Source organism: Callospermophilus lateralis, chromosome 3 (assembly GCF_048772815.1).
Source record: "Callospermophilus lateralis isolate mCalLat2 chromosome 3, mCalLat2.hap1, whole genome shotgun sequence".
NCBI lineage: Eukaryota > Metazoa > Chordata > Mammalia > Rodentia > Sciuridae > Callospermophilus > Callospermophilus lateralis.
In genome coordinates this window covers 72,298,983-72,371,071 of record NC_135307.1, presented here as the reverse complement: position 1 = coordinate 72,371,071, position 72,089 = coordinate 72,298,983, and the positions used below count along the sequence as shown (strand labels likewise).

The 72,089-nt window shown below is 37.2% G+C and overlaps 1 protein-coding gene and 1 pseudogene across 2 annotated transcripts; both read left to right on the top strand.

The window, feature by feature from the left end:
• The first annotated feature begins 31,469 nt into the window (after positions 1-31,469).
• On the top strand, positions 31,470-33,331 carry LOC143394659 (hippocampus abundant transcript-like protein 1 pseudogene; annotated as a pseudogene).
• Positions 33,332-41,580: 8,249 nt separating this feature from the next.
• Positions 41,581-71,318, top strand: Actr10 (actin related protein 10). 2 transcript variants are annotated; one of them, XM_076850441.2, is made up of 13 exons: positions 41,581-41,766; positions 43,496-43,568; positions 47,133-47,215; positions 48,295-48,403; positions 50,531-50,638; positions 55,522-55,589; positions 56,085-56,164; positions 61,295-61,330; positions 63,262-63,341; positions 63,423-63,496; positions 67,747-67,828; positions 69,355-69,556; positions 70,948-71,318. In XM_076850441.2, exons 2-13 carry the CDS (start codon positions 43,560-43,562, stop codon positions 71,127-71,129), a joined length of 1,113 nt encoding a protein of 370 aa, XP_076706556.1. In that variant the 5' UTR covers positions 41,581-41,766; positions 43,496-43,559; the 3' UTR covers positions 71,130-71,318. The 2 variants fall into 2 exon arrangements, with proteins under 2 accessions (XP_076706556.1, XP_076706555.1); XM_076850440.2 differs by having other exon boundaries at positions 41,581-41,947.
• The last annotated feature ends 771 nt before the right edge of the window (positions 71,319-72,089 follow it).

Sequence of the window (72,089 nt, the reverse complement as noted above, 5' to 3'; positions counted from 1 at the left end):
ATAGACCCATTCTTTTGCCTGAGGTGCAACTATAAGCAATTGGTCTCACCTCCTCTCTTTCTCCCTCTACCTGGAAGGAAGACACGTGGTAGACATGAGAGACTGCTAAAGCATACAATAAAGGTATGGAAGCAATAAAAATATTAGAGGATACACCACAGGGAAAGAAATGAAAGCAAAGATGGTCACCTCCAGTCTCTTCTCTCCTCTGTTTCTCGCCCCAGGACCAGGAGGGCTGAGAAGTGGTGAAGAAGGCACTTGAAGTAATGAATAAAGAGGAGACACCAGGCTTGAAGGTTGGAAACTTGGAGGAGGTGCAGTTTAGGATGGGGAGGGGCATGTCAGAGAGGCTTCCTTCTCTTTGGAAAGTCCCAAATAATGAAGCACTTTCATCTCCATTGGTCAAAAGCTGTTGTCTCAAGCTATTGCTCCAAGTCAAAGTCCACCCAATCTACTCCCCTTCCCAGCCTCAACCCCTCCACTACTTCCCCACCATCCTGAAGCAAAAGGGAATAAGATCTGGGTTAAAGTAAGCCTTATTCAGTAAGGCTGAATTTTCTGCCCCCAAATTCATAGGTTCAAATTCTAATGTCAAGTTCCTTGATGTGACTGTATTTGAAAAGAGATTCTTAAAAGAAGTAATTAAATTAAATTAAAACCTAATGCAATGTGTCTTGTGTCTTTATAAATGGGGGAAATTTGGACCCAACAGGCATAGCAGAAAGATCATATGAAGTCACGGAAGGAATGTGGCCATCTATAAGCCAAGAAGAGGGGTCTCAGAAGAAACCAACCCTGCCTAAACCTTGATCTTGGACTTCCGTTTTCCAGAACTATGAGAAAATAAATGTGTGGTTGTGGCACCTACTTTGCTGGGCCACTTGAACTAATTAATACAACTGGGTACAATCCAGGATCTCTTCTTATTGGTGCTCATGTCATGCTAGGTATTTTTAATAGGTTTCCTGGGTTAAGCAAAACAGTGACATATTTAGAGGGGTAGTGTAGAAAAGTCCTTTTCTCAAGAGAAAGACATTTTCAGATCAGAATCCATAGGTGGCAATTTTTTTTTTTTTTTTTTTTTTTTTTACATAGTAGCTCTCCCCAGTGGTAGAATCTAACTATGCTTTTAAACTGTGCCTTTAAAAAGACTTGGTACAGCCACCTGGAAGTTCTTTGTCTTCACCAGGATGAGAGAGCAAACAAGTGTTGTGGAATCTAAGCAGAAGTATTCCATAGGAATAAGGAGTGTGCATTCAGCCTCAAAATAAGATAATAGGTTGGGCGTGGTGACGCATGCCTGTAACCCCAGCAGCTCTCAGGAGGCTGAGACCCAAAGGTCACAAATTCAAAGTCAGCATCAGCAAAAGCAAGGTGTTAAGCAACTCAGTGAACCCTGTTTCTAAATAAAACATAAAATAGGGCTGGGGATGTAGCTCAGTGGTTGAGTGCCCCTGAGTTCAATTCCCGTATCCTAGGATTGTTGGGATGATTAAATGTATCTCATATTTCACATTATCTATGTGTAATATACTAAGCACAGTGTCTTTAACACTCATTTCATATTCAATAAATACTATTATTTGAAACAGTGCAAACCCCAGTTGATGAAGTATTGATTTTTTAGCTACAGAAGCAGGTATTTCCTGAGTTGATGGCGAATGGATTTTTTTCTCTCTGAGAAACTTTCTGAGAGCAAAAATGAACCTATTGATATCCCCATATTTAGATTTCAGGTTTCTATAGAAAGAAACAATTTTCCAAGCATAGAGTTTAGTGTGGTAGTTCTGGCATAATTCTACAGCATTTTTTTTTTTGAAATTTTGCCAAACAAATTTTATCAATAAGACTCTTGAATTTAACTAGGTAATTTAGATCATGTCTGCCAGGTTCCCATTAACACTAAATTTTTCCCCTGGCAGAAATATTCTTAAATAGGCAGAAAACATTTTTTAATTTGCTACAATCATGCTATTATTTAAACGATTTAAGCATTTTATGAAAATGCACTTAACTAGAACCAATTACATTGCTTACTTAGCTGAAAATAAGTTGGAATTGTCAGTGTCTGGCCTATTATGTCTAGACATTCAGTAGATTTATCTCATTTAAGGACCTCAAAATGCTTTATAGCTATGGAGGTGTGTTGCTCATCTGCTCCAATTACCTTATTTATCAAATGAGACACTGAACTGTGAGAGGTTGCCCAGTCTAGGGCAAAGCTCACATAGGAATCCAAATTTGTAACTTAGGTCTCTCCCTCTCCTACAGAGGGCTGTTTTCAGTGGCAATATTGTGTCTCAAAGGGCAAGAAACACATTTAATAGCTTAACTGAGATTTTACCTTCACAGTGAAGCTTCCTAGGTTGCACGGACACCTCTGTGTCTGGGCTTCTCCTTACTTGAATGACTGCCTTCACCTTTCTCCTTGTCTGGCTAAGGACGCTTACTCATCCTAACAGGACTGACCTGTCATCTCCCTAACAAAAGAAAAAAAAATGTTTCTAATTGTGCTCTATATATGTAATATGAATATGCTGGTATCCTCCCAATCCATCTCCCCACCAGCCTATGTTCCTCCCAGCTTGAAGCCCTCCTGTCTGAATGCACCCTCCCTGACAGTGCTCCCCACATCCTCTAATCTCTAGCTCCCACCCTGAATCCCCCAGCCTGTGTCCCTTGTGAAAAGGAGAATTCTAAGATGGCCCCCAAAGATTGCTGGCCCCTTGTGCATACACCTTCTTCCAGGAATCTAGTCAAACACTAATTTAGATACTGCTATGATAGGACTTTACAGATGTGACTTAAGCCTCAAATCAATTGACTTTAAGATAGGAAAATAAAGCTGGGTATAGTGGCGCATGCATGTAATCTCAGTTCTCAAGAGGCTGAAGCAGGAGGATAGAGAGTTTATGGAGTCCAGTCTGGGCAACTTAGTGAGACCCTGTCTCAAAAGAAAAAATAAAAACGGCTGAGGATGTATCTCTGTGTAGAGAACTCCTGGGTTCAATCCCCAGCACCACATAAATAAATAAATAAATAAATAAATAAATAAATAAATAATTCCAGCAGCTTGGGAGGCTGAGGCAGGAGGATTGCAAGTTCAAAGCCAGCCTCAGCAATTTAGTGAGGCACTGAGCAACTTAGTGAGACTCTGTCTCAAAATAAAAAATAAAATGGGTTGGTGATGTTGGTTAAGTACCCCTGGGTTTAATCCCTGGTACTAAATAAATACATAAATAAATAAGGAAATTACCCGGTAGGCCACGAACACTTTAAACCTGAGTCTAGAACTCGAGAACAGAGAAGTCAGAGTTTCGAAGCATGAGAGGATGAATGGAGGGGCCACGTGACAAGGAACGATGGCTGCTCTCTATTGCCCCAGACTGGCTCTGGCCAACAGCCAGCAAGAATTTGGAGGTTTCATTCCTACAACCCCAAGAACTGAATTCTTCCAAAAACTTTGTGAGCTTGAAAGAGGATCCTGAGTTGCAGAAACGAACGCGGTCCTGTTGAGCCTCTGGACCTGCTAGACACTGACACACCTTGTCTGGACATCTCACCTACAGAACTGGAAACTGATAGAGGGACATTGTTTTAAGCCACTAAATCCGTGATGATTTTTCACATAACAATAGAAAATTAATACATTTCCCCAGCCCACGTCTCCTCAGTCTGTATTCCCTGTATCTATATCCTGTAACCTACATCATCCCAGGCAAAATACCCCCAGGATATGTCTCCCCAGTTTGAATAGCTTCCCTGCTGGTACCAGAGCCCCCACCAGCATGGATCCCTGGGTCTATATTCCTCCCAGCTTGTGCCATCCTTCAGCCTGAATGCCCCCACATACACACAGCTTATCATACGCTCTCCGCCACCATTGATCTCACACACACATCACCAGCACCACAGGCACCAGCACCCTCCACCCCCCATCTGACAGCACAGGACCCTGAGAGATTCTGCCAACCAAGGAGCACAGCAGTCAAGGGCACCGTCTGCAGTACCAGATGGAAATTTTGTCTCTTTTCCAAGACTGGTGAGCAGGACTGGGAAACCCAAAAAGAGGATGCAACCTCTTCCCCTTTACCCCGTGGAGCCTCAAGCCAATCCCGAGCAGCCAGCCAGCTAGCCATGTTTCCGCAGGCTCTGAGCTTGGTCTAGTTTCTCCAGGGCCCCACCACACCCAGCCAGCTGAAGTCAGAAGGAGATGAATGTGCCCAATCAACTGGCCAAAGCCTTCCATCTTTGGAGAACTCCAATGCCCCTCTTTCCCAGGAATACTGTGTTGCTGACATCCCCAGTCACTACACACTCTCTACCTCAAGTCCAGGACTAGCCATTATTTTTTCTCCTGTACTTTTTTCCCATCTGTACTATCCTACATTTGCAAAATGGTATTTTCCCAGTTATATATTCTCCATAATTATCATGTAACTTAACCAAAATTTTCTCCGAGGTGGCTGGAATGAGGGGCATTACGTATCCCAATGCCTCCTACCAACAAGCAAACATGAGGTAAAGAAGATAGAGCATACGCAGCATATGCATAAAAGGATAAATAACTACATATACAAATACATGTTTATTATATATACACATGTTTACACAACAACCCTATAAGGTAAGTTATTATTTTTTATTTCATAGATGAGAAAACTAAGGCTCAGGGCTGGGGATGTGGCTCAAGCGGTAGCGCGCTCGCCTGGCATGCGTGCAGCCTGGGTTCTATCCTCAGCACCACATACAAACAAAGATGTTGTGTCTGCCGAAAATTAAAAAATAAATATTAAAAAATTCTCTCTCTCTCTCTCTATCTATCTAAAAAAAAAAAGAGAGAGAGAGAAAAAACTAAGGCTCAGAGAGGCACAGTAAAGCATCTAGGGGCACACAGTAAGCCAACAGCAGAGCTGGGATACCAACAGGTGGTCTGGCTCTTCTCTACTTTGCTGAATATATATACAAGGTGTCAGGATCACTCAGGTAGGGCATGTGCATCGTTTATGGTAAGAAAGGAGCAGGAGAGGAAAGTGGAGATAATTGTGTGCAAAAAAAAAGTGATCAGACTAATTTTCACAGAAAGTGGGGCTTGAGTTGGCAGATTTCCAAGGGCAGGGCATCCATATTCTGGGACCATAATTTATATAGGGGAGTTATGGGAAATAAGGCTAAAGAGAGAAGTGGAGATCAGATCGGAGTTGCCCTGAATGGGAAGCATCTCCTTCTTGCCCTTGATTATAAGGCAGGAGGGAGACCTAGGAACAAATGGGTAAAAAGAGGGTAGAGACAACTGAATGTGGTACCTGGCTGGGCTTGGGAAACAAGAAGTAGAAATTGAGTCTGAGGGCTGGGGTTGTAGCTCAGTGGGGGAGTGCTTAGCTTAGCGTATGTTAGGCACTGGGTTCACTCAGCACCACATAAGTAAATAAATAAATAGATATTATGTCCATCTACAACTAAAAATGTTTTTTTAAAAAATAAGAAAAACAGAGCTGAGGTTGTGGCTCAGAGGTTGAGCATTCGCCTAGCATGTGTGCGGCACTGGGTTCAATCCTCAGCAACACATAAAAATAAAATAAAGATATTGTGTCCACCTATAACTAAAATAATAAATATTTTAAAAATTCAAAAAACAATCCAAGGTTTAGTGTTTGGGTGACTAGAGTAATTTTAGTTTTAATAATATAAATTACTAGAGTAATTTTAGTTTTAATAATTTAATATTTTGGAGCTGAAATTTGTCTCCTTGTAATAGTTACACATACGACTGGTCTTTAAATCATGCTAGAAAGGAAATTGTATTTTTACTTTCTCCATAATGTAATGTAGGAAAAAAAATATGTTTAAGGCCAGATAAGTATGAAGTTAACAACATTATCAGAATCCTATGGATTCTCCTTTCCCTATTTAAAAAGAACACAAAAAGTTCAGCTCTACTGGGAACATTTTTACATCAAGCCAGTTTTCTTCTGGACCACTAATCCCCTAAATAGGATGTTATATGGTTCTAAAATGATTCCATGCATTTACATAGTGCTACAGTTTGGATGTTGAATGTCCCCCAAAGGCCCAAGTGTGCAGGCTTGCTCTCTAGGGTGGCACTATTGACAGGTAGTGTAACTTTTTAAGTGGGAAGTCTTTAGGTCACTGGGAGATTGTGGGACACTGGACTCTTTCTCTTTCTTTTTGTTCCCTGACTGGTGATCTAAGGAGGTTGCTCTGCCATGCGCTATCACCATGACGACCTCATCATAGGTCCAAAAACAACGAGGCAAATTAGTCATGAACTGAACACTCCAAAGCTGTGAGCCAAAATAACCTATTCTCTTCATAAGTTAATTATCTCAGGTATCTTAGTAATGAAAAGCTGATTCACGCACATAGTTTGCTACCTTAGTAACATGTTTTCCTGTGATAAGAATATGGAGTATAGGGGCTGGGGTTGTGGATCAGTGGTAGAGCACTTGCTTAGCGTGTGTGAGGCACTGGGTTCAATCCTCAACCCACAGTATAAAAATAAATAAAATAAAAGTATTTTATTTTAGTTGTAGATGGATATCTACAACTAAAAAAAAAAATTTTTAAAGAATATGGAGTATAATCCCCTTCCCTACTAGAATGTTATGACACCTTGTCAGACCACATATATGAGTTACTGGGCTCAATTCCTGGACTCCAAAATATGTATAAACCCAAAACTTTGATAGATTGAGAGCTCAGGCTGTAGCAGGGCTATTCTCTGTCAGTCTTCAAGCTATCCTCCAAAGCCTCATGTGTCGACACCAGCTCCCATAATAGCATTGAAGGAAATAGGGTATCTTCACAGATCCCTGATGTGTTGGTCAAACCATCTATGTTAGTCAGCTTTCAACAACTATAACAAAATACCTGAGTCAATTAACTTATGAAGGAAAAGGGTTTAAGTTCAGTTTTGGTTCATAGTCCTGGCCCAAAACTGGGTGGCTCCCATGTTTTGGGCCTCTGATGAGAGAAGCACATCATTATGTGAATGTTTGGCGATAAACCATTCATCTCATAAGCCAGAAAGCAGAGCAAGAGAGGAAGTGGAAGAGACCGGGGTCCCACAAATCCCTTTAAGGGCACACTTCCAGTGCCAAAAGTTCCCATCACTTCACAATAGTACCACCCTCGAGACCAAGCTTTTAACTAGTGAGACTTAGGGGACATTCAGTATCCCAACTAGCACCCTGTCTGCCAGGAGCCTCTCATAGAAAGGTGTGCTTCAAACTTTGATTTGACTTTATACCCACAGAGGCCTGCTTCCATCATAATTGAACAACTGATGCTTAATGATACTTTATAAGAGATGGGGGTCTCCCTATGTTGCCCATGCTATCCACAAGCTCCTGGGCTCAAACAACTCCCCTGCCTCAGTCTCCCCAGTAGTTGGGACTCCAGGGCTCCAAGACTTTTGGAACACACCCACTGCATGGCTAGTGTACGACAGCTATCAAGTGCATTCCCTGTAAGAGCTGTTCTCATTGTTCTCCCCCATTTGTCAGCATTGCAGAAAAGAAGAAAAAGAAAAAGAAAGAAAAAAATCTCTTTGCCTAACAATAAATTGTGTGATTTGCAAAATTATGATTTTATCGTCTTATTTTTGCCATAGAAAACATAGGACAACTAGAAATTCAACTCTGGGAATTCCTGTGTATTTACATGCAGCAGATGAGAAGCAGGTCATCAGTGGGATGAAGCAGATCTGAAGCCTTAGAAAACTTTGCTGATCAATAACTATGTATCACAGGCTTTCAGTGTATACTTTCTAGACATTTTTTTAGACCCTTCATTGTTTTAAAGTGCTGTTAGGAGTTTAGTTACTATGGATATATGCAACCAAAAACAAAAAAAAAAAATACCTTTAACTTTGTTAACTGAGGGAATCAACAATAAATGAGAACACAAAGCGAGTGAGAAAAGGTACTTCACACCAGCACTGAGACCCATTGCAAATACCCATACCAGGAGAGATGCCTGGTGTCTTCCAATGCTGCCTGGCATGGGAGAGTGAATAGAACAGGGACTGGGCAGAAGAGGAGCAGAGGAGACCAGACCTGTCACACCACCCCCACCCCCAACACCACCTGCATGATAAAACCAAAAAGCAGAAACTGCAGACCCAACTCAGTGTATACCTCATCTTGCCATCTACCGCTGCTCTTAGCTTGGGCAAGTTGCCTTGTCTCTCTGTGTCCTATGCATATCCAAAAAAAAAAAAAAAAAAAAAAGTTGCAAGGAATCTATTACCTTAAATACCATCTGCAAAGCATCTGGCATAGCACCCAGAAGACAGAGGAGGCCCACGCGGTGAGCTGCTTTCCTTTTCCCCTCCTTGAGCAGCAGGAGGTAGTAGAGGTGAAGGGTTGTTCCAACAGACACGTGGAAAGAGCCCAGGCCCAGGGAATCCAAGAGAAGACAAGGCTGGGGCCAGGTTCCCTCACCACTGGCCTACAGCTCGCTGGGGTAGACCTGCAGGGTGAAGTGTCCATGGGAAGGTGAGTGGAATCAGAAGTGGGGGCCTAGGAATGGCACCAAACCCCAAGAGATCGGGTAGATAAGAAAGGGTATTTATTTATTTATTTTTGTGGTGCTGGTGATTAAATCCAGGGTCTCCAGCATGCCTCTCTATCCTCAGCCCCAAGAAAGATTATCTACATAAGTACTGATATTGGAGGAAGGCCTGGGAATGAGGAGGGATCAAGGAATAAAAGGGCTTTACAAAGTCTTGAAGATGAATGCTCCCAATTAAAAAATACTGAGCCAGAGCAGGAAAACCTTTGTCCTGAGACCAAGATTCAAGGACAGACTCCCCTGAGAAAACTGGCAAGAGAAGGACAGGGGTTTGGTGACAAAAACAAAGACCCAATTATCAAAACTAGGATAGAAAACGGGAGCAAGGTCAGAGCTGGGTGACAGGATCAGATCAGGAGGAACAGCTGCGACTTGAAGCTGAGTCACTGTGACCTGAAGCTGAGTCAGCAGAAGATGGATGCTCCCATTGGTCCCCAGGACGGGGGCAGGACTAAGTGTGCAGATGGAATGCAGAGCCCTCGCTGAGAGCGGAGGCGACACTGTAGAACAGGAATCCAAGTTTCACATTAAAAGGGCAAAGATTCGATGCAATCTCTCAGTCAGGAGTGTTCCAGCCAATAGCAGAAGCCAAATTCTAGTCACTGTTTTCAGACTCTATTAACAAGTACTTTAGAACAATACTTCCATGCTTTTCTTTCACACTTAACTGGGAAACTTATTAAAAATAATGCTCCAACTGACCTTCGATCTAATAAATTGGGATCCTGATGGGTGGGGACAAACCAGTTGGATTAGGTGAATCTGATGCAAACTAAAATTGGAAACTCAGAGTGTTAGACTCCAAGCTTTAGAAGGACACTCTCTCACACCTTGATTCTGGTTTTAGGTGTTGGGAGTCTGTCTTTAGTAGCAGTTGCTCTTTTTGCTTTTTCTGGAAAGTAGCTGTTAACAACCATATGGGTCTCAGAGTCTGAGACAAGTTCATGTGTGTGCTTGCACGCTTGTTACCCATGTGTTAAAATACATATAACAAAATATGCCATGTTAGCTCTTTATTTTATTTATTTTATTTGTTCTAATTGGTTATACATGACAGTAGAATGCATTTTGACACATCATACATAGATAGAGAATAACTTCTCTTTCTTCTGGTTGTACATAATGTAGAGTTACACCAGTGGTGTAATTATATATGCACATAAGGTAATAATGTTCGATTCAGTTTGTCATTGCTTTCCCCATATCCCATACTCTCCCTTCACTCCCCTCTGTCTGATTCAAAGTACCTCTATTCTTCCCTAGCCCCGCCCCTTGTTGTGAATTAACATTTGCATATCAGAGAAAACATTCAGCATTTGTTTTTTTGACACTGGCTTATTTCACTTAGCATGATATTTTCCAGTTTCACCCATTTACCAGCAAATGCCATAATTGTATTCTTCTTTAAGGCTGAGTAATATTTCATTGTGTATATATACAATTTCTTTATCCATTATTCTGTTGAAGGGTATCTAGGTTGGTTCCATAGTTTAGCTATTGTCAATTGAGCTGCTATAAACATTGATGTGGCTGCATCACTGTAGTATGCTGATTTTAAGTCCTTTGGGTATAGGCAGAGGAGTGGGATAACTGGGTCAAATGGTGGTACCATTCCAGGTTTTCTGAGGAATCTTCCTTGTATTAGCATGACCCATTTCCATAGTGATTGCACCAATTTGCAGTTCCACCAGCTATGTATGTGTAGCTCTTTTTCAGTGTAAAATTCAATAGTATCATGTCATGTAGCCGTCACCACTATGTACAAGCAGCCTTCTATTTTCATGAATTCAACCAACTACACATGGAAAATGTTAAAAAAAAAAATTGTATCTGTGCTGAGCCATACATACTTACTTTCTTATTATTTCTTAAACAATACAGTATAAAAACTACTTTAATAACATTTACATTGTATTAGGTATTAGAGGTCATCTAGAGATTATTTAAAATATATAGAAGGATATGTATAGGTCATATGCTACATCATTTTATACACTTGAGTTTCCACAGATTTTGGCATCCACAGGAGGCCTGGAACCAGTTCCCCAAGGTACTGAGCGATGACTGTATCTTCTTTTTCATCTCACCTAACAGACATTCTGTTCCCATTAAGCAATGATTTCCTATTTTCCCCTACCTCCAGATGGTGGTAACCTCTAATCTACTTTCATGTGCTTCTTCGCCACTTGCTTATCTTCTTTGGAGACATGTTTATTCAAGTCGTTTACTCGTTTTAAAATTGAGTTGTCTTTTTTGTTGTTGATTTGTAGGAGTTTTCCTTGTAGTTTGGATATTAAATACTTATCAGACATGAGTTACAAATATTTTCCCATTCCCACAGATTTTTTTTCATTTTCTTGATAATACTCTTTGATGCATAAACTCTTTTTTAAAATTTTGATAAAATCCAATTTTTCTATTTGTTCCTTTGTTGCTTGTATTTTTGGGTCCTTTTAAGAACACATTGCTGAGGCTGGTGATATAGCTCAGTTGGTAGAGTTCTTGCCTGGTATGTACAAGGCCCTGGGTTCAGTCCCCAGCTTAAAAAAAAAAAAAAAACATTGCCAAGTCCAAGGTTATGAAAATTGACCCCTGTTTCTTTTAAGAATCTTATGGTTTTAGCCCTTATGGTTAATCCATTTTGAGTTAATTTTTATATATGGTGTGAGGTAGGGGCCCAATATCTTTCTTTTGACTGTGGAAATCTAGTTGTCCCAGGACTATTTGTTGAAGAGACTTTCTTTCCCCATTGAATGAATATGGCACCTTTGTCCAAAAGCTGTTGGCCATATTGCTGTTCATGAGTATAGCATTTCGGACGTACAAGATTTTAAAAGTAGAGATGAATGATGGTGAAGGTTGCACAATAATGTGAGTGTACTTAATGCCACAGTTCTGTACACTTTTTTAAATGTTAACTTTATATGTATTATTTTCACAGTTTTTAAAAATCTGTTGGCCTTTGATATGTGGGTTTATTTCTGGACTCTTAATTCTATCCCACTGGTATGTATGTCTTTATTTATGCCGATAACATATGATTTTGATTACTGTAGCCTTGCAGGTAAGTGTTGAAATCAGGAAATATGGATATTCCAACTTTGCTCTTTTTCAGGATTATTCTGGCTATTCAGAGTCCCTTGCAATTCCACAGGAATTTGAGAATCATTTTTCCATTTCTGAGAAAAAAGGGATATTGAAATTTTGTAGAGATGTGCTGAATCTGCAGACAAGTTTGGGTAGTACTGCCGTCTTAACCACACACTAAGTCTTCCAACCCATGTATGCAGACTGTCCTTTCACTTATTTAGGACTTTCATTTATCCATGTTTTGTAGTTGTCAGTTCAGGTAGGTTCTAAAACTATTATGCTTTTATTTCCTTGCATTAGCATGACCCATTGTTTAGAAAATCTTATAACTTATAAAAAAGGCAGTCAGTGTGTTATTCATCTTGTAACATCTACTTGTGAGAAAAGACTCATAGACCACTCAGTACTAAAACAGCATTTAGCCAGGCAGTGGCACAGGCCTATAATCCCAGCTGCTTGGGAGGTTGCAGCAGGAGGATCCCAAGTTCAAAGCCAGCCTCCACAATTAAGTGAGGCCTTAAGCAACTAAGCGAGACCTTGTCTCAAAATCAAAATAAAAAATAAAAAGGGCTGGGTGGAGAAATGGCTCAATGATTAAGTGCCCCTGGGTTCAATCCCTCAGTACCAAAGGGAAGGAAGGAAGGATGGAAGGGAGGCAGAAAGGAAGGGAGGGAGGAAGGGAGGGAGGAAGGAAGGAAAGAAAAAGAGACCAAAAAAAACAGCATTTATTAGCAATTCTATTCTGACCCCTGGGCTCCTGATTTCCATAAGCATGAAATAGTATAACTTTCAGGTAGAAATCTGGAAAGTGATGGTGTAGTAGGAAATGCTAAAAAGCAGCCTGTTGCAGAAAGCTGAACAAACACAAACAAAGCACAGCCAAGTGTCCATGAGAGTGGCTGGGCTGGGAAAGCTGTTAAACAGGAGGCTTTGAAGGCAGAGTGAGATTTTGCGAAAGAAAAATAAAGGGAAGGGCATGTGGGGAATAGAAGTCAATAAAGTAAGTAACAAGGCAAGATCACAAAATACTAAGGAGGACCACTGAAGGTGTGTGTGTGTGTCTGTTTATATCTGTACATGTCTGTGTAAGTCAGAGGATGGGAGGTGCCGAGAAACATGGAAACAATCATGAGGCAAAGGTGGTCAGTCAGCTCACTCGTTTGAACAGTTGTAAAAAAAAAAAAAAAAAAGTTAAGGCATTTATCTGTTGACACATTCCTTTCAATAAGTGATGATGTGGGGCTCGGGTTATGGCTCAGCAGTAGAGCACTCGCCTCGCATGTGCAAGGCCCTGGGTTTAATCCTCAGTATCACATAAAAATAAATAAAAGTTATTGTGTACAGCTATAAAATAAATAAATAAATATTTTAAAAAAATAAGTGATGATGTAATTAAAAAGTGACAGTGTTGATACAATTGGAAAAATAGAATAAAATCTATATGGTGGAAAGTAGTATTCTATCAATGTTAATTCCCTGTTTTTGATATTTGCATTATATCCCCAAGAATATCCTTCTTAGGAAATGCACACTAAAGTATTCAGGGGGCAGGCAGTATCATGAACACCACTTATTTTCAAATGGTAAAGAAAAAATAAAATGAGGGCTAGGGATGTATCTCAATGGTATGAGCTACTTGCCTAGCATGTGCAGGCTCTGGGTTTGATATCCAGCATCAATAATAATAAGAAGAAGACGAAGAAGAAGAAGAAGAAGAGAGGAGTAGGAGAAGGAAAAGAAGAAATGTATTATAAAGAAATGAAGACAATCATAAAATAAAAGGGGTAAAATGTTAACAGTTGGAGAATCTAAGTAAAAGGTATATAGGAGTTTTTGTATTATTCTTATTTCCTTAGAAGTCTAGAATTAATACAAACTAAAAATCACTAAAAAAGGACTGCTGTTTCCTTTCTATAAAAAATGTGTTTCATAAAGCAAATTTTTTGCTTAAAATTTGTTATACTCTTAAAATTGTCTACAGAGGACACCAAACTATCCATCAGTGTCTACTTAAAAAAGTAGAATTGGGTGGGAAAAAAGGACTTAAATTTTTACTTGATACATTTCTGCATTGTTTGAATGTTTTATCAAGAGCCTGTACCAATTTTGTAATAAAAATAAAATCACAAAAGACAAGCAAATATGGGAATGGTAGTTGAGATAGAATGCCTTTCTCTTGTATTTTAATGTAGAGGGTGAAGAGAAAAGGTATTTGTAAAATAAAGAACAACATACATTTTATATATAACATAAAGATCAACAAACATTTAGCAACATAGAACAAGTGTTGGCACTGACTGAGAATTATTTTTTATGTCCCTGAGAAGTTTTTTTAGGAAACTGAGAACTCGAGAATCTTACCACATTGTTCTCCCAACCCAGAGCCCCACTGGTAAGGCAAATTAAAGAAGCTCTCCTAATAACTTAAGCACAAAGCCCACATCTTCACCTTAATCACTGCCTACACTTTGCCAAAGCTAAAGACGGTTTTGTTTAGAATGCCTTCTGTGGGCTGACAAAAAGAAAAAAAAAAAAAAAAAAGTGCACCCTGTTGTGATTTTCCTGCCTGCATGATCAAGCTGAATTCAGCACACACATAAAAAAGGAAGAGAGCAAGAGGAAAAAAAATATCATTTATTCTGTGCATGGACAAAATGGGTGATATGAAAATGACACCAATCAACCAGTGCATAACTTCCTTCGCCTGGAACTGATGTGGCTTAAGCACAAGTAATAGTAATGAAGTACCCTAAACCAAGACTGTGGATTTGTCCCAACTTTCCAGTTTGGGAGAGGGCCAGAGGTGTCCAGTGAAGCCTTAAGGCATCATCTGAGGGAAAAAAATTAATGCCGAGTTCAGAAGCTTCAGGTGACCAGGGCTCTAACTGATTCTGCATACCTCTGTACACTTCTGCCATGGTCCTTCTCCATTAAGAATGAAGGTGCAGAAGACAGCCTTGTCTGTTAATGACCTAAGTTGTTCATTCCTAACACTCAACAGAGGAGAGGGCTGACTTGACTAATCTACCTTAGTTGTGATTCATTTAATAACTAGGAACATCCCTTCAGCTGGGTCCTTCTGTATCCAAGTACAATATTATCTTTTGACTTTATTATTTATGTGCTTGGGTTGGAAACCATAGCCGCACACATGCTCTACCACTGTGCTACCAACCTTACCTCCTTGATATATCTTTTAACTAAAAAAATAGGTTCATTATATAAACTATGGACTTCATAAGACCTAGGTTTCTTCTTTTTAATTTATTTTTGTTTTATTTTATCTTATTTTTGGCACTGGGGATTGAACCCAAGGACTTTTACCATGAAGCCACATGCCCAGACCTTTTTATTTTTATTTTTTTATTTTGAGACATGGTCTCAACAAGTTGCTTAGGACCTCTCTAAGTTGCTGAGGTTGGCCTTGAACATGCGATCCTCCTGCCTCAGCCTCCTGCATCAATGGTATTACAGGTATGTGCCACCATACCTGGCCTTCTTCTTTAATAAAAAGAGAAATATATATAGAATAAATTCTCCAATCATAGGTTGAAACTTACTTCAATGTTTTAAAATTCCAAATCCAATTTGAATGATCACAAACACATCTTTTAAGATATATACTCTACAGTTTAAAATGTATCTACTTATTCAAAATTAATTATTTAGTACCATAATAATGGTGATTAAAACGTGTTCCCCACCTTTAAGAACCTCATACTTAAAACAACTGCATTTTCTTAATTTTTTAAAAAGAATAATATCACCTAAATATACCTAAATATAGTAGTTAGATAATCGTTTCTTTGGGGCAAGTTTGCTGAATGATACAGACACCCATGCACACACACACACACACACACAAACTGAAACTTGCTTTGTTAGTCTATTCAGGCTGCTAAAATACAAAATATAAGAGAGTGGGTGGCTTATAACCAAGACAAATTTATTTCTCACAGTTCTGGAGGTTGAGAAAAGATCAAAAGATCAAAGCATCAGCTGAGCTTGCCTGGTGAGGGTCCTGTTCATAGATGGCCACCTTTTCACAGAAATGGCAAGCTATTTCCTGGGATCCCTTTGATGAGGAAACTAACCCAAATCACCTCTGAAAGGCCCTAATTTCTAAAACCATCACATTGGGGGTTAGGATTTGGAGGGGGATACAAACATTTAGTCCATTGCTTTTGCTTTCAAAGAATTATCTTCTGTTGGTGACAATAAATTAGACTTCATGCTGAGCACTGTATTAGATAATCATTTTGTATTTTAGTCTCCTCTGACATCACTGTATTTTAACAGCATTTAGTTTAAGATGTATTCTGAACTGAAATAAATATTGGAAAAAGAAGGTCTTCATCAAAATATTGCAAAACAACAAAAATAAATTCTGGGTAAATTACAAGAAAAGGAAGTTCACTGGATTATTTTCCTCCAGTGAGAGTTTGATAGAAAAAAATTTAGAACATAATGTTTTAAAATTATAACTATCTCCCACAACCAGCTAGCCATTAAAAAATAAAAATAAAAAGCTGGATTTCTGTATTCTTTTTTATTAAAAGTAAAATCCAAGTGAAATTTAAACATAAATATATAAGACAAGATAAAAGTTCCAGAAAAAATAATTTTGCACAATCTTGCATTGTATGAATATGACAGTTATTCCGGAATAATAAATTAGTTCACATAAAAATTAATTTCTAAAGGGTAAAAATTACTTTAAATAGAGTTGAAAGGAGAACCAAGAAAAATGTTTATAACAAACTTTACATCAAAAGGGCTAATTTATTTAGTAAATAAGGAACTCTTTTAAATCAAATAAGAAGTCATAGTGAAATAATGTGAGTCCAGCGAATGAAGAGGCTATTTACATCAGCTGTCCGGACAATATAGTTTTTTCTCAATTTTGTATAAAGTACTGTGCAACCACAATTTCAAAGCAATTTCCTTAGCTTTATCTTTTCCAATAAGATTGCTTATTTAAGCTCTTCCCATATAGAAATTCTGGTGTTATCACCAATAAGAAGACAAGTAACTCAATTGTTATTTTATAGCATCATATAAAATAATCCCAAGAGAAGATAGTCAGTGGTAGCCATAGTTATAGAAGTTCCATTCAAATAATAATGTGGAGGGGCTGGGGTTGTGGCTCAGAGGCAGAGCACCTGCCTGTCGTGCGTGAGGCGCTGGGTTCGATCCTCAGCACCACATAAAGTAAAATAAAGACATTGTGTCCACCTATAACTAAAAAATAAATATTTTTAAAATAATAATAATGTGATATATTTTCCACCTATCAAATGAGTCAAGATTTAAAAGAATAATGTTTGGGAAAGTCAGAAAAATGGGTGCTTTTATTTACTATTGGTAAGAGTATAAACTGATAAAACTTTTGGGCTGCCCAAAAGTTTACTTGTATATTCATATATTATATATAAGTATACAACATATTACATATAATATATACATTATATTAATACAATATATCTTTTGATCCAGAAATTCCACATCTAGAAATTTTTTTCTATATAGATATAATTGCCCAAGTAAATACGTTCATAAAGAGATACACATACACATACTAAAAGATGTTTATTGTAACTTTTGATAATTGGAAAGAACTAAAAATAATTTGTCACTAAAAGTGCACTGCTGAAAAAATGACACATTCCTGAAAAAACATTAAAACTATATCTATTATAAGCCAGGCATGGTGGCACATGCCTGTAATCCCAGTGGCTCAGGAGGCAAGTTCAAAGCCAGCCTCAGCAAAAGTGAGGCACTAAGCAACTCAGTGAGACCCTGTCTCTAAATAAAATACAAAATAGGGCTGGGGATGTGGCTCAGTGGTTGAGTGCCTCTGAGTTCAATGCCCAGTACCCCTTCCAGCCAAAAAAACTATATCTGTTATAAAGGGAGGGCTGGGAGTATAGTTCAATGGAAGGCTTAAGGCTCTGTGTTCAATCCTCAGCACCCAAAATAAATAAATAAATAATAGGGGAAAGGTGAATGTTTATGTACAGACTTAATTCAATTTCTAAGGTATGTTAAGTAAAAAAAAAAGTGTCAGAACCAATTATCACATATTTGTCAATAATGTTATGTGCATGTGTATGCGCACACTTATACACAGAAAATACCCAAGAGGTTAGAGTGATAAACTTTAGGAGAGGTATTCAGGGAGATGAGTGCTGGTATGTGTTAGTAAAAGAACACATTGTATTGTATATATTTTTGTATACAATGAATGTTTTTCCTAAGGGAAAAAATTAATAATGTGTTTTTTCCTACATATTTTCAAATTCCTGAATACTGTCAAATCATGTTTGAACTTTTCCAGAAAAAATCAAATTATACTTAAGGGGAAAAAAATCAGTTGTTTATGCAATAAAAGCAAAACATCTGCCAACTTTATTTAGTTTGACATTTTTTTTCCATATCCTGTTTAGCAAACTAGAAATAAACACTGAATCATAATTAAGTGATAAAATTAGAAATGCTATCCTAGGATGATATGCTTAATGATGTATTTGCCCAGTGGTGTATGTCGATAGGTAAGTGCAAATGAAAACCACAGCCAGAAAGGACACAGCATTCCTCAACATGGTACCCATTGAAATAGCTCACTTCTTGTCAGTTTTCTTCCTGATTGCCTTTGCCTGTATGCAGGAGTGAGTAATAACCCCCAAAACCAAAGTATCTATCTCTGGGTCTGAGACTCAGATGCTGATTGTTTTTGTAAACTGGCTGCCAACAGTCTGTTAAAGTTCAGAACAAAGGAAAGATCAAGGGACCTTGCTCCCTCAGCATTTACTAGTACAAACCTCAACATAATGACCTTCTCTGGAGGCATTTGATTATGCAACAGTAATTTAGGGCAACAAGTCTGGAGTTTTCTTTGAAGATAACTTAGCTTGTCTTCATGAGCTATTATAAACAAAGGGGGGAAATATAGGCTCTGCTTTATTCATTCATTACATCCTTCATTTGTTCATTTTTCCATACATCCTTGATTCATATTTTAAATTGTGTTGAAGACTTGGTATGTGCAGCTCTGGGAACTGAACATTCAAATGCCATTCCTAGACTCAAAGATCTTGCAGTCCAAGGGGAGATAAGCAAGAGAAAGGGGAAACTGAAAAATAATAACAGGTCTGAGCAGAAGGTGAAGAGAACCCAAAAGAGGGGCACCGAGTACCAACAGGAGGACTAATGAAGACATCTCAACCACAGCCGCATCTCTACTGAGTCCCAAAGGGACTCCCTAATAGGGACAGGGAACAGCGTGCTGATTCACAGCAGGGACCGGAAAAAGAATAGACATCTAGGGGCCTGCTCACCGCCAGTAAGAACTGAGCAGATTTCTAAGCGGGAATTAGTAAGACCAGAGGTGAGCATTGGTCAGGTCCAGAAATCTGGAGTTCATCTGAAATTCATCCTGAAGGTTAAGAATTTTAGGGAGGAAATGACATGATCAGAGTTGGGTTTTAGGAAGATATCTTGGGCAGCAATGTGAAGAAATAGAAAAGTAGGTGAGAAATGTGAAGGGACAGGATAACAAATAAGAAAATTAGCAAGAAAGCAATCGCAGTGGCATGGAAAGGTGATGACAAAGGTTTTTGCTTTTTAGAGAGCACACCAAATAGCAGACAAGGACATTGATCTTTTCGTTGGACTCTGATGCCCTGGAAAGGACTACAGAGCCAGATGGGGGCAGCGTACAAAAGCCTTTGGCAGTGTTGGACAGAGCCTCAGTGGAAAAGTCTAGAACAAGGGATGGGTCTTGGTATACAAGTTGTGCTATCAGGCAGGAGGAGATCTCTTCCTGTCCATCAAAAAGTCTGAGTTTTTTTACTCCCTCCTACGGTATTCCCTCTAGGCTCTGATGACCTTCCTCATTTTGCAACAAACGTGGGCAGTGCATGATCCAAGCTAAAGTTGTTCTTAGACATTGGGTTGATCAGGCAGTCTAAAGGCCTCAAGGAAATCAAACTGCCATCCCTGATACCATCATCCTGACCAAGTTACCTTAAGTCCCGTGAGGTGAAACTACTGGGAAAACAAGATCAACAAGCCAGGTAATGCTCCCTTTGCAGGGTAACAGAGTGCTAGGTCTCACTAGGAGGTGCATCTTACTCTTGTCCTCAAATGAACCCACGTAACCTCACTGCTCTTGTGCCTAAAAAACTGCTACCGGTGACTGATATCAACAGCTGTCATACTTCTGCCAGGAACTGCACTACTAATTGGACAACTCTGCTGAATCTATCTTCACTGCCATCTCAAATCTTGTAGCTATGGGATCCCTGAATTCTGAAAAAAGACAATATTCACCAAGTCGCCACCTCAGAACTTCACTGATCATAGAGACCCTAGTGACTGTGCAAAACCCTGCAAATCCTTCTTTGGCTACCATGTTGTATTCTTATACAAGTAAAATTAAAGAAAGAGTGAGAGAGAAAGACGATGAAGGGCTAAATATACAGTAACAGTAAGATGGAGAGAGGTGCTGTGGCCTGGATGCTTATATCCTCCAAAAATCTATACATTGAAATCCTGACCCTTCAGGTGATGGTATTAGGAGGTGGGGGCTTTTGGAGGTGATTAGTTCATGAGGATGAAACACTCAAGAAAGAGATTAGTGCCCTTACCAAAAAGAAGAAAAGCACAAGGATGAGGAGGAGGAGGAAGAAAGAGAGGAAGAAGGAGGAGGAGACTGAAGAGCCTGCTTTACCTCCTCCACCCTGTGAGGGTGCAGGAAGAAAGCCCCTTCTGTGAACTAGGAAATGAGCCCTTAATAGATGGGAGAATCTGCCGACTCCTTGATCTTGGACTTGCCAGTCTCTGGAACTGTGAGAAATAAGTTTATATAAGAGACCTCTTTTATACTATTGTGTTACCGCAGCCTGGTCAGACTACTCCAAGAGGTAACAGACCTGACATATACGGGAAGGAGAAATCCCAGGACTTCATGACTGACGCAGTATGAGAAGTAAAAGGAGAGAGGAGTTAAAATAATGACTTCTGGTTTCCAGCCTGGGCTCCTGAAAGGAGGTGTTTCAGAGTGATAAAGAACATTGGATATGGGGAGGCTTTTTAAGGAATAACGAATAGTTACATTTGGACAGGTGGAGTTTAAGGTGGCTGTGGGATGTCCACAAAGAATAGATCAGTAAGCAGTTGGAGAATGTGGGTTTTAGACTCAATACAGGTTTTAAACGCAATACGTGTGAGCTGAAGGTAGAGTGGGGACTGGGGTTGGAGAGTGGGGTTGGTGGGCACAAGAACAAGTGGCAAGTGAAGCTCTGGAAGAGGATGAGATGACTCAGGGAATGCTTGGAGAGATGAGAGGAGAATTGAGACAAAAGACAAAATGGTGGAGAACAACATGTTAAGGAATAGAAATGCGGGGCATGGTGCTGCATGCCTGTGATTGCATCTACTCTGAAAGCTAAGGCAGGAGGATCGAAAGTTCAAACGCAGCCTGGGCAAGTTAGCCAGAACTTATTGGGTTTCTCCAAGTAAAAAAGACTGGAGATGTAGCTCAGTGGTAGAGCATCCCTGGGGTCAATCCCCAGTATCAGAGAGAGAGAGAGAGAGAGAGAAAGAAAGAATGAAGACTCCAAAGAAATGACCATAAAATATGTGGTAAACCAAAAGAGGGTGGTATCGTAGAAGCTAATGGAAGAGAATGTTTCAAGGAAAGAACAGGAACAGTTGGAAAACTTACAGAGAAGTTACACATGTTAAAAGCTGAGAATGCCTGCTGGGTTTAACAAAGAAAGAAGAAACTGATGCATTTAGCAAGACCAATCTTGGCCAGGAGGCAAAATCCAGACCACAACAGGTTAAGGGATGATGGGAAGTGAGGAAAATTAAGCAGTGCATGCAGACAGCTCTTTCAACATTAGTAGAGTAGGAAAGGGGCAGGTTGGTATCTTAAGGGGAAGTAGACTTAAAGTAGGCTTATATCTTTTTTTTTTATAAGATGCTGTTGAGAACGAGTAGGAAACAGGTATAATTGAAGAAACTGACCACTGAGGAGGTGTGGACCAGAGAATAAAGACACTATGATTAGATTCAATCAGGAAAATGATCACTTACATTTTGTCTCTATAAATTTTCTTTTTGTGAACATGTCTTATAACTTGAATCACTATAACATGATCTTTGGAATGTGGTATCTTTTACTCACTGTAATGATTTTGAAGTTCATCCAAGTTGTAACATATACCAGTAGTTCATTCCTTTTCCTTGTTCAGTAGTATTCCATTGAATAGACATTTCACATTTTGTGCATCCATTCACCAGTTGATGAACATATGCTACTTTGCTTTTGCTTCCACCTCTGTTCTTGAATTATAGAGCATAAGCTGACAGTTTTCTCCTTCCCTCTCACTATGCCTGCTGACAACTTTAGACAGTATAGGATATCATTTTCCCTAAGGGTTTGTAAGTAGAATTTTCAAATTTTTAATGACTGGTAAGGATAAAGACACTATGATTAGATTCAGTCATTAGAACAGTGCTTCCTGAATATTTCCAAACCAAAGACAACTTTAGCAGATCCTCATGTTCCACAGGATGTATACCTCACACCGACCCCACTATGGTTTAAATCTTTCCTCTAGGGGCTGGGGATGCGGCTCAAGCGGTAGTGCGCTCGCCTGGCATGCGTGCGGCCCGGGTTCGATCCTCAGCACCACATACAAACAAAGATGTTGTGTCTGCCGAGAACTAAAAAATAAATATTAAAAAAAAATTAAAAAATAAAAATAAATAAAAATAAATAAATCTTTCCTCTAAAAGTCACCTGTCAGAAACTGAATCCTAAATGCAATAGTGTTGGCAGGTGAGGTCTAACAAGAATGTATTAGGTCAAGAGAAATCTGCCCTCCTGAATGGATTAATATCAGCACAGGAGTAGTCTAGTTACTGAGAGAGTGGGTTTGTTATAGAAGTAAGTTTGGCCTTTTCTGGCTTCTCTCTCTCTCTCTCTCTCTCTCTCTCTCTCTCTCTCACTCACACACACACATTTTTTTGCCATTCTACCTTCAAACCCAGGATGATGCGGTAGGAAAGCCCTCACCAGATGTCAATGACAGACTTTTGGACATCCCAACCTCCAGAATCATGAGCCAACTAAACCTCTATCTTTTATAAATTCTTCAGTCTATAGTATTCTGTGATAGCAGCAAAAAAACAGACTAAGATTCCCACAAAACAGCAACAAAGACAATGTTGACCACAATAAACTTCTCAGGAAATGAAAAAAAAATGCTGTTTTTTTGTTTTGTTTTGTTTTGTTGTTGTTGTTGTTGTTGTTGTTGTTGTTTGGTGGAGGTAATCCCAGTGAGGAAAAGTCACATCAAAATTGCTCAAAATGTTTCTCTGATTTAGCCTTGGCCTATATGCACTGATACCTATGGACAATTAGCAATCCTCTCAGAACATACTCTGAGTACTAACTCTAACCCAAATAGTGAACTTGAAGGAAAGGATCATTACAAGGTACATATATATATACTAAGAAATTATTCAACCTTGTTAGTTACATTGTTAAGGCTTTTTACTTTTAAATACATAAAAGTTAGACTGGGGATGTAGTGCAGTGGTAGAATTCTTGCCTAGCATACATGAGGCTCTGGGTTCCATCTCCAGCATGGAAAACAAAAATTTTTAATGCACAAAAGTATACAAACCAGTGTAATGAGGCCAACAACCACCAATCAAAGGACTCTTAAATCTAGGGCATGGGGCTGGGGTTATGGCTCAGCGCTTGTCTCACACGTGTGAGGCCCTCAGTTCAATCCTCAGCACCACATCAAAATGAATAAATAAAATAAAGTTTTTTTTAAAATCTAGGGCCTCATATCATTTAGCAATAGATATTTTAACATGCAACTCTAAAAGAGCATTATTTTTAATATTATAACCACAATATTATGATCACACTTAAAATATTTTCACTCTAATTGCCAACACTAAATTTCTTGTTATCTGAATTTATTATTTAAAGAAATAGGCTACCATGCTAAAAGCCATGTCTGTCTGACAAGGACTGGGAAAAGAGGGGCTGGACATGTGTCCTGATAGAATGTACATGGTAACTTTTTTTTTTTTCTTTTGCATCCCCAAGTGATCTTTTCAGGCTAGGATTTAAAGGACGGTAGGGAATGCAAAAATAAGCTTGGGAAACTTATGCCATATGGACATTAAAGGATTACTCTTCTCTTTCTGGCTATGAAATGACTAATTAACTATTTGCAGCTGAAATGTGTGGGATCTTTTTCAGAAAATGGAATATCTTTCCCTCACTGAGCATATTGATTAGAGACATCATCTAGACTGTCTGGGAATAGTTTCTCTATAGCAGAACAAATCACACCCTTCAATGCACTGTTTAATTTTAGATCTATCTTGTCACATTTATTTAAATGGTTTCTCTCCAGACTTTTTTTCCCTTTAGGAGTGGCTGATGGCCACACTTATTTAATTTTCATTTTTCTCAAAAGGCAATATGGGGTAATAGGAAGAGCCATTTCAAATTTTATCACATATTAGCAGTTTAATCTTACACAACTTACTTAACCTTTATCAGCAAGAATTTTTTTTTTCATCATCCGTGGACTGAATATGATTTGTTAGGATTAAATGAGATACTGGATTTGGCACTCTGCCTGCACCTACTAGACAACCAAGAAATCATTGCTATTATTAATAAAAGAGGATTTTCTACAATAAATATGCATACTTTATCAAGAGTTCCCTAAAGCCTGTGCACGTCTGTGAGGTAGAGGCAAGAAGATTGTAAATTCCGGGCCAGCCTGGGCAATTTAGCAAGACTTGTCTCAAAATAAAAAACGAAAAGGGCTGAGGGTATGACTCAGTGGTAGAGCACCCTGGTTTAATCCCCAGCACTGAAAAAAATATATATTCCCTGAACATAGTATTTTCTTTAGCAGTCTGCCCAACTGATGCCTTGACAGGACCATTCATGTTAGTGTGTTTGAATTAGATTATCTAAAGAACAAGTGTTTCTTTCAATATTGCCTTGAATGTAAACAAAAGTATAGAGTAACAGGTCTGTAACTAATAGACACTCTAAAGTCATTCAGCTTGTGGAAGGCCGCCCACCCATAAGCTGAGCATCCTCTCTCAGCCTTGAGTAAGGGGGTGTTGGTTTGGCACTGCTTGCCTTACGCTGTGCAATGCAAGTGCCTCCACCTTTGCTTGGCAAAGAAATTTGCTCTAGGCCTGGACTTAGGCATTACCCAATAGGTTTGGACACCCCCCCCCCTTTGAAACCTTATCCCCTGCCTTATTTGATGAAGAACATTCTATTGAAACTCCTTGTGAGTCCCCCCTATAAAAATAAAGAGATTCTGGGTGCAGGCTCTCTTTTTCGGCTTGACCCTTAAGGTCGCTGAGCCATCCTACCCTCGATATGAAAATTACTTCTGTGTCCTGTGCTTTTTTGCAGTTTTCTTAGTTTAATGTTGCAGCCAGCTCTTTAGAACCCAGTTCACCTTGTCAGCGCGGGTCATCACTGACGAGACAATCTTTAATCTAATTTTTAAACACTGGGCCAATATAACTATTTCTACGTATTGTGTCTTCTCAATAAAATATTAAGCTTTGACTAGGCATAGTGGCACATGCCTGTAATCCCAGCAGCTCTGGGGGCTGAGGCAGGAGAATCTTGAATTCAAAGACAGCCTCAGCAACAGTGAGGGGCTAAGCAACTCAGCAAGATCCTGTTTCTAAATAAAATACAAAATAGGACTGGGGATGTGACTCAGTGGTCAAGTGCCCCTGAGTTCAATCCCTGGTATAACCTTACCCCCAAACTAAGATTTCTGGTTCACACTAACAGAAGAAAATGATGAGAGAAATAAAAGAGCCCCATAGCTCATATCAGCAACAATATAAAGAAATCCAAATTTTTATGGTCAATTCCAAACCTGATCTTACTTAGCCTGAGGTATGAATGTGAAGAAGCCAGAAAGCTTCCATTTTTGTCCATTCATTTGCAGGTCCAGCATCAAAATCATTTATAGTAGTCTTTTAGTGAATCCAAATGCTAATTCAGCAAACAAATACTTTTTTTATGCAACCAATGGTTTATTAAAAATCTTTATTAAATGTTTTAGTCCATTTTCTCTACTTTCACAAGTATAAATATGTTGTGAGTAACTGATTCTGTGATTGATGGTTTAAGTTCTTGCCATACTTCATAGCTAGCAATAAATTTTCATTATGGAGTTCTACAGAAATGAAGAGTGTGATAAATCAACCCAAGTGTGTTCTGACCTTAACATAGTTCCTAGTCCTATTCTCTGGTGAATTACGTCTCTTTTCTAAATGAAGACTCACCACCATAATTCCAGCTCCTTGTGGGCTCCAGTTCATTATTTGAAGTTTTATTACAATATGTCATGAGCATTCAGGAAACATGACATGAAATATTCTTTGAGAGGTCAGCTTCAAAAGCACCATTGTGGTCAATCACATAGATGGATAGCTACATAGCCAGACTCTAAAGCAATTTCCTACTATCAGTTGCCAGCCGTCTGCAAGGTGAGCTGAGTTGTTCAGCTGGCCACTTTCCATGCCCCTGTCTTCCACTCAAAAGACGGCTAAGCACTCCCTATGAAGTCCTCTGCCAGATCCTGGTCTACAAAGTTCCTTTCTCCGAGTGAAACCAATATACATTAGGTATTATTCTACAGTAATGGGTGTTAGTCATTTGTCAACTATTTATCCAGATCCCATAATGTACCAGGTGCTTTTTCAGGTAAAGCATACCATAGTGAACTAGACTGACAAGGATCCCTGACCTCTTGGAACTTGTATTTTAAAGACCCTGATAAGTGCAGGATGCCATGGAAGTCCAATTAAAGAAGATCTAACCAATCTGAGAGGCCAGGGTCAGGGAAGGCTTCTCAAAGGTGGTGATACTTCAGCAAAGCTTGGAAGGACAAAAAGGAAAAAACTAGATAAAGAAGCCACTCTAGACAAAATATAGGAGGTGTGAAGTAACAGGCTACAGTTGGGAAACTGTTGGCTGGTTGATACAGCTGCTGCTTTATCAGAAAACAGCAGAGTGCCATTAAAATATTTTAAGCAAAGAGTTTCATGATAGTATTTGCATTTTAGAGTGCTCACTCTGGCTGCAGTACAGACAATGGACCGGGGAGAGTCCAGAGAGCCCAATTATGTCACCTGGTGACATAATTCTGATCACCTGGCGGGAAAGAAGAATATAAGATTTGTACCAAAGTTATGGAGGAATTGGAATCTACAGGACTTTGCAACCCATTAGGATAGAAAAGCACTGAGTGAGTGGCTATAAATGCAACTGCTTGAGTCATGGGTCCTTAAGAAAACTCTTTTTCATTAAACAAACATTAAAGGGATTTTATAGTGCCCTCAGAAAACCTAAAATTAGACCACCTTTCCAGCCTCTGGAGACCCAACATCAGTTTCTGAGTTAAAGAGAGTAAGTTATTCCTAGGGACAGAGAAAGTAATTGTTCGCTCAGAGGAGGGCTTCGATGACTGAGAATGAGCAGTGTATTATTAGGGGCTCCAAGGGCTTGTTATTGTCTTCACTTTGACTACCTAACCTACAGTGGAAATTGGTAACAGGCTGTGTATGAGAGAAAGAAAGAGAAACAATCTGGGGCTCCCATTATTTCTGCCTGCCTACCAGCTACTCCCTTGCTCCTAGGAACAACACTTCAATTTTCTGTTGAGAAACCACATTTCTCCTGCTCTCACTCACTTAGTTCTCGTGGGGCAGAAGACATGGTTAATAAGAGTACCTTATTTCCCTGCCATGGTTCAGGGATGAGAAGGGATGGAAGCTGGGCCAGTCAGCACCACAAGTACTGGAATTTAAACAAGTGAAGTTATCTCTCCTTTTTGGCTGACCTAATAGGTATATATTAGGAATTTCTGGGAGCCACCCTGCCCTCATGAGAAGAGAGCCTGTTTGAGAAAGAAGGCAATCTAGAGGAGAACAGGGCATTGTTTGAGCATCTCACAGCAACCATGCCTGATACCCCATTTGATTCCCATGTTTTCAGTCAAGTGAGCCAATTTGCAGTTAGGCTTCTGTTATATGCAACTGACAGAGTCCCTTTTGCCTCACAGATGGGAAGAAAATAATTTTTTTCTATATTTTCTGAATTAGTACTATTTCATTCCATTTTCTTCTCTTTTTCTCTTTTCTCTCTCCTCTTACAATCACACCGTCTCCTGGAAGAGCTGGAGAGGATATGGACGATGATCTCCTGGCCACTAACAGTCCTGCAGTTTCTCTAGTCCACATCCCAACACCTCATATCTCAGTGCAAAGCCTTGAGGAGTTAACCTCCCACAAAAAGTTTCTTGAGCCCAAATAAACTAGTTCTTTCCTTATCATAAACTGTCTTCTAATGCAGAAGATAGATTTAAAGCATATGATGTAAGCTGGTTGCGGTGGCGTACACCTATGATCTCAGTGGCTCAGGAGGCTGAGGCAGGAGGACTACAAGTTCAAAACCAGCCTCAGAAACTTAGTGAGACCTTACTTAGCAACCCAGAGAAAACCTGTCTTTAAATAAAATAAAAAGGGCTGAGGATGGGCTGGTGTTGTGGCTCAGCTGTATCGTGCCCACCTGGTATGTGCAGGATCTTAGGTTGGATCTTCAGCACCATGTAAAAATAAATAAATTAAATAAAGGTATTGTGTTCAACTACAACTAAAAAACAAAACAAAACAAAAGGCTGGGGATGTGGCTAAGCACCCCTGGGTACAATCGTCAATACCAAAACAAACAAACAGCAAATGATGTTATTAAGCACCTCCTTTGTTGACTGGTATGCTAGAGTAGTAGATTGTTACCCTGGCACAGCCCCCAGTGAAGTCCCTGTGCCAATGTTCTTTACTATATTAGTTTCCTGCTCTCCCCAGCTCCTAGATGAATTCATTTCCCCAACCCTAGAACTTAGCCCTGTGACTTGCTTTAGCTAACAGAATGAGACAGAAGTGATGTGTGACTCCCAACGTTAAGCTTTCAAGTAACTGAACTGCATTCCAGAGCAAAGCTCCACCAAAGAGAAAAAATAAAAGCAAGAAGGAATTAAACAATTTAGCATTGACAATATAAAACTGACATTGTCCAGCATGCAATCAAAACTTAGCAGGCATGCAAGAAAAAAAAAAAAAAGGCAGGAAAATACATCTCACAGTCAAGAGAAGAAAAATCAATCAACAGAACCAAAACCAGAAAGGAGACAAATGACTGAAATAGAAGATAAGGATGTTAACATAGCTACCCTCCTATGATCCATATGTTCAAGAAGGTAGAAGAAAACACAAGTAGGTTTAAGGAAAGACAAGGAAATTACAAAAAACAAAACAAAACAAAAACAAAGCAAACTGAACTTGTAGAAATTAAAAATAAAGTGTCAAGATAGAAAGTACATTGGAGGGGCTGGGGATATGGCTCAAGTAGTAGTGCACTCATCTGGCATGCATGAGGCACTGGGTTCGATCCTCAGCACCACATAAAAATAAAGATATTGTGTTCACCTAAAAGCTAAAAAATAAATATTTAAAAAAAGAAAGTACATTGGAGCTGGGTACAGTAGTACATGCCTAAAAATCCCAGCAACTAGGGAAGCTGAGGCCAGCCTCAGCAACTTAATGAGGCCCTAAGCAACTTAGTGAGACCCTGTCTCAAAATAAAAAATACAAAGGGCCAGGGATGTAGCTCAGTGAAATATTAAAAAAGAATAAATATCAATGAGCTATGGAACAATTTCAAACTGCTTAATAACAGGTGTTTCTGGACTTTCCAGACAAGAAGGGGACAATACAGAAAAATAAATTGAAGAAGCAAAGGTAAAAGATGCTCTAAATTGTATATATATGTATATATGTGTGTGTTTATATATTATATACAATGATATTATTTATTTACATGATATTTATTGTGTTTGGGATTAATTAATTTATAACATATATTATAAACATATATAACATATAAAAAACACATGCCCCCAAGCATCTTGATCTCAAACGCAAAAAAACATGAAGAATATTACACCAAGACACATCATAATCAAATAGCTTTTGAACCAGTGATAAAAAAACAGCCAGAGAAAAATCATTTACAGAGGAACAAAGATAAAACAGAAAATGTCTCATCAGAAACAAGGTAAGCCACAAGACAACATTGCAACGTCTTTAAAGACCCCCCGGAGAGAGACTGTCAGCCTATAATTCCATACTTAGGGAAAATAACATCCCAAAACAAAGCTGAAATAAAGATTTGTTTTTCCAGACATGCAAAAATTGAAGGAACCCTTCATCAGCAAATATACATATATATTATAGGAAATGTTAACCTGAAAGTCTTTCAATGAGAGGACAATGATACCAGACAGAAATTCAGATCTGCAAAAAGGAAGGAAGAATACCAGAAAAATATACATGTGGGTAAGAAAAGTTTCTTCTTTTCTTTTCTTTCTTTCTTTCTTTCTTTTTTTTTTTAGATAAGGTATTGCCATGTTGCCCTGGCTGACCTCAAACTCCTGGACTCAAGCCATCCTCCTGCCTCAGCCCCCTACGTATCTGGGACTACCACTGCACCACATTAATTTTTCTTATTTTTAAAATTCCTTCAAAACCTGGTTCTGTTTCTATGTTATACTTCCAACCAAATAATTTTTGCTATTGTTGTGGGTAAACAAAGCCATTTAAATGGTTCATGTTTTGTAAACATTTATGTGATCTAAATATTCACTCCATTGTTAATGTTTTACCTTACTCTCCCTGCAAATTATACACCTCCTAGAGTCCCCATACATTCCTCTCTGCTATCTTTTCATAAAATAAATTCCTATGGCATTACTTCCCTTCCACCTCCTGTACTTAGGATGGATCCCTGGTCTCATGCCTGCTAGGCAAGCACTTAATCACTCAGCCAGATCCCCAGCCCTAATCATGTAGTACAATTTTTTTTTTTTTAAAGAAAGTACATACATGTGACTAGGTGAAGAGTTAAACATATAAAAGTCTACATTTTGTAACTTGTTTTTCCACACACACATATGAACACATATAAAATGTACATAAGCATCAGGTTATTTTTAAAGTATCTTGTTTATGGTGGTGACCCAGGAAGAAATATTTGAAAGTTAGAAAGGATCAAGTTGGTAGATTTTTTGCAAGGGGAATGAGTTCCTCACGACTCTGTTGAAAAGTTTTGCAAATGTTTGCATTTATTATAATTACATAAGAAAAGAACCCTTTGTTGGACACGCATGTATAATTATTTATGGATGATATGACACAATATCTACAATTTGCTTAAATATACTCCAGCAACAACAACAAAAAGAAGAAAAAAAGAAAAGAAAGGAAGGAAGGAAGGAAAGGAAGAGCAAAATATAAATCTTAAAATATGTAGAAGTGGTAGAGTGATTGCCTGGCATGCACAGGACCCTGTGTTCCATCCCCAACGCCAGAATAAATAAATAAAGTATGAAGAAGTGCTGATCATTTCCGAAGCTGGGTGATGGGAGCTGGCTCCACTGTCTACTTTTAACTATGCTTAGGCGATGTAGAAACTTAAGTAGTTTTTATGGGCCCTATGTCTATACTTCCTCAGTCTATTTTTCTGGATCATATCCTTTTCTAGGTGTATGAATTCCTTCAGTTGTTATTCAAGAACTATTTTTAGACCAAATCTGGTGGTTGAACACTGCCCTCAGTTTTAATCTACTAGTCACAATATGGACAAAATAAAGCCCGCCCCCGACGCGGCCAGCAGCCAGGGAGTCGGGATCCGCTCGGGGACCTGCAGCGCAGCGGGTCCCGGAGCCGGGGACCTCCTCTGCCTCTTCCGCGGCTCCAGCCTCGGCTGTCTCTAAGCCCTGGCGTCGCCGCCGGGCGCGGAGCCCTTGAAGACACGGGTTCGCGCTACAGCTCCCGCGGCATCGCGGTGGTCCCGGACGTCCCGGAAAGCCCCGGGCCAGCGCGGGCACGGCCGCCGCGGGCACACCGCTGCTGGAGCCAGAGTGGAAGGCGGCCTCGCAGCCCGATGCTGGAACCGAGCTGGAGAAGCGCAGCGCTCAGGCCCTGAGCAGCAGCTGGCTACAAGGCTTTGGCCAACCAAGTGTTCAGCAGGTTGCTGTTGTCATCTTCCTTGAATTTTTTTTTTTTTTCCCCACGAGCCCTGTTAACAACTCCAGTGTTGACTCTTCTGCATGAAACATTTCCTCAATACACATTCCTCACGAAAGGTCCACTCAAGGTGTAAAAGGCCTACTCTATTTTCCGAGTGCCCGGCTCATAGGCGCCCTCTCCAACAGGTGGGGGAGGAAGACTTTCCTCCTTGACACTGTATTCTCTACCGCCTTCCCTATCCCACTGATTAGGATTAGTCCATGGTGGTATTTTGCGATGATTTCCGTGTCTGGAGTCTTCTCAGTCACGTTCTCTGTGATATTTACCTTTGTAGCTGATGTCACTCAGGAGCACGAGCAAAGTACTGCTTATGGATGGGTCTCAGCCACTTTTGCAGCTAGTCTGGTCAGCAGCCTAGCCATTGGAGCTACTTATGGAGACAGCCTTGTTGTGCTGGTGGCCACAGTGATGGCTCTTCTGGACGACTCTTTCTTCTTGGTGTCTGCTTCAGAATCTTTGCCAGAGAAATTGAGACCAGTTTCCTGGGGAGCTCAGATTTCTTGGAAACAAGCAGACCCTTTTGCATCATGGAAGAAAGTTGGGAAAGATTCTACTGTCTCATTAATCTGCATCACCGTGTTTCCTTCATATCTTCCTGAAGCTAGACAGTATTCAAGATTTTTTTCTCTATCTCAGGCAGGTCATAAGCTTTGGATTGGTAGGAATTCTGTCTATTGTGGCTCAGATGGTCTTTCTTAGCATTTGGATGAGATCACTGGGGAATAAGAATACTGTTCTTGGGCTGGGGCTGTGGCTCAGTCATAGAATGCTTGCCCAGAATGTGTGAGGCACTGGATTCGATCCTCAACACCACATAAAAAAAAATGAATAAAGTTATTAAAAAAAAAATGCTGTCCTTCTTGGCTTGGGCTTCCAGTTGGCCTGGTATGGTTTTGAATCTCACGCCTGTCATCAGGCCACTTCATCAGTGGGCAGCAGGGACAGTGGCTGTCATGTTCAGCATCACATTCCGGGCAGTACATGCTGTTGTCTCTCAGCTGGAAAAGTCAGATCAGCAAGAAGTTTCCCAGGGGATCATAACTGCAATAAGAGACTATACAATGTCCTGGGGCCAGCACTGCCTAAATTCTACATTTTCCATGTAGAACTGACCGAATTGGGCCTAGAATTGAATTCTAACAATGATGTCCTAGAGGGAGCTATCATCCCAGGCCTACCATTTTTATTTGGAGCATGTATAGTTTTTATGTCTTTTCTGGTTGCCTTATTCATCCCTGAATATGGGAAAGCCAGTGGAGTTCAAAAATATGGCAACAGCATCAGCAGCAGCCTACCCAATACCCCAGAATGAGGCAGTGATGAGGACATTGAGCCACTGCTGCAAGATAATAGCCTCTGGCAGCTCTCCTCCTTCAAAGAACCTGGGAATCAGTGCACTGAACTGTAAACTCAGCAGAAAATTGGATTCTATAGACACCACTTCTGAGAATCATGGAGCGAGCTGTAACACATGGAGACTTCCTGGTGCTGGAAAGGTGATGCTAGTGGCATGCTCTGGGCCAAGTTTGATAAGTGACTCCTTCTGTTCCTCTGTTCTTTCTCTGCTCCCTCCTCCTATTTCTTTTAATAAATAAAGTTTTTAATAAAAAAGTTTTTACTTCTACATTAGGAGAAGGTAAGATCTGAAATTTTTCCCTGCAGATAATGTATAATTCTCAAGATTATTTGGAGTCTGCACTTTGAAACTCAAATAGAAAAAGTCATGTCTGATAGAAAGGATAGATTTCCGTTAACAACTGGAGTCATATTTCCATGCCTTTTTCAGTGGAAGGTGCATAATTATAGTAGAACAGCCATCTTGGGCAAGATTTCAAGTGATGAATTCCTTCTTTTTTTCTTCCTTCCTCTTTCTCTGAACTATTCCAGCTTAGCCCAGAGGAATTAATGAGTGGCCATTCTTAAGAGTCACCCAGTATCTGAGATCTTTTGCCTTTGTCCAAAGGTCTCCCTTTATTTTCTTTACATCCGATGCTTATCTAAAATGAACAATAATAACATGGATTAATGGCAACCTTAACCAGCTGAAGGAAATCTTTCTTACAAATTCAAATATGTTGAACTAGCAACTCAGATTCCTGGTCCTAGTGTCCTGATCAGATTCAGGGTGATTTTACTGAAGGAAAAATATATCAAGCCTAAGATGATTTTAAAGATGAAAAAAAAAAAAAAAATACATCAAGCCCAGCGCAGTGCTTCGTGCCTATAATCCTAGCTACTAAGAGGCTAAGGCAGGAGGAACCCTTGTTCGAAGCTGGCTTGGGTAACTTAGCAAGACTTACCCACACAATCTCTCACACACACGTACACACACACACACACACACACACACACACAAAACCATAGACACAAGCATTCTAGTGGCAACAAAGAAACTGGAGGGAGTTTCTAAGAAAGTTTTTAACAATTTGAACATTCCTAAAACAGGATGAGAGTAACTCAATATCAGTAGAATTTATGTCCAAGTTCAGACTCATAATACATTATTACTATTTGTTCCTTCTCATGTCTCCCATGTCCTACTTCTCAGTTGTTCTTGTCTATCACACTCATGCCTTAACTGCTGTGAAGTATGCATTTGTTTTCAATTTATCTTTATTTCATTCTGTTTATCTGATTTTTTAATCTCATGGGAAAATCACATCAAATTCCTTTCCAAAATATGAGGGCTTAATGAAGTTCAATTTCACTATAAGAGTCTTGCTAATTTTTTGCAATATTTTGTGGACAAAGAAAACTTTACAGATTTATATATGTTTTAAAAGCTGCACAGTATATGGACCATTACCTAGGGCCCACCTTTAACAAAGTACTCCTTTGGAATTTTTATGATATGAAATATATGTAGATATTTGTAAGGGTTCTAATTTTTTTATGGGGTACTATGTAAATCTTGTATTTATAAATGTAATGAAGGTATTGACAGAAAATAAAACTTTTATAAAGGATTGTGTACTGACTGAATACATTTAAAAGAAAATATACTTTGAAACTTGTTCTCAATGAACAGAGATAACATATCTTTTTACTATGCTGGTGGATTTTAGGTTTAAACTTCCTAATGCAGAAGGATACTTTATTTTTTGCTTTTTAAAAATTTTTACTTTATTTGTTCTAATTAGTTATACATATCAGTAGAATGCATTTGACATATTGTATACAAATGGAGCACAACTTCTCATTCCTCTGGGTATTCATGGTGCTCATACCAGTAGTGTAATCATACATGTACAAAGGGCAATAATGTCTGTCTCATTCTGCCATCCTTACAATCCCCATAACCCCACCCCTCTCCTCACTCCCCTCTGCGTAATCCAAAATTCCTTCATTCTTCCCTACCTGCCCCCCCACATACAGATCAGCATTTGGTCTTTGGTTTTTAGGGATTGGCTTATTTCACTTAGCATGATATTCTCTAGTTCCCCCCATTTACCTGCAAATGCATAATTTCTTCCTTCTTTAAGGCTACTAATACTCCATTGTGTATATGTACCACATTTTCTTTATCCATTCATCTGTTGAAGGGCATCTAGGTTGTTTCCATAGTTAAGCTAATGTGAATTGAGCTGCTATAAACATTGATGTGGCTGCATCACTGAGTATGCTGATTTTAAGTCCTTTGGGTATAAACCGAAGAGTGGGATAGCTGGGTCAAATGATGGTTCCATTCCAAATTGTCTGAGGAATCTCTATACTGCTTTCCGGAGTGGTTCCACCAATTTGCAATATAGGGTATTGATTTAACATTCCAGCAGCCATCTTAAATGTTAACCGCCATCTTATGAGTTTCACTTTCCTGTACTTCCTCCTACCTCAACTCCCCCCATCCCCATTAGTACCTACCCCATGGTACCATAACCCTAAGCGACCCTTTTGCTCTGGAAAGCCCCATGGAGCCATCGACTTAAGCCAATCCCTGGCTATTCCCCACTCACCTAGCTCTCTGATGCAAATATCCCTGAGCCTATCCCATAGCGCCACAACTACAAATCCAAACCTCTACTCCACAAAAGCTGAACACCAAATATCACAAGTGCCTCTCTCCACTCTATAGAGGGATGGCCTTCTTTGTCAGCTTTGACAAATAAACCTTTGTGTGGATCTCTGCCTGATCTTCGTCCTTCATTTCCTGCTCGCCTTCCTCTCACTTTCTCATTTCTCTTTCATGCTGTCCCACCAGCAATGTATCATTGTACATTTTTCCCCACATTCTCACCAACACTTATTATTTGTATTCTTGAAAATTGCTATTCTGACTAGAGTGAGATGAAATCTTAGTTTTGATTTGCATTTCTCTAATTGCTAGAGATGATGAACATGTTTTTAATGTTTGTTGATCAATTGTATTTCTTCTGTGAAGCGTCTGTACAGTTCCTTAGCTCATTTATTGATTGAGTTATTTGGAATTTTTTGTTTGTTTGGTGTTAAGTCTTTGAGTTCTTTAGATATCCTGGAGATTAGTGCTCTATCTGAGGGGCATGTGGTAAAAATTTTTCCTATTCTGTAGGCTCGCACTTCACATTATTGATTGTTTCCTTTGCTGAAAAGCAGCTTTTTAGTTTGGATCCATCCCACTTATTGATTCTTGATTATCCTTCTTGTGCTTTAGGAGTCTTGTTAAGGAAGTCAGGTCCTAAGCCTACATGATAAATATGTGGGCCTACTTTTTCCTCTATTAGGCGCAGAGTCTCTGATCTACTGAGTAAGTCTTTGATCCACTTCAAGCTGATTTTTGTGGAGAGTGAGAGATAGAGGTTTAATTTCATTTTGCTACATAGGATTTCCTGTTTTCCTAGCACCATTTGTTGAATAAGCTACCTTTTCTCCAGTGGATGATTTGAGCACCTTTGTCTAGTATGAGATAACCATATTTATATGGGTTTTTCTCTGTGTCTTCTATTTTGTACCACACAATGGATACTTTAAAAAAGAAAAAGAAAAAGAAAGCCACATAATGAAAGCTTCAATTCTGATTAAATCCTGTTCTTTAGAAAGTATTAATTAAAAGGCACTAATATAACTGGAAATATAAAGACCTTGTGACCAGCCACCTTTAGTTGATTAATTCAGAATATTTGTTAATTTTTTCCATAACACAGTCCTTGAGAAAACAACTTTGAATTGTCTTATTATAATCTTATTGTTACTAAATATGAAAATTATGTCTTCTGTTATATGGATAACATTTTAAAGATAACTTATAACATATCCATGATTCCCTAATTAATCTTATCTCCATTTCAAAATGAAACTCAAACAAAAAAATCTTAACTATACTGTATACTTAAAACATTGAATATATACATTATTTCATAGAGTGAAAATTTGAATTTAAATTTTTCTTATATTCTAATATAAATTCCAATGTTATTTTCAAGTTGAGGACTTGGGGGAAAAAAAAACAAAACCCTAAATGAACAGACACTATATTTCAAAGGAGACTGTTCAATTCTGAAAGTAGCTCCCATCACTATGATTCTCTTTTTGGTGCTCTATTTAGAACAAACAAACAAATAAACAGTGTTATCACCTTCTAACACTCTATTGGTTACTTATGTATTATGTATATGTTTATGTCTATCTCCCCCTGCTGGAAAGTATATTCTCCAAGGGCAAGAATCTTTACATGATTTTGTTTGACTAATTCCAAGTACCTAGGGCACTAAATCATTTTCCTTCCATCTGATGACTCTTTTATATTTCCCATAGGGTAGTTCTGTGGGTATTGATTCCCATCTACCTGCCCCCAGCTTTTGTACAGCAGAAAGTCTTCATTTGGTAAAAGATTTCTCTAATGTTCTTTCCTTCCTTTGCCATACCAAGCCATTGTCTTAGTTCACGTGGTCTTTGTTTTTTCTCATGGACCCACAATAGCTTCAAAATTGGTTTCTTATCATCAGTCTAGGACTCCTCCATTTCCTCCTGATCTACTCCACTCAGAAAGAAATGAATGCACACTGATCATAATATGACATTCTTTCCCTTATGTAAAATATTTAGAATAGATACTAACATAAAGTCAAAACTCCCCAACATACCAGTAAAGGGTTTAATGATTTGGTGCCATCCCCTCTTGATAATAGGACTTATCAAAATTTCCTATAAACCATTGCTGCAAGCAGTCTCCACATCCTGGAATACTCTCCTTGTAACTCTATGTTGGAAAAGCTTCTAGAAAGAGTGAGTTCATGTATTGCATCCTATTATGTCTTCTCTCCCCCCCTCCTCCCACCCCTTAACCCATTTATTATAAAGGATTTTTTTAAAAGGACACACACACACTGGGCAAAGTTAGGAGTACTGGAGTGCTGAAGCTTTTGTCCCCAGGGGGTTGGGGTGAACCACCTTCCTAGCATATGGATGTATTCTTGTTCACCAATCTGGAAGTTCCGTGAAACAAGTCCTGGGGCTTTAATAGATACTTTATTATGCAGGCATGATAGATTAAACCATTGGCCATTGGTGATCAACTCAACCTTCAGCCACTTTCCCACCTCCAGAAGTAGGGTTTGGGCTCTATTATGTATTCTCATTTCCACTTCCCTTGCCAAAAATTTTGTGTTGTCCCGTGGTCTTTGCCTGGAAAGCACCACGTTAAGCCAAGCATTAGTTTTTATCAAGACTTAAAAGTTTGTTCATTTGTCTGACAGTCCTCACGTGGCTACATAGGCCCCTGAAGCCAATGCTAACAAAGTATGAATACTTCCTCCCTGAAACGACCCTAATCCCTAGGCAGTTGATTGGGTCCCTTCCCATCTCCATTAACACTTTCCATATATTTCCTGTGCATTACTTGTTACTTTATATATCCACCTCCATAAAGCAGAAATCATCCTTTCTATTCGCATAGTCTCTGGACCTAGCATATAGTAGGTTCTCAGTAAGTACATATTGAAGGAACCAAAACTTCGAAAGCATGCCTCTCAAACTTGTGGGTGGCTCTATAATTAACGTTAAATACCAGGCTCTCAATTTTAAAGAATCTGGATTTTTTAAATTATGCAGAAATGCTGGAATACTGAACCAAAACTAACTAGATGAAATTTAACAGATAGTTCCAAATTTGGATACAAATTAGGTTTTAACTTGCAAAATGGGAGAAATTTGAATCTGTAATGTGATGTGCCTAAAAACAAAACAAAGACATTCATTACTTTGCATTACTAAAAAGCACAGGAGCTGGATCATGGGAGTTGAGTTCTGTTGTATACTATAAGCTTTTCAGATATATGTTCTGTGTTGTGATAAGATTAACAAAATAGATTCCAGAAGTTGGTAAATGAGCTCCTAAGTGATCTGAGAATCATCATCATGAAAGATAATACGAAATGCCTAGCTTGAAAAGGGGTTGAGGATGAGGTATTAATGGAAAATTCTAGTTCAACCAAGTTAACATTATTACTGCTTGTACAACACTTTACAATGAGGAAACTAAGACCCAGAGAAGGTAATGGAGTTGCCCAAAGTCAGTCAGTTAATGAGTTAGGATTTATTTATTTTTAGTTTTATTTTTCAGTACTGAGGAATGAATCCAAGATTGCTTAACTGCTAAGCCACATCCCCGGCCCTTTGTGAATTTTATGTAGAGACATGGTCTTGCTAAGTTGCTTAGGTCCTCACAAGTGGCTGAGGCTGGCTTTGAACTTCTTAAAAGAGGAAAATTTGGACAAAACACCTAGAAGGAAAATGACAAGAAAACACAAGGAGGCAGATGTCAATGTGAAGATGCAGACACAGGGAAAAAGGCCAGATAATGACAGAGGCAAAGATTGGACTGATGCATCTACAAATGGATGAGCACCAAGGACTGTTGGCAACCAGAAGCTAGAAAAGGCGGAAGCCCACTAGATGCAGTGGCACACACCTATAATCCCAGTAACTCACACCTGTAATCCCAGTAACTTGGGAGGCTGAGGCAGGAGGATTGCAAATTCAAAGCCAGCCTCAGCAAAAGCAAAGTGTTAATCAACTCAGTGAGACTCTGTCTCTAAATAAAATACAAAAGAGGGCTGAAAACATGGTTCACTGGTTGGGTGCCCCTGAGTTCAATCTCCAGTACTAAAAAAAAAAAAAAAAAAAAAAAAAAAGGCAGGATCCTTCTCCAAAGCCATCAGATGAAGTATGATCATGCTGACACCTTAATTTCTGACTTCTCACCTCCCAAAGTGTGACAGAATAAATTTCTGTTTTGCTTTAACCCACCCGTTTTTGTGGTATAGTATTTCCTAGGGAATTAATACAGTTGATGAGCAGTCATGGAAACTTCAGTATGGATAATAATAGCACTTTAAAATTTTCAGTAGTTTCAGAAATAATTCCAATAGATCCTCACAAATACTGTAAAGCAGCAGTATAGTTTATAGATAAGGTAATGATCAGAGGTATTAGGAACATGACAGAGTGACAGAATGACAGAGTTTAAACCCAAGTAAAGAGACCTATTAAATTCTCTGACCTTATTAAACAAACATTCCATCCCTTCCCACTTTTAAGTTTCCTTTCCCATCACAGCTCCATTTATTTTTTTATCTCCAGCAATTTGTTTCCAGGAAGATCACTTATCAGTCGTTTAGATGAACATGAATTTTGCTAATATCACATTATCTAAATTTCTGCATTGTACAGCCTTAACTCTTTATCCTTTGTAAGAAAGCTCAGGCATCCTCAGTAGACAAGAATGATAAACTGAGGGAAAACAGGTCAGACACAGGGCAGCAGCCTACTACACTAACTTTAGTCAACAGTCAGGAGAGTAGGATCATCTGAATCCAGTATGACCTCATCTTAACTTGGGCATTTTATGGGCAAACATCCTAATGCAAAGGTCACATTTTGGGGTTCTCCAGGGAAAAGAATTTTGGGAACACCTTTCAACACAGTACACTAGCTAAATGTTTTTCTCCACAGATCTACCCTTGAATCTCTCTCCTCATAGTTCACTCTCTCCTTTCACAATCTCCTTCACCACCACAGTCAGTCAGAGCCAATATTTGCAGGAAATTTTTTTCCCCCCTGCAGAAAGCTGTTAAACATGTCAACAGTCCACTGTCAATATAGATTTCCTATTACATTCTAGCACAAAGAGATTTGGCATCTTCCCTAAGTTTGCACAGCTCCTCATTTTAGGAGAAACAGGAGCCTTTGGTTCAGTTTCCCCCACCCCTCCCCCGACACACACCTAAACCACCTTCACTTCCATAGACTGATAGATGCTGCTTTAGCTGCTCTTTGGGACTAAAGTAAAAACTTTCAGCCAAATAACTACCAAATACAGCCTTGTCAATACATATCATTCTTTAAAGTATTTGTAAAAGCTTTACAATCAGAAAGTCTTAGGGCCCGTTCCTGGCTCTGCCGAGGGGGGGGGGTCCCAAAAAAATTTTTTTTAAAAATCATTAATCTCTCCGAGCTTCGGTTTCTACACATAACAGAACGCCTATTCTAGATATTTTATTGCAATGATTAAATGATAGGCTAAGATCAGAAGCTCAGGAACCCAAGCCGCAAGACTTCAAGATAAACGCTTTAGATCTCAGGCCACCTCTGCAACAGGATCTCTCACAGAGGCGCACGCGCCGCGTGAGGGCCCCGGGCCGGGAGGAACCGGAGGGCCGCTCCGCCCCGCCCCACTGGGGCGCCCGGAGCGCCTGATCGCCTCAGATCCCGTGCCCGCGCACCCAGATCCGCGACCGCCCGCGGTTCCTCCTCCCAAGTGCCGCAGTCAGGAGTACCTAGAGGATTTGGGCTTGACGCGGAGTGAGGCACAGCCTGAGACAGCCCCGGCTGGCGCGCCGAGGCCACGCGAGGTCCCCGCCACCGCCCGCGGTAGAGCCCCAGCCCCAGCCCCAGCCCCAGCTCCAGCCCCTGCCGGAGAGCCGAGGCCTGTGGGTCGCACAGTCCGCGCAGTCCTCTGGGTCTGCGTGACGACCATGCCTCTCTACGAGGGCCTAGGCAGCGGCGGCGAGAAAACGGCTGTCGTGATCGACCTAGGAGAGGCCTTCACTAAGTGAGTGGCCATGGCGCCCGCTGTGGCCCCCTGGGGGTTCAGTTGGCTTGAGTACCGGCCCAGCCCGGGTCCTCATTGTGGGCTTCCAGGGCAGTTTCCGGTCTCCCCGTGCTTTTTCTCGGCACCGCCCCCTCCCCCAAGTGATGGCTTTTGTTTACACCTTGGGGAATGCAAATCCTGATGAGCAAGTGGGGCTGGGAGGAAGGGAGACTCCGGGAGCTTTGAGAGGATTGTCCTCGCTGCCTCTGTGGTCATCACCTCAAACCCAAGGGACCTTTTGAGGTTCTGTGTAGGGGATGACAGCGATGACCTGGACCCCGCTTACCCTGAGTTCGTTTGATCAGGAAGGCTGCAACTAGTTGTAACGCTTGATAATGATTTCCACTCTAAAATTTTATTGAACAGATCTTCCGTTGGTGCTGGAAATTATTTAAGATAGTGATATTGCTCCCCAACTTAGGGAATTTAGTTAAGGACACTGTCCTTTGTTGGGTTCTGTATACTCTTAGATTAAAAAAAAAAAAGAATTTTGAAAACATTAGTATGTGCCTTTGGATGGCTGAGAAATCTTTGAAAGCCAGATGGCATTCACAAATGCACAATTCTTAAAACATTTGCATTCAGCTTCCAGGGATTGGGGGACCATCTTTGTGGTTTTTGCACCCTAGCTTAAGAGTCCTTGTAGTAGGCTCAAGAGAGAAAAGTGTCTTGCAGTTACAGTTATCTGACTGTATATGTACAGTATGGAAATACTTGAAGTCCTTATATGTCTTTGAGCACTACCTAACATGTAGTAAGTATTAAATAACTTTTTAAATTAAGTGGTTAAAAGATATACTGAAAAAATTGAACCTCAAGAGCTACAAAATTGAATTGAACATAATCCTTGGTTCATACATTCTGTGTTGTTCTGTAAAATATTTTCTTATTTATCTCAATAGGGCTGTGGCTGTGGCCCAGCAGTAGCACATTTGCCTGGCATGTGTGAGGCACTGGGTTCGATTCTCAACACCGCATATAAATAAATAAAAGGTCTATCAACAACTAAAAATATATATTTTCAAAAAACTTAACATAATAGATATCTTGAAATTACTGCTCAAAGGTTATTTTGACTGTACATTAAAGAAATAAGCAAAAAGCTATTACACAGGATAGTGTTGCACAATAACTAAATCACCATTAAGTGATGCATGCATAACGGTATCAATGAAGTCACATAATATAATGCAGATCTAGGATTGTAGAAATTTCTTGTCTCAAATTCAGCTATAATTAAAAATTGGGGAAAAAATAAATGCTGACCAAAAACGATACACTGGTTTTTTTCAGCATCAAAAACTTGAGATGATTTAATTTTTTTCCTTTAATGTACAAATTACTGATAGATGATACTAAATTCTTAGGGTTTGATGGGACCTGGGTAGTGTCCCTTTGACTACATCAAAGGTATTTTTATAGGCATAGTTTTGAAACAAATATACAAAAACTTAAATAAATATTGAAAAAATTATAAGTGCAGTGTTTTAATTTTTCTTATATTTTCAGGTGTGGATTTGCTGGAGAAACTGGTCCAAGATGTATAATTCCTAGTGTGATAAAAAGAGCTGGCATGCCTAAGGTATTTTTTTTTTTTTAACAAATAAGCAAAATAAATTCTGTAATATAAAATATTTTAAAATATGACTTCAGATAAGATTGATTAAAATAGTGCTGAATGTATGATATGATCTACCCAAGAGAAATGATATGATCTACCTTCCCAAGAGAAAGTGTTTTTTTGTGTTTTTTTTTTTTAAATCAACTTTGTGGTCTAATTTTGTATACCATAAATTTGTCACATATGATCATCATTACAACCTAATCTTACAATATTTTTATCACCCCAATAAGTTTCCTACTTATAGTTTCCTACTTATAGTTGATTCCTATGTCCACCTCCTGCTGATGTGCTGTTCCTATAGATTTGCCTTTTTGCACATTTTATGTAAGTGGAATCATATAATATCAAGAGAAAAGTCTTTAACCTTAGTATAATGATTTTTATGTCTTGTAGCATAATATAATCTACTGAACAATTTTATTCTTACCTTCTTCAAAGTCTTCATTTCCTTATCTATCTAAAATTCTAAAACCAGAAGAATTTTGAGAAACCAGTTTTTTTTATTATTTGTTTTTTTTTTGTTTTGTTTTGTTTTTTTGTTTTTGTTTTTTTTTTGGTTCTTTTTGGTACTAGGATCCAAACCAGGGGCACTTAACCACTGAGCAATATTCCCAGCTCTTTTTTATATTTTATTTAGAGACATGGTCTTGCTGAGCTGCTAAGTGCCTCTCTAATCTGCTGAGGCTGGCTTTAAACTCCAGATTTTCCTGCCTCAGCCTCCCAAATTCCTGGATTACAGGTGTGTGCAACCATGCCTAGCAACAAAAAGTTTTACTATATATTAAATAAGTCTTGCTGAAGCTAATTTGGCAAATTAGACATTGAATAGAGTAATTTTTGTCTACCATAAAATTCACTGGTTAGAAAACAAGATATAGATGGTTCTGCTGTTACAACACTATAATCCTGAAAAACCTGTGGTACTTTTTTTGGGGGGTACTGGGGATTGAGCCACATCCCCAGCCCTTTTTTTATATATATATTTTTTTATGTAGAGACTGTTCTCACTAAGTTGCTTAGGGCCTTGCTAAGTTGCTGAGGCTAACATAGGATCCTCCTGCCTCAGCCTCCTGAGCCGAGACCTTGCCCTGGGACCTTGCCCTGCTGTTGTAGAGTTTCAAAAAACAAAACAAGTTTATGGAGAACATAAAGTTGGAGTAGACTAAACAAAACCTGTGTAACTTTATGAACAATGAACTAGCAAAGACAATAGTTAATAATTCATGAAAGGGCTGGGGATGTGGCTCAAGCCGTAGCGCGCCCGTCTGGCATGTGCTCGGCCCGGGTTCGATCCTCAGCACCACATACAAACAAAGATGTTGTGTCTGCCGAAAACTAAGAAATAAAATAATAAAATTCTCTCTCTCCTCACTCTCTCTTTAAAAAAAAAAATAATAATAATAATTCATGAAAATTCGAATAGCTTTGACTGGTGCTGGAGGCTATCTGAAGAGATATTAAAGACAAAATAAAACCGTGAATTGAAATATTGGCCATTGGGTCCTGAGATAATGCAGGTGGAAGCAAGCTCTTAACCAATGTGGCTGTTGTTAAATTGGGACCATGAGATACAGCCCAGTAACTTTAAGGATACATTCTGTGGAAGGATCCTTAGTATATGGGATCACTTAAAACTTTTCTTGAATAGATGTAAAATGATCAGTACCTGTGTGACCACTGAGTTGAATGACTTTTTCTTAATGAAGGTTATAATTCTGCTATCATAATTTTAGCTTTTCCCTTATATGAACTAAGAAGACCTTGATAGTATAGATATTATCCCCTTACCTAGTAATCACGTAGGAGCATATTCAGTTTTATAAAAACAGATGTTGTAGAATATATCAATTTATATTGGTCCTGGAATGTATCATAAATCTTTTTACTTGATTATGGAATCATTTTCTTGATTTCAAAGTTTCTGCAAATTCTTTGACAAGCCAGAATTATAGTAGCTGTTTGTGGTGTGATGTTCAAAATGTGATTGAAGTTCCCATCTATTAATTTTTCATGTCATTGTGTGTTATAATAATTGGCATTACTATATTACTAGGTAGATTCCTGATGGAACTTAGAACCTTTGTATCTTCACTGACATTTTTCTTAGTGCTTTGATCTTTTATTATTTTGAAAAGATAAATATATATAAAGATTATCTATTTTGGGTTATACTTGGTTTAGAACATTTTTTAAATGTTCTAAAATCAAGAAGTGAAAAAAATTTTTGAAAAATTAAAAAAAAAAAAAAAGAAGAAGTGAGAGTTGGGGTTGTAGCTCAGTGGTAGATCACTTGCCTAGCAAGCATGAGGCACTGGGTTGGATCCCCAGCACCACATAAAAAATAAATAAATAAAAATAAAGATATTGTGTTCATCTACAACTTAAAAAAAAAAAAAAATCAAGAAGTGAGCCATGCTGAAGACCTTTCCTTTAAAAAGAGTAGGTGAAAAACGGGTCTGTCAATGATACATTGGAGTACTTAGAGCTTTCTGAGGATCATGAGTGAAGCCTTGTTGTGTTACACTCATGATTTGATAGTGCTTACATATTTAGCATTAATGTTCTTGTTTTTAAGATTTTTATGGGGGCAGTACTGGGGAGTGAATCCTAGGGCACTCTACTATTGAACTATATCCCAGCCCTTTTTATATTTTATTTATTTATTTATTTTTAAAATTTTTATTAGTTATTGATGGACCTTTATTCATTTATTTATTTATATATGGTGCTGATAATTGAACCCATTGCCTTACACATGTTAGGCAAGTGATCTACCACTGGGCCACAACACCAGCCCCTTTCTTTTATATTTTATTTATTTTTTTTATTTTTATTTTTTATTTTTTTTTATTGGTTGTTCAAAACATTACAAAGCTCATGATATATCATCTTTCATACATTTGACTCAATTGGGTTATGAACTCCCTTTTATATTTTATTTTGAGACAGGATCTTGCTAAGTTGCCTCGATTTTGATGCTCCTGCCTCAGCCTCTCTAATCACTGATATTATAGGCATGCACTATTGTGCCCAGCTTTTACCATGTTTATAATTAAACTACTATTTTTCTTGTCCCTTGGAGTTTATAGTCTAGCAGGAAGGTAGACATTTTACAGGTGTGGTAATGTAAAAGGGATGATTTCAGTGCTTTGGAAGTGACTAGGGAACTGAACCAAATATGGATTATTTGAGGATTCCTTTAATGCTTTTTAATCAATATTGATTTTTATAATCAGTCATGCTAACATGGTAAGTCACATAGGCAAAAAAAATGTGTATGAGCATAGCTCGTAACTTACAGATATATACTTTTATTACTACAAACAAAAAATTTCTTTTTTTTTTTCGGATATTGCCAGTTCTTATGGATTCCTAATTTAAGAAATTAATCTATTTTTAAAAATTTTTAATCTATTCCCAATACACATTGCTTTTTATTTATTCTGAGAAAATATATCAGTAAAATAAATGAGCACATTTTAATTTGAGATTATTAATATAAGTCATTTTAATTTTTTATAGCCTATCAAAGTTGTTCAGTATAATATAAATACAGAAGAATTATATTCCTACCTAAAGGAATTCATCCACATATTGTATTTCAGGTAAGGTGGAATTCTGTTTGTTTGGGTTTGTTTGTTTCTTAGCTTTTGCAATTAGATGTTTTCTTAATGCCAGTCATAAGGATATTTGGTTGTATTACATCTGATGCAAAAAAGTTTTTTGGCTTTCGTTGTCATTTTTATTTGCTTATTTTCAACCTTTTCAAAAATATATTAGAAAAATAAATATATATATACATACATATATATATATATATATATGTATATATTTTAAGTATAATGGAGGGCTGTGAATATAGCTCAATGGTAAAGTATCTGCCTGTCCTGCACAAGGCTCTGGGTTTGATCCCCAGCACCCCCCCTTCACAAACACATACACCAAAATAAATAAATAGGTAGATGTGTGTGTCTGTTAGAAGATTAGAAAACAAAACAAGCATAACAGTGAAAATAAATCAAGTGCCCATTAATAAAGGAGATGACATGTAAATTATTATACGTCCTTACAGAAAGACATGTAGCCAATAAAAAGGAGTTCTGGGGGCTTGAGGATATACCTCAGTGGTAGAGTACTTGCCTACCAGGCACAAGGCCCTGGATCTTTAATCTATGTCTAGTGATACAGAAATGTGGCTTAGGTATATTGATAAGTGCAAAGGGCAAATTGAAGAACATCTATGGAATGAATATTTCTGTTCAGATACGTGTACACATCCACAAGAGTGAAAAAATATATAGACTACTCTTAGGGGTAGTTTCTGGGCAATAGAAGTATAAGGTTTTTGAACTTTACAAGTTAATCTCTGTAACATTTTGAAGTTTTGTGAACATCTATTACTTTTATAACCCCAGAAAAGAAAATATCTTTTTAATGACTAAAGCTAGTAGTCACAATGGGCTGTGGTTTTAGTTTCTGAGATAAATGAGTTTCTGAGATTCTGGCATGGTGCATGGCACATAGTAGGAGCTCAAAAACATAACCTTTCTGGGGTGATAAAATGGAGATATCTTTTTGTCATAAAGCTAGGGTAGAGCAGTTTCTCTATTTTTAAATTGTATTAATTAACAAAATAAGTACCAACTTTTTATTTACTTTTAAAAACAAAACTATCTCTTTTCAGGCATTTGTTGGTGAATCCCAGAGATCGTCGAGTTGTAATTATTGAGTCGGTATTATGTCCTTCTCACTTCAGAGAGACCCTCACTCGTGTTCTTTTCAAGTATTTTGAGGTAACTATTTTTAAATCAAATGATTGAGCTGCTTTTAAACTGGAGAAGAAAGCTGATATGTAGCTATGTGGTATAGCACTTGCTTATCATGTGCAAGTCCCTGGGTTCAGTCCCTAGTACCACACATACACATTCACAAAGTAGACAAGTAATAAAAGTCATATATATTAATATTAGGGAATCTCCCCACCCTTATCCCTGCCTTTTTTGTTTTTTTTGATAAGCACTCAAAACTTAAACTAAAGAGTCAGCATTTTATTTCTTTCATTGTGTGTATTACACAATATATTTGGGGAATCAGATGACAGAAGCCTCTTCACATTAGCTATTTCTTTCTTTTTATGGTTATTTCATGCTTTTTTTTTTAATATTTTTTTTTTTTTTAAGTTATCGGCGGACACAACATCTTTGTATGTGGTGCTGAGGATCAAACCCGGGCTGCACGCATGCCAGGCGAGCGCGCTACCGCTTGAGCCACATCCCCAGCCCCGTTATTTCATGCTTAACTAACATTTTGTCTAACCTTTAGATAGTAGATTTCTTATTAGTGTTTCTGGAATTTATTTTAATGTAGTTTGGGAGGATTTTTTTTTTTTTTTTTTTTTCAGAGTTAAAAGGTATATTGTGGAGTTTATGTTTCCTTTTTTTTGGGTCTTTCTAGTTTTTGTTATGCTGATTGCTCTGAATTCTTCAATTTTTTTTTAAATTTTATTTTAAGTTTTAAATTCCTTTTAAGTGGAATATTAAAGTACTGTGTCTAATTTTAGATTAAGCGGACAGTCCCAGGAATGATATCTCTCTTGATGTTAGTAATATTACTTGAAGTTTTTATTTTATAGGAGTCAAGATTATTTTAAGACTGAGAATATATTATAAGATTATTACATTTTAAAGTATGCCAGAATCTTTACTACTTAATTTATTTAAAATCTCTTCCTTGAAATTTAGGGTTCTTTTCAGCAAGGGAAAGTGGATGATTATATAAAATGTTACAGTATATAAGAAATTAATGTGTTGTTTCATGCATTTTACTGAACTTGGAATATATCTAATTCTAAAAATCAGTATCTGTGTGGTAAGGGCAGTTAATATTTCCTAAGTTATGTTTTGGTAAGATAGGTACAGAGAACAGATTGCATAGCCTCCTCTTCTTATTGATATCATAGAGTTGGGAATTTCACATGCTGTCAGAATAACACAAAACAAAACAATAAGAGTTCATATCAGCTCCTATGTGAATAAAGAAGGTTCTCTGTATCTATGCTTTTAAGAGATTTAGTTGTGTTTGATAACTATCCTTATGTATATGACTAGAATACTTGCTCTATCTACTTAGCTAAGGGAAATATAGCTATTATTTTGGCTATTTGATTATGATGGACCAAATATCTAGTGTTTGGGGTGTCACTAGATTGTCAACTTCTCAATGGAGAAAATGTCACACAATTAAGATTTTTGTAGTTTTGTTCTTCAATTTAATTTTAACTGCTAGATTATAGGGTTTTAAAAATGTAATTCATATTACAAACTTCACAAATAAATTAAAAATTCTTTTCTGTGTTTTCCTCTGGTTGGTAAAGGCATTTGTTTCCTTTTTTTTTTTTTTTCTTTATTTGTTTATTGGTACTAGGGATTGAACCCAGGAGTGCTTAACCACTGAGCTGCATCCCAGCCCTTTTTACTTTTTATTTAGGGACAGGGTCTGACTTAGTTGCTTAGGGCCTTGCTAAGTTGCTGAGGCTGGCTTTGAATTTGCAATCCTCTTGCCTCATCAGCCTCATCACTTTATTTTTTTAAAATCGTCTTTGAACTTATGTTTCCAGATCTCTTTTATCCCATTCTGTTTTCCCACTTCTAAGGAAATAGAACAAGTATTAATAAAAATATTTCAGAATTATCATTTTGAAATGAAACAACTTCAGTGGTTTTTATTTATGACAGTATTAAATTCATTCAAATCAAGAAACTAGTTTTTAGCTAAATGTTATAAAATGGTTGGATAATAATAAAAATAATAAAATAAAATAATAAATAATAAAAATAAATACTATGTTCCTGTGATGTTTTTTCAAATGTATTTTAATATCTTAAAAAACTGCCACTCATTCTAGTTTTGTTGTTTTCTAGGTTCCATCTGTCTTGCTTGCTCCAAGTCATCTAATGGCACTTCTGACACTTGGAATTAACTCTGCCATGGTCCTAGATTGTGGATACAGAGAAAGCCTGGTGTTACCTGTATCTTTTTTGTCAACCAGCCAATTATGTAATTTTTACTATGCTTTAACTGAAATAAGTGGTTTATTACAAATGATTTTTTTTTTTTTTTTTGGTACTGGGATTGAGCCCAGGGTTGCTTAACCACTGAGCCACATCCCTAGCCCTTTTTTATAATTTATTTAGAAACAGGGTTTTGCTGAGTTGTTTAGGGCCTCGCTAAGTTGCTTAGGCTGGCTTTGAACTTGTGATCCTCCTGCCTTAGCCTCCCAAGTGATTGGGATTACAGACATGCTCCACTGTGCCTGGCTACAAATGATTTTTTTATTGTATTGAACTATTTTGGGTTATTATGTACAAGTATTATTACCATGTGGTAAAAGTTTGCAGGATTTTAAGATTTAAATTTACTTTTTTGTAGAAAGTTTAATTATAGTTGGGTTCTAGTATATAGTCCAAGAGTAGACTTGATGAATATTCTATTCAGTTTTCAAAAGAAACAGCTATTTTTTTTTATTATTTATTTTTTAGTTTTAGGTGGACACAATATCCTTTTTTTTTCTTTTTTTTTGAAGTGTTCTTCTTTTTTTTTTTTTTTTTTTTATTGGTTATTCAAAACATTACAAAGATTGCAGAATCACATCGATTACACATCCACATTTTTACATAATAGCATAATAGTAACTGTTGTATTCTGCTACCTTTCCTATCCTCTACTATCCCCCCTCCCCTCCCCTCCCATCTTCTCTCTCTACCCCATCTACTGTAATTCATTTCTCTCCTTATTTTTTTCCCATTCCCCTCACAAACTCTTATATGTAATTTTGTATAACAATGAGGGTCTCCTTCCATTTCCAAGCAGTTTCCCTTTTCTCTCCCTTTCCCTCCCACTTCATGACTCTGCTTAATGTTAATCTTTTCCTCCTGCTCTTCCTCCCTGCTCTGTTCTTGGTTGCTCTCATTATATCAAAGAAGACATTTGGCATTTGTTTTTTAGGGATTGGCTAGCTTCACTTAGCATAATCTGCTCTAGTGCCATCCATTTCCCTGCAAATTCCATGATTTTGTCATTTCTTAGTGCTGCGTAGTACTCCATTGTGTATAAATGCCACATTTTTTTTATCCATTCATCTATTGAGGGGCATCGGGGTTGGTTCCACAGTCTAGCTATTGTGAATTGTGCTGCTATGAACATCGATGTGGCAGTATCCCTGTAGTACGCTCTTTTGAGGTCTTCAGGGAATAGTCCGAGAAGGGCAATAGCTGGGTCAAATGGTGGTTCCATTCCCAGCTTTCCCAGGAATCTCCATACTGCTTTCCATATTGGCCTCACCATTTTGCAGTCCCACCAGCAATGTATAAGAGTACCCTTTTCCCCACATCCTCGCCAGCACTTGTTATTGTTCGACTTCATAATGGCTGCCAATCTTACTGGAGTGAGATGGTATCTTAGGGTGGTTTTGATTTGCATTTCTCTGACTGCTAGAGATGGTGAGCATTTTTTCATGTACTTGTTGATTGATTGTATGTCCTCCTCTGAGAAGTGTCTGTTCAGGTCTTTGGCCCATTTGTTGATTGGGTTATTTGTTTTCTTATTGTTTAATTTTTTGAGTTCTTTGTATACTCTGGATATTAGGGCTCTATCTGAAGTGTGAGGAGTAAAAATTTGTTCCCATGATGTAGGCTCCCTATTTACCTCTCTTATTGTTTCTCTTGCTGAGAAAAAACTTTTTAGTTTAAGTAAGTCCCATTTGTTGATTCTTGTTTTTAACTCTTGTGCTATGGGTGTCCTATTAAGGAATTTGGAGCCCGACCCCACAATATGTAGATCGGAGCCAACCTTTTCATCTATCAGACGCATAGTCTCTGATTTGATATCAAGGTCCTTGATCCATTTTGAGTTAACTTTTGTGCATGGCGAGAGGAGGGGATTCAGTTTCATTTTATTGCATATGGATTTCCAGTTTTCCCAGCACCATTTGTTGAAGATGCTATCCTTCCTCCATTGCATGCTTTTAGCCCCTTTATCGAATATAAGATAGTTGTAATTTTGTGGATTGGTTTCTGTGTCCTCTATTCTATACCATTGGTCCACCCACCTGTTTTGGTACCAGTACCATGCTGTTTTTGTTACTATTGCTTTGTAGTACAGTTTGAAATCTGGTATCGCTACACCTCCTGATTCACACTTCCTGCTTAGAATTGCTTTTGCTATTCTGGGTCTTTTATTTTTCCATATGAATTTCATGATTGCTTTATCTATTTCTACAAGAAATGCCGTTGGGATTTTGATTGGCATTGCATTGAACCTATAGAGAACTTTTGGTAATATTGCCATTTTGATGATGTTAGTTCTGCCTATCCATGAACAGGGTATATTTTTCCATCTTCTGAGATCTTCTTCTATTTCTCTCTTTAGGGTTCTGTAGTTTTCATTGTATAAATCTTTCACCTCTTTTGTTAGGTTGATTCCCAAGTATTTTATTTTTTTTGAGGATATTGTGAATGGGGTAGATGTCCTCATTTCCAGTTCAGAAGATTTGTCGCTGATATACAGGAATGCCTTTGATTTATGCGTGTTGATTTTATATCCAGCCACTTTGCTGAATTCATTTATTAGCTCTAGTAGTTTCTTTGTAGACCCTTTTGTGTCTTCTAGGTATAGGATCATATCATCCGCAAATAGTGATAATTTAAGTTCTTCTTTTCCTATTTTTATGCCTTTAATTTCTTTCGTCTGTCTAATTGCTCTGGCCAGTGTTTCGAGAACTATATTGAATAGAAGTGGTGAGAGAGGGCATCCCTGTCTTGTTCCAGATTTTAGAGGGAACACAATATCCTTAATCCATTCCCACGCAGTGCTGAGAATCAAACCCAGTGCCCCATGCATGCCAGGCAAGCGAGCTACCACCTAAGCCACATCCCTAGCCCCAGAAACAGCTATTTATAATGTGTTGAAGAAGTTGACTAGGATAGTTAAATTCTAAGGGAAAAAGTCATACAAATAGTCATTAGAGAAACTGAAATGAGAAAGTATAATAAAAAAAGGTATGGCAGCATGAATTCAACCTTCAAATCAGCTGAAAGGTTCGCTTTTAGAAAAATGAATACATTTTTTTCCACAATAAGTGCAAATCTCAGCTATGCTTTTTTTTTTTTTTTAATTTGTTCTTTAGTTGTAGATGGACACAATACCTTTATTTTGTTTATTTATTTTTATGTGGTGCTGAGGGTCAAACCCAGTGCTCACATGTGCAAGGGAAGTGCTCCACCATGGAGCCACACTCCAGCCCCCTCAGCTATGCTGCTTATTCTAGGTGTGATATTGGTCAAGTTGTATAAATTCTTCTGGCCTCTGTTTCCACATCTGTAAAATAGCAATGATAATATTTCTATCTCATGAAAGAATTACATGGGTTGAATGAGTTAATGTATGTGAAGTATTAAGCACAGGACCTGGCACATAATAGCTTGCTCAATTAAGTGTTAGAGTTCATTCACTAAGGAAGGACTTACTAATAATTCAAGTTGTCCCCAGATGGAATTATTATATAAACTGCTGCATTCTTTTTTTTTTTTTTTTTTTTCCTGGTACTGAGAATTGACCTCAGGGGCACTCAACCACTGAGTCACATCCCCAGCCCTATTTTGTATTTTATTTAGAGACAGGGTCTCACTGAGTTGCCTTGCACCTCACCTTTGTTGAGGCTGGCTTTGAACTCAAAATCCTCCTGTCTCAGCCTCCCAAGAAGCTGGGATTACAGGCATGAGCCACTGTGCCCAACTGCATTTTTTTTTTTTTATTATGAACATTTAAGCAGAGTTATCCATAAGTATTGTTAGAATATCAAGGGGACATTGCTTCATTGAAAAAAAGGTAGCTGAAGTACATGCATGTAAGACTCTTGCAGTTTTAAGGTATCCATGTATATTTATTGGAAGAAATATTTGTAGGGAGGAAATAAAGAATTTTGTACTCCAAGGAACTAAATTAGTAGCTTTTTAAATATAAAGTACTTTGTTTTAATTATCAAAACAACTCTACAACATGAGTATTATCTTCACATAAATGAATAAATTAAAAGTTGAGAAAGGTAGTTGTGACTCAGAGTCATATGTTTGTGTCTAAAACCAGTACTTTTACCAGTATACTTTTTCTCCTTTTTATAGAATATCAGTCAAGCTCTCTCCTATAGAAATATAATATGGACCAAATATGTAATTTAAAGTTTTCTAAGAACCATTATTAAAAAAAAAAAAAACACAAGCAAAAGAAATAAAATTAATAGTATATTTTATCTAAACACTATATTAAGAAATTATTCCAGGGCTTGGGTTGTAGCTCAGTGGTAGTGCACTTGTCTGGCATGTGTGAGGCACTGGGTTCAATCCTCAGCACCACATAAAAACAAATAAATAAAGGTATTATGTCCATCTACAATTATTAAAAAAATATTTTAAAAAAAGAAACTATTCCAATATATACAGTAAAAAATATTTAATGATATATTTTATTTTTTTATTAAAAAGTCTTCGAGCCAGGCATGGTAGTGCACACCTATAATCCCACCATCTTGGAAGGCTGAGGCAGGAGGATCACAAGTTTGAGGCCAGCCTCAGTAACTTTAACAATGCCTTAAGCAACCTTATTAAAATCTGAAGGATCCTCCTGCCTCATTCTAAGTTGCTAGGGTTTTACAGGTATATGCCACTGTGCCCAGCTTATTTTTTAAATGTTTTCTTTGGTGAAGAATATGAAAAAGGATATTTCTGTAACTTCTAAAAATAAAAAATAAGAGCCTGTCACCTAAGTAGATTTAGAACAGTACTCTAGAAGTTGAGAAAAATATCAAGAAAACCACATTATATCTTCTAAAATAGTAATGTCCTTGACTACCATATAGATATATGAAGGAATCCCAGTACTAAATTGTTGGGGAGCACTACCCCTTGGAGGAAAAGCTCTTCACAGGTAAGTCTCTTGGAATTTAACAGGTTCTCTTCACATTTGCTTGTTACAAAAGCAGATACTAATCTGTTTATTGATGAGTGTCAATAGAGGGCTTATTAATTTCATTCATTCCATTCTCTCTCTTTTTTTTTTAAGGAGAGTGGGAGCCAGAATTTGCCTTAGTTTATTTATTTCTTCTTTTTTTAGAGAGAGAATGAGAGAGAGAGAGAATTTTTAACATTTATTTTTTAGTTTTCAGCGGACACAACATCTTTGTTTGTATGTGGTGTTGAGGATCGAACCCAGGCTGCACGCATGCCAGGCGAGCGCGCTACCGCTTGAGCCATATCCCCAGCCCCCATTCCATTCTCTCTTAACTTTGAATGTATTCATCTTTTAAGGATAAAAGCATCATATTTTATTATTTAAAGCATCATAATCTGTTATATAGTAAAGTGTTGAGTGAGAAAAGGATATTAGTTGCAATATTTTAATTTCTGTGACTTTTTCTTTCAGGGAATTGGAAACTCAACTGTTGGAACAATGTACTGTTGACACGGGTGCTGCTAAAGAACAGAGTCTTCCCTCTGTGATGGGTAATTTCACTTTGAGCTGTTTAAGACTAATTTATATTCTTTTCATTTCTTTAACTTATATTTTAGAATTTGCCCCTTGGCATAGTTACTCTGATTTCCTTCAACACTCTGATGATCTTTCCCCAATTATAAGGTCTTCATTGAATTCCTTTTTTTTTTTTTTTTCTGGGTACTGAGGATTTAACTCAGGGGCACCGAACCCCTGCGCCCCATCCTCAGCCCAATTTTGTATTTTATTTAGAGACAGGGTCTCACTGAATTGCTTAGCACCTTGCCATTGCTGAGGCTGGCTGTGAACTCTGGATCCTCTTGAGTTGCTGTGATTACAGGTGTGTGCCACTGCACCTGGCTCTTCATTAAATTCTTAATGACCAAATCCATTTCTGTTAGTCATTGTTTCTTCAGCTTTTAACATCGTGGATCATCGTATACTCTTGAAAATCTCCTTTTCCTCAGCTTTCAGGTTTTTCTTTTGTGGTGTCTATTATTTCTGAATGTTCCTTCTTGGTACCCTCTGCTTTTGCTTTCTCCACTGACTTCTCTAAGGGTCAGTTTTTTGTTCCTACTTTCTTCTGCTTTTACTTATTTATTTATTTATATGATACCAGGGATTGAACCAAGGATGCTTACCCACTGAGCTACATCCCCAGCCCTTTTATTATTTTTTTATTTTGAAACCTGGTCTTGCTAAGTAGTGTAGAGCCTCACTAAATTGCTGAGGCTGGCTTTAAACTTGAAATCCAATTGTCTCAGACTCCCTGTGCAAGTGGGATTATAGGCATGCACCACCACACCCAGCTGCTTCTACTTACTTTTTAGTACCAGGGATTGAACTCAAGGGCATTTGACCACTGAGCTACATCCTCAGTCCTATTTTGTATTTTATTTACAGATAGGGTCTCACTCACTTGCTTAACACCTCGCTTTTGCTGAGACTGGCTTTGAACTCTTGATCCTTTTGCCTTAGCCGTTGGAATTACCGGTTTGCACTACCATGCCTCACTTTCTACTTACTTAAAAGGTGATCTCATCTAATTCCATTACTTCAGTATACCTGTATGGTATTGAGTCTCAGATATGTCACTGAGCCTGATCCTTCTTCTGAACTTGATATTCATATTTCCAGCTGACTATCAGACATAAACTATGTATGTCACCTGGTACCCCAAACCTAAGACTTCCTGTGTATTTCAGTTAGTGATTCTTAGATGAGAATAACAACATCTTTCTTATCTCCCATTTTAGAAAACTGGGAGTTAGTAAATCTTTTCAGTTCTTCCAAAGAAATCTCTTTCAAAATTCATCTTTTCCCTCCATTTTCCACACCACTTAACATATGAAAACAAAGGTATTATTTTAATCCAATTCCTTTTATTATAGCAGCCTATTCTCTGAACTGATTGTCTGTTTCACACTGTTGTCAAGAGTAACTTTCCACAAAAATCTGATTTAATTGCTCTTTTGCTTCAGAATTGTTGTTGGCTCCTATTAATTAAAATCCAAATAATGTTTCATGTACAGGTTTCTTCCCAGTCTGACCTGAATCTCCCTCTTAGCCCTAACTAGTTTCTTACAGTCCTTCAAGCACCATAAGTCCTTCTTGCATAATCCTATGCCTTCATTTATTCCATTTATCTACCTGGGATGTTTTTCTTTGCCTAGTTGAGTTTTTAATCCTACAGCATAACTCATCTGGAATGTTACCTCCATTGTGAAGCCATCCTGATCTTCCCCAAGCAGAATAATTTGCCCCTTTGTTAATCTCAGAAATATTTTAAAAAATAATTTTTGTGGGGTTGGGAGGATGTCACTGGGAATTGAACTCAGGGGCACTCAATCACTGAGCCATATCCCCAGCCCTGTTTTGTAGTTTATTTAGAGACAGGGTCTCACTGAGTTGCTTAGGACCTTGATTTTGCTGAGGCTGGCTTCGAACCCTCAATCCTCCTGCCTCCTGAGCTGCTGGATTACAGGCGTGCATCACTGTGCCCAGCATTTGGATATCCTTTCTTTAGTTAACCTTTTTCAATTGATTCTAATCTTCCTATCCCAAACTTCCCCAAATCAAATCTATGATAATTCATCATACAATCTTACTAAAGTTAAGGAATTAAAACATATTGCTGTTTGCTAAATCACTCACATAGCAGGATCAGAAATGGAAATACATTTAAAATTTCTCTTTTTTAAGATCCTTAGCAAAGATACGATATAGGTGTTAGATATAATTGAGTATTCTCAGTTGAATTTTCAACAGCATCTTTCATTTAGTATTTAGAATTTATTTCATCTCAACTTGGTGATACATGCCTATAATCCCAGCAACTCAGCAGCTGAGGCAGAAGAGTTACAGTTGGATGCCAGTCCAGGCAACTTAACAAGAGCCTGTCTCAAAAAAGTAAGTAGCTCAGGGATAGAACACCTCTGGGTCCAGTCCCTCCTGGGAAGCCATCAGGTGGCAGACAGAAAAATTAAGTATCCTCTTCCCAAAGCAGCATCTGACTTTAGCTAAATTAAACCATTTATTTGCAAACCTACTTTACAAAAATTCACCTATAAAAAACTATTTCTTTTTTTTTTTTTTTTTTTTTTTTTTTATTAACACCAGGAATAGAACCCAGGTGCTTAACCACTGAGCACTGAGCTACATTCCCAGTACTTTTTATTTTTCATTTTGAGACAGGGTCTCTCTAAGTTGCTTAGGGCCTTGCTATTGCTGAGCCTGGTCTTTAATTTGCAGTCCTCCTGTCTCTGCTTCCCAAATCACTGGGATTACAGGTGTGTGCCACTGCACTGGCTTTTAGCACTCGACCATTGAGCCATGTTCCCAGCCCTATTTTTTTTTCATTTTATTTACAGACAGGGTCTCACTGAGTTGCTCAGCGCCTTGCTTTTGCTGAGGCTGGATTTGAACTTGTGATCCTTTTGCCTCAGCTTCCTGAACCGCTGGGATTATAGGCATGCAACATGCACCCGGCTTAACACTTATTCTTAAATTGCAGGTTTTTATAATCCAGTTACATTTCTCTCATCTATTTTTCTAGCCAAGTTTAAATGTTTTGGAATATCTTTATCCTTTTATGAGCTAGATTTTAACTCTTAAAGATAGAAATCTTCAAACTGTTTTGATCATACACTGACCTCCCAGGTTTTAAAAAACTTTGAACGTGTACTTTCAATATATATATGTATTTACAAACTATACACACACACACACACACACACACACTTTTATTGCTATATTCTGAGCGCAAAAAAGAAAGGATTAGATGATGTATAATCCTAAGGACATAGTTATTAATAGTAAACATTTTTCCCTTTAAAACTAGTATTTTTTTTTTTTTTTAAAGAGAGAGAATTTTTTTATGTTTATTTTTTAGTTTTTGGCGGACACAACATCTTTGTTTGTACGTGGTGCTGAGGATCGAACCTGGGCCACATGCGTGCCAGGCGAGCGCGCTACCACTTGAGCCACATCCCCAGCCCTAGTGTGCTTTTATTTAAAATTAAGGTTTAACATCTCAAAGTTGTGGTTTTCTTGTTTTTTTGTTTGTTTGGTTTTGTTTTTTGCTACAGGGATTGAACCCAAGGTCATTCAACCACTGAGGCACATCTCCAGTCTTTTCTCTCTCTCTCTCTTTTTTTTTTTTTTTTAATTTTAAATTGCTGAGGCTGGCTTCGAACTTTTAATCCTTCTGCCTCAGCCTCCTGAGCCACTGGTATTACAGGCATGCGCCATGGCACTCAGCTCCATCCAGGGTTGTGGTTTTTGAGTGTCATTTAATTAATTTATTTATTTGAAGTACTGGAAACTGAACCCAGAGGCATACTCTGCCACTGAGCTACATCCTCATCTATTTTTACTGATTTTTTATTTTGATAACAGTCTTGCTGGCCTTGAACGTGTGATCCTCCTGCCTTATCCTCCCCAGTAACTGGATTACAAGTGTGTGCCACCATATTCTCATAATTTAATTGATTTTAATGCTTGATTTGACTGGCCATCAGAATTGACAGGTATAGAAGACAAGATACATAGATCTAGGTCAGAAAACAACATCATTATGTTTAAGAAATCATGATTCATTTTTGCAGCCACAGATCTCTAGCTTCATTGATGTCAACAATTTGTTCTTATAAATCAATCAAAATATTTTTACATATTTAAGAATGAATTAAATATCTTGGTTTAGAAGACTGAAGTTTTGGTTAGAAAATTCTGTTTCTAACTCAGAAAACAAAATTGTTGGTGACAACACCATATAACATTGGTTAATATAACATACTCAACATCCATCTTCAAAGGCTCTGTATGTTGCTTAGAATTCTTTGAAATTGGTGCTTTCTCACTCTTTTTAAAAAATATTACCTTTATCTTGAAGGAAATTAAAAGAGTATGTGATCTTTTTTGAAAATATGTATTGAATACCAGGTGGGGTGACTCATGCCTGTAATCTCAATGATTCTGGAGACTGAGGGAGGAGGATCACAAGTTTGAGACTGGCCTCAGCAATATAGAGAGATTTAGCAACCTTGTGAGACCCTATCTCAAAATAAAAAGGGTTGGGGATGTAGCTCAGTGATAAGGCACCCCTGGATTCAATCTCCAGTACCCACACCCCCAAAAAAGATACACACAAACACACACACACACACATTGATGGATTAGCATATTACTAATAGTTAATTATTATCAAAGAAAAGATAAGGAAACTTGTAACATTTTATAAAAGAAAAATAATTTGTCATTAAGTCCTAGATTTCTTCTAAGTACTTTTCTATAAGACAACTAGTAAACAGCTTCATGGTTAAAAGATTTTCTTGGTCAGTCCTATTTAATCCCAGTTACCTTACTTTATTTTAATGGTTTCATTTTTATAAAATTTACGAGTGTCTGACTTTTTGTAGCACTTTTTCACACCTGACTTCAACTTCTATGCCTTCTCTTGACTTTGATGAAATTTATTCTCCAAAAGCAAAATTAATTTTTCTATTAGGGTTGTTAAAAAATTGTAGTAGTAATACTTTTTTAAGTTTTGCTGAGCTAAAAAATGGAAATGTGAATGCAGTTTATTAGGCTTATAAATTATTAGTAAAGTTCTATAATTCTAAATAAAATTTTTGTTTTAGGTTCAGTTCCAGAAAGTATCTTAGAGGACATTAAAGGTAAACTAAGTTCCTGTTTTTATCCTTTTCATTCTTTTTTTTCTTTTTAGCTGTAGATGGACACAATATTTATTTATTTATTTGTTTGTTTGTTTTGTGGTTCTGAAGATTGAAACCACACGAGCGAGGAAAGTGCTCTACCATTGAGCCCTAGCCTCAGCCTCTCCTTTCAATTTTTAATGTTAGTTTGGATGGTATATTTTAAATACTTACATAGAAAATAAAGTCATAATGTAAAATCCTAAAATATTTAGTGGATAGGTTACAGAATAATATAAATAAAAATTCAGATTTTCTTAAGACCCATGGGAGCTCTTTCATTATTCATGATATGTTATTGAAGCAGCTTCTCAATTATATATGGAGTATATAGGGTTACCAGGAAACTATTAGACTATTAGCTTATACAGTATAAAATAGCAGTTGTTTAAGAAAACCACTAATTCAGTGTCATCTGATGTTTCTTTTATTACTTGAGTTTTTCTTTGTACATGTTTAATAAGGTTAGTCATTTTTACTGACTATTCAGAAATTCTAGAATTAGAACCAAAGTATATTGGATTCACTTTAATAAGATGTATTACTTCTACTTTGCTGGAATAGATTTTTATGATAATATTCAAATTGGGTTTCTAGTATTTTTATTCACTACAAAGAAAAGCATTTAAAATACAATTTATGTTCTTCAGTACTTGGAGTATCATGTAAAATTAATACTCTGAAATTCTTTTAAAAAATTAGATAATAATGGATTTTAGAGTTAAAGGGATTTGAGGATAATTTAGTATAGTCAGTTTCCTGAAACATTAGATCATTTGTTCTTTGTCACCCAAGTGGGTAAAATGAGCATCAGGTCTATAAATAGGTCTTGTTCTTGCTCTTCATTATAATGCTTTTTTATATGGTATACTTACCTAAAAATTTTTTTCATTGTTACAAAATTTTAGTCATTTGTAATCAAGCCTATTGCAACATTCAACAAGAAAATGAATTTATCTCAAGTAAAATAATGCCTTTCCTTCCTATTTTTCAGTCTTATTCTCCATGATGTAACAGTTGTTGACCATGTGAATTGTTTCTTTTATATAACCTCTAACTTATAAAAACTTGTTTAATTATCCTGTTAGGAAAGCAACAATTGGCAGAAGTTTAAAAGATAGATATTCAATATTGGTGAGATTCTAGAAAAGTGAATATATATGATTGATATATATATATATAAAACATATAATATATAATTCTAATAAATAAACTTTTTGGGAAGCAATCTGTCATGTTAAAATTTAAAGTGTTCATTTCATTTAAAAGGGGAATATTGAAAGATATTTGATAACTCATAATAAGGAATATCAGGTAGCAATTAGAAAGAAGGAGCTAGATAAATAAATTTGGAAAGAAGTTGATAATGTTAAGGAAAAACTATGGTGTTGAATAATATGTACAAAAGGATCCCATTTCTATTAAAGATAAGTATACAACACACTCATAATTCAATAAAATTCTTTTCATAATACATGTCGTTTGCAAGTAATTCATCCAAGTCATCATGCTTCCTGTGTTTAACTTCAATTCTGTTTCTACTTTTAAATTTTTGTTCTCAGAAGGAAATAATTGTGCCAAAAAATCCTGCAAGTATTCTCAGCAACCAAGATTTTTTAATAAAGGTTCAGAAAGAACAGGGTGGTGGAGTAAAAATCTGGTTTAAAAAAAAAAATGTTAGATTGGAGAAGCTACATTTCAGGATACTAATAAATATGTTTTAGTATCCTGAAATGTACAAAGGTTTTCCTCAAAGGTGGTTTTCTTTTTTCAGTGTGGCTTTACTTTATATGAACACTTGACTAGAATTGTTAAGATAACTGCTGTGTAATTTTACTCTGTTCAGTTAATCACAAGCCATTAACAATCTTTTCTCCTCCTTTCTTTTTAAGTGCGCACTTGCTTTGTAAGTGACCTGAAGCGTGGACTAAAAATCCAAGCTGCAAAATTTAATATTGATGGGAATAGTGAGGTAAGTTAAAAAGTAAATATATCTTATTTTTTCATAGGTTACAACATGTATAGACTTACACTTATGATATCTTTATTTCAGCGTCCCTCACCGCCCCCAAATGTTGACTATCCATTAGATGGAGAGAAGATTTTACATGTCCTTGGATCGATCAGGTTAGATCTTAATTTTTATGAGCACAATAATAAGCAAAATAAATTCTTGGCTTTTAAAAATACTTGTATTTTTATAAGCCCTTATTATAGTATTGCCAATTTGACAATAGAGATTTTTTTTGTTGCCTGTTTGTTTTCTACAGTACTAGAAATTAAATCCAGGAGTGCTCTATCACTGAGATATGTCCCCAGCCATTTTTATTTTTTTGTTGTTAATTTTGATAGGGGGCATCTCACAAGGTTGCTGAGACTGGCCTCAAACTTTCAATCCTCCTGCCTCAGACTCCCAAGTCTCTGGGATTAAAGGTGTGCAAAACAATGCCTGGCCAGTTGAGTTTTTTCATTAAGCTTCATAATTCATCGTTAATTATATTCAGGTTTTTAAAACTTTAAAAAAGTATATTTTCCTGTTATCAGAATAATTCAGAATTAGTTTTAGTAACAAAACTAGCAATTCTTTGAGGCATAACAAGAAGTTTGATACCAAATATTTGATAAAAACAGGTAGTGGACCTGATGGCATTGAGTACCATAATATTGCTTCAGGGATGACATGTCTTTTAAGTCCAAACCTAGACTCCATAGATTGAATCCCATGACTCTTTTTCCTTTTCTAGATCGTACTCCAACAATTGGCTTCAGCTCTTTTGCATTATTAATTTATTTAGAAATTGGCTGGATCATCTTATAAAGCATAAAAATATGCTACAATATCTTTCTTTAAAAATTTAAAAAAGAAAAGGTTTGATGCTTTAAAATAGAGGCTTATAAACTTTTGTATAAAGGACCAAAAAATACATGTATGGCTTTGTGGTTCATATGGTCAGTCTCCTTTCAGCTACTTGACTCTACAGTTGGGGCACAGAATCAGCCATAGACATGCTAAATACTAATGAATTTAGCATGGCTGTGTTCAAGTAAAAATTTATTTGCAGAAATAGGTTCAGGGCTGAATTTTACTCACAGGCCATGATCACCTGACTCTTGCTTTAAAACATTGTTTTGGTAGACAGAATGCCTTTTCCAAACATAATCAATTTTCAAGATTAATTAGTAGTTCACCTTTTATTATTTATTTGAATTAATATGTAACACTATGCAATAAAGGAACATTTTTAAAAGTCACATGCTAAACATTATATTTTAACAAAATTCATAAGTGTTTTTTTAAATACTTATTTTTTAGTTGTAGTTGGACTCAATACCTTTATTTTATTTATTTCTATGTGGTATTGAGGATCGAATCCAGGGCCTCGAATGTGCTAGGTGAGCTCTCTACTGCTGAGCCACAACCCCAGTCCATAAGTGTGTTTTTATTTTCACTTTTAATCTTTTATTATTTTGGTGGTATTGAGGTTTAAACCTGAGTTATAGCATATGCTAAACACACACTGTACCACTGAGCCATATCCCAAATCCCCATAAATGTGTACTTATTTGAAAAACTGCTGGGTTTGGCAGGTACTCCTATAATCCCAGTAGCTTGGCAGGCTGAGGGAGGAGGATCCTGGGTTCAAAGCCAGTCTCAGCAACTTAACAAGGCCCTAGGCAACTCAGCAAGACCCTGTCTCTAAATAAAATATAAAAAAAAAGGGCTGGGGATGGCTCAGTGGTTAAGCCCCCCTTGGTTTAATCTCTGGTATCAAAAACAGAAAACCTTTGAGGATGTCTGCTTATAGAGTTCTGAGTTAAGTTTACATAGTTTATGATTTCCAGTTGTCAGTTGGTGGTCTTAAAGTATATCAAGAGCTTAAAGGTGCTGTAAATCAGTCTTGGTACATAATCCTTCTAGTTATTTTCTTCTCGACTTTTACAGTTGTCTCACCTGTATTAAAAAATTTTTTTAAATTTTTGTCTTTCTAAAGCAATCAACATAGCTTTCATAGAAAGAACCACTTTTTTTCTACCTTAATATTCATTGGTTAAGTAATAATTATTAAGTTATACAATTTGAATATCAAATCAAGTGATAAAAGATTTGGAAACAGGAAACCCACTCTTCATAGCATGCATCTCAACTGGTGGAAGCAGAAGTTTGCACACACAGCAGCAAGGGGCTGACTTGCCATAAATGTTTAGCATACTGCAGGCCTCAATTTACTTGAATGATGAAAGGGAAAGAGTTTTAGCAAGTCAGTTGAATCTCACTAAGAGAATTTTGTGTTTTGAAAAGATTTTAGAGCTTTAAAATGTGTATCCTGATTTTATAAAAATAGAACTTAATACACATTTACAATTGGTTTTATATTGCATTGGTTAGGGTTTGATTTGGCCACAAATTATAAAACATGAAGATAGTGGCTTCAGAAGTTCCATCTGTCATCTCTGGGATATAGCCTGATCCTTAAGTCCAGGATAGTTGGCCATATAGCTACCATGTCTGTGTTTCAAGCAAATAGACCTAAGAAGAAGAGTGCTTTCTCTCCTTTGAAGAAAATGTTTTTGAAATTCCATATATCATCACTTTTCTCAATCTTATTTTCTCATATTTGATTATATGTAGCTATGTGTTTTAACTAGTGGGGTTCTATAGCCAGGCATAAATGTTACATACCTGGAATCCCAGTAACTCAGGTGTCTGAGACAGGAGGTTCTCAAGTTAGAAACCAACCTGGGAAACTGAGCAAGATCCTGTTTAAAAATAAAGAATAGTAGAGAACCCCTGGATTCAATCCCTAGTATCTACCCCCCAACACACAAAGGAGGTCATATTTTCAAATTTTTCAAGTAATATTGATTAGTTACTAAAAATAATAGAGGATTCCTGAGAACCCTTTCAGTTTCTTTCGTGGTTATATCTTAAATAACTATAGTATAATATCAAAACTAGCAAACTGTATTTCTGTTGGGGATGTTAAACCCCAGTGGTGTTTTTTATCGATACAATTCCAGGTCTTTTCATTTTTTATTTGGGGGCAAGGTTTTGCTAAGTTGCTGAGGCTGGCCTTGAACTTTAGATCTTCCTGCCTCAGCCACCCAAGTTGCTGGGATTACAGGTGCACACCACTGCACCTGGCCTATAAGTGGAATCTGAAGAACATCAAATATCTAGAAAGAGGATAGAACAGTAACCACCAATGTGACAAGGGGAAGAAAGTGGAGAGAAGGGGGCTAAAGGACACAAATTTATAGTTTTGCAGGATGAAAAAATCTATAGGTATGGTGTTCACTTAAGGATTATAGTAAACAATATTGCATTATATACTGTAAACTTGCTAAGAGTAAATTTTAGCTGTTCTTACCTCAAATAAAAAGGTAACTATGGACAGGAATACATAGGTTAATTTGCTTGACTGTTTTAACAATTTCATTATATATGTTTATATCAAAACATCATTTTTTTTACCTTAAATATATACAATAAAAAGTAGAAATATTTCATCAACTTGAAGATCTTTTTCATGCTGTCCCAAAGTAGTTCTTTTAATTTGAGAAAAGAGGAATGGATATTTTATTAGGCAACTAGCAATTTTTGTCGTGTTTAATTTTTAAAAACAGCCAGGCAGGAGGTAGGGTTGTAGCTCAGTGGTAGAGTACTTGCCTAGCAAGTGTGAGGCTCTGGGATCGATTCTCAGCACCACATATAAGTAAACAAATAAAGATCCATCATATTTAAAAAATAAAAAACAGCCAGGCATCACCGTGCTCACCTGTAATCCCATCTACTCAGAAGGTTGAGGCAGGAGGATAACAAGTTTGAGGACAGCTTCAGCAATTTAGTGAGGCCCTAAGCAATTTAGCAAGACTCTGTCTCAAAATAAAAAATGAAAAGGGCTGGTAATATAGTTCAGTGACAAAGCACACCTGGTTCAATTCCCAGTACCGAAAAAGGGAAGAAGGAAGGAAGGAATGTTGAGGGGTTTTTAGTTATTTTTAAATCCCTTGTATCATTGACTTATATACTTATTGAATCTTATTAACTTTTACAGAATACTGTTTCTCTTCTGTTACTGGATTTGGGGAGGTGTAATTGGGCACAAAATATATGTTAATCTATACATAGTAATAGTGATAGCTAATACTTAGGGAATACCTATGTGCCAAAACTTGCTCTACTAACTCATTGAATCAACCCCTGTGAGGCAGGTACTTTTATTCTCCTCATTTATAAATGAGACCATCTTGTATTTTTAAAATTATTCTGCATTAACATAGTACTTATACATAAAAATTAGTGTCAATACAGCTAATGGTTTATTCTCTGTCATATTATATAATATCAACCAAACCTTGTCTTTTTGTAATTTCAGAGATTCAGTTGTGGAAATTCTCTTTGAACAAGATAATGAAGAGAAATCAGTTGCCACGTTAATATTGGATTCTCTTCTGCAGGTATTTTGTTAAAAGTTTCTGTTTTGACAGTCTTCAAGGAAATTTTTTAAATGTTATTTTCTCTATGTCCTTGTCATGTATTATTTTTGAGAAGAAAAAAACCAGGGAATTTTTTGTTTGTTTTTATATCCCTTATCTCACTAGCAATTGTGCTTGTCGAATTTTACTAGCTTTTATAGAGTACTACTGTTCCCCCCTTTTTTCTTTTTCTTTGTAAACTCAGGATTGAACCTAAGGCCTGGCAAAAGCTAGGCATGCACTTTACCACTGAGCTGTATCCCCCACCCTTTTTTTAAGCATTTTATTTTGAAACAGGGTCTTGCTTAAGTTATCAGGGCTGGCTTTGAGATTGAGATCCTCCTGCCTCAGCCTCCCAAGTAGTGGGGATTACAGCATGCCCTTTTTTTTAGGAATCCTTTTTTACTGTTCCTTTTCCAGTGGTTTACATTTTTTTTTTTTTTTTTTTTTTTTTTGCTCTTTAAAACTTTTCTGTTGAATGTTTTAGTTAATGAGCTTTATTTTGACACTGAGATAGGTAGGTTATCTATATTTCAAACCCAAGAATAATTACTGCCCTGAACATATGTATGTTTTTCAAAGCAGGGATACAGTTTTTACTTTATACCTTGTGTGGTTTGTGGTTCCTTCAAACTCAGGTTTGTATAATTTTAAATTTTAAATTCCACATGGCAAAGCCTGGCACAATGGTCCATGTCTGTAGTCACAGCTACTCCACAGCATAGCAGGAGGATCACTTCCCTAGGAGTTCAAGGCAAGCCTGGCCAATGTAGAAAGACTCCTTCTCAAAACAAATGAATTCCATAAGGCAAATGATACTATATCCCTTTTGTTTAATGACTATCTAAAATAATATCATCTTGTATGACCATATCATTCCTTATTAGAACTGTTGTGAAAATAATTTTTAAGTGTTATCTTTCTACTCAAAAACTAGCCCTGGATATAATACTCTGACGATAACACTATAGAAAAATTAAACTTCCACATATTTTCCTAACTTCAAAAGAAAAATTACCTTTTATGCTCTTGGCCCAACTTAGTCATTCTACTTTGTAAATGAGAACCTATCCAAATACCAGTGGCATATACCACATTGCTGTAGTCCCGGAAACTCAAGAGGCTGAGATGGGAGGATTGCAAATTGGAGGCAACTTTTAAAACTTGTCTTAAAATGAAAAAAAAAAAAAAAGGGCTGGGCATGAAGCTCAGAGGCAGAGCATTCTTTGGGTTCAATCCCCAATACCAAAACCAAAACAAAACAAAAAATACTCACATATTTACTGCCATATGCCCTGTGGATTTAAAAGTTCTAAGTGCATATAATGTGCTAGGATTACGGTGGTTGTATTTGATACATAAAAAAAACTTGCAGGTGCCTTTATTGTAATATAAATGATGAAGTATTTAATCTATACTACATACTTGTATGTATTTGCTTTAATCAAGCAGTACTTTCCCAAGTAAGGATAAATTCCTTCCTTTCTTTTCTTTTTTTTAAATAACAGTGCCCAATAGACACCAGGAAGCAACTAGCAGAAAATTTGGTAGTCATAGGGGGCACATCTATGTTGCCAGGATTTCTCCACAGATTGCTTGCAGAAATAAGGTATTTGGTAGAAAAACCAAAATATCAAAAAACACTTGGCACCAAGACATTCCGAATTCACACTCCACCTGCAAAGGCTAATTGCGTAGCCTGGTTGGGAGGTAAGAATTTTGTTTTTAATAAAGGGGATTGAGGGGAAGGGATAAGGGAAGAACAGTGGAATGAATCTGACCTAACTTTCATATGTACATATATGAGCATACCACAGTGAATCTCACCTCATATATACCCACAAGAAACTAACTTTAAAAAATAAATAAATAGTAGAAAGGTCAGTAGAGAGAAGGGAACAGAGGGAGGAGGGAAGGGAAAGGGAAAGTATTGGGGTCTGAATTAGAACAGTTATATTCCATGCCTTTATAATTATGTCAAAATGAATTCCAATGTTATATATAACTAAAAAAAAATAAAAAGAAAAAAATAAGTTAGATTTAAAAACATTATGTAATAATTTATTTCTGAGCAGCATGAATATAAAATGATTATATTAAATAAATCAATGTTCAAAATTGCCTGCTTAATAAAAATAATGATTAATTTTTCTCTGAACTGTGACTATTCTTTATATTAATCTTCATAAAATAAAAATATACCTATTTTTCTTGTTATTTGCATTGTGATTTTAAGTAAGTTTTTATATTCAATTAAAGTTATCTCTCAGAGTAATGATAGTTATAAATTTATTCTAATGATGCTGCCATTGCTCAAAGCAATCCTTACAGAGCTAAAGAGCCACAAATGAAAATTGACCCCTTTATGTTTGATTATACTCAGAACATTCTCTGAGAACATTCAGAGAATGTTCTGAGTAATGATCCTTTCACTGAAATAAGCAAATTGCCTACTAAGTAACTACTTTGAAGAGAAACACAATTGTGAATCTGTATAATTGTATACATTCTGACATGTGTTTTATTATGCACTTAGAGCTAGTTAGGTATCAGGATTATATTATACATTCAAAGAGAGAAATAAATTATTAAGATTTTTAAATGAACATAGTATTTCTTATAGAATTTGGTGAATAATGTAATTTTGATCTAGGACAAATGGTTTAATTTTTAAATTACTTTTATAAAAACTGACTTGTGTTTTTATAAGGTCTTCAGTATAAAATCTTGGGACTTTAAAATGATGCCTATTGAGTTTTACCTGCCATTTTATTGAATTGTGGCAAGAGGACACTTAAGAAAATTGTCTTATTGATTGTATTTACACAAAGCTGAAAATACCTTTTATCTCACTTTCTTCCAGACATAGTAACACTTGTTATCATACTCACTATCATCTGCTGAAAGCTATTTAGTTACTTTCAACACAGAAATTAGGGCTTACCCTATTATTTAGAATACAGCATAACTGGTATTAAAGAGTGTGAATATGCACTACTGAATTTTACCAGTCCACTTTTTTCATATAGTAGATATATGGCTATTCAAAGGTCTCTGATAAAATATTTTAATTTAACTGTAAAATTATTTTTACCACACAGGGGCTATTTTTGGAGCATTGCAAGACATACTTGGGAGTCGTTCAGTTTCAAAGGAATATTATAATCAGACGGGCCGTATTCCTGATTGGTGTTCTCTCAATAACCCGCCTTTGGAAATGATGTTTGATGTTGGGAAAGCTCAGCCACCTTTGATGAAGAGAGCATTTTCCACTGAGAAATAAAAGTTTGATTAAAATTCAACTTTTCTTCATTTCAAATGTTTAATCAATTATAAGCAAATTGTACAAAGTATGTGGGATGCTTTATTATAGATGACTTTAGTGGAAATGAAAGCATTACTGTATATACTCTTTTAATTTTTAATTAGTTTGACTTTGTTTCTGTTGTGTAGTAATAAAATGGTAGCTGTTGCTGTTGTCTTTCTATCAGTGAAATGTAGGTAAGCACTTTAATTTTGGAAGTTCGTTACACAACACAGTCCAGTTTTCAAAAAAGAATAATAGCATTCTTCCAGTCTGTTTTTAAAATTTCTTTCTTCTGCTACTCATGTGTCCATATTATAATAGTGTGGCTTTTCCAGGAATATATTTGATTCTTTGGACTGAGAATGTTTGGTTGCAGGGTCAAGCACTTGACAAAGTATGGAAATATTCACTTTTTAACTTTACAGTTTCTTTTATGAACAATTCTACATTTCTAAGCTATTTCATTTTTATGTAACATTTCATCTGCTGTATAAACATGTTTTCACAATATTATTAATCCCTGCTTTTGTGCTTTATATATTCTCAGGGTCAGGGGTTCTTTGAAAAATATACTCATCCATTGTTTAACTTTTATTTTTATTTGTTATATGTTTACTTTTTAAAATACTTTTGGCAGAGCCCAGCATGGTTGCACACATCTATAATCCCAGTGAAGCAGAAAGATCATAAGTTCAAAGCCAGCCTCAGCAACTTAGACCCTAAAAAAAAAACAGCTCTGGAGAGCCTCTGGGTTCAACCTCCAGTACCATGATTTAAAAAAAAAAAAAAAACTAGCATTACTTTGTCACTATGTGTCACTTTAGTAGCCCAAGACCAAGGTTTATTTGTTATCTACTGAATGCTGTGTACCTATTGTAATACAGTGTTATATACTGTAAGTGCTACAACAGTAAGATGTAGATCTTTGCCTTTATG

Coding starts and splice junctions, on each gene's coding strand:
- Actr10 (XM_076850440.2), top strand. CDS start 41,871: ATGCCTCTCTACGAGGGCCTAGGCAGCGGCGGCGAGAAAACGGCTGTC. Junction 41,948..43,495: donor CTAGGAGAGGCCTTCACTAA/GTGAGTGGCCAT, acceptor TTATATTTTCAG/GTGTGGATTTGCTGGAGAAA. Junction 63,497..67,746: donor CATGTCCTTGGATCGATCAG/GTTAGATCTTAA, acceptor TTGTAATTTCAG/AGATTCAGTTGTGGAAATTC.